This window comes from Parasteatoda tepidariorum, chromosome 8 (genome assembly GCF_043381705.1).
Source record: "Parasteatoda tepidariorum isolate YZ-2023 chromosome 8, CAS_Ptep_4.0, whole genome shotgun sequence".
Lineage (NCBI taxonomy): Eukaryota > Metazoa > Arthropoda > Arachnida > Araneae > Theridiidae > Parasteatoda > Parasteatoda tepidariorum.
Genome location: NC_092211.1, coordinates 5912326 through 5966991, shown reverse-complemented (window position 1 = coordinate 5966991; position 54666 = coordinate 5912326). Strand labels below are relative to the sequence as shown.

Here is a 54666-nt window from a genome sequence, read left to right as displayed (position 1 = left end):
AAGCAGTTTGTATACAGAGTCTCTGGGGTGACTGATATTGTAAAGCAAGCACCTTGCTTGTTTAACTGAAAAGAAAGTGAAAATAATTCTAAGCAACTTGCTATAGTAAAGATGGCTGTGTATGTATTGTCCACATGAGGTAACAGGTTTGAATTTCAAGGCTATAGAAAAGATGGCTGTGAATCTATTGTCAACATTAGGTACTAGGTTCAGATTTCAAGTTTGGTATTGTAGTTGAAGCAGTTGAGATTGTAATCTGTTGATGTTTTGAACTATTGCTATGAACTATTGATGTTAGAGTTGGAGATTTTTACTTATGTTGATAGTTTCGGTATGAGGCGTCAGAGGTGAAGTGTGCAGCTATTGGTCTAAGGTTTTTGTCTTTTTTAAAGTTTTCAAATTTAAATATTTCATTGAAGTTAGCTGTATTGCAGTTGATAGCTTTGTCATAAAAATCTGCATTAAATTTGTAAATATGCTGAGAGAGAGTCGGGATTTTGAGATCTCTGTGGATGTTTGAGTTTCTAATGAACCATCTGGCGCAGGTGATTTTACGGAGTATTTTGTTTTGGCACGGGTTCAGTTTCTTCATTAGATGGTCTGGAATTGTGGCCCAAGCAGGAGAAGCATATGTTAGAATGGCTCGGATCATGGAAGTGTTTTTGTTTTTAAGTGAAACATTCCGGTTGTAGATGAGAGGTTGAATTGCATTTATTGCTGTATTGGCTTTGTCTATTGCATTTTTCATGTGGTCGGTCCAGGTGAGTTTGCTGTTAATGGTGAGTCCGAGTTACTTTGTTTTATTTACTATTAGAATTTGAATATCAAAAAGCTTTGGTTTGCATTGAGGAAGTATTTTGATTCTTTTTTTTTTTTGTATGACTATGATCTCAGATTTTTCGGCCTTGACGGCTGTTTTCCAATTTCTGCACCATTCTTCTATATCATAAATGTGTTCTTGTAGTTTCATCAGAGCAAGGTTTGGGTTTCTGTATTTTATAATAATACTAGTATCGTCTGCGTAATAGGCTGTAATACTGTTGAAGTCTGTTTTATTTATTGGGAAGTCATATGTATAGAGAATATAAAGTATAGGTCCGAGTATGCTGCCCTGAGGTACACCAGTAGTTATGATTCGTTTGGAAGATTTACTGTTTTGAATGGTGACAGCATGAAATCTTCTGAAAAAGAATCCTTTAATGCAGCAGACACGAAATCTATTCACAGATATATGGTTACTGATTCTATTTTTATATAATAGGGTCCTAAACTTTGAGGGAACATACGTGACTATTTGAATACAAAAAAAAGTTAAGGGAAAGTTGTAGTTTATTTTAAAAATGTGATTTAAGCCTAGTGTGAAAATCTGAAATTAACACCTTCCCTAGCAGTGAGCTTCAGTCTCTATTTAGAATTTTTTGAGAGAAAAAATGAGGAAAAAAAACATATTCGTTTGCAAGTAATGATGTTTCCGATGATTATTTTTTTTGTTGCTAAATTGAATGAAATCACATATAAATCGATATATCTAGAAATTAAGAAGTTATTTAAATTTTATAATGAAACAAGGCAAACTCTGACTCATATATATTTATGCATCTAGCATTGCTACTCAGACAAGTGAGATATTGATTCCAAATGTATTTTTTATACAATTGATAGGATTACCTCAGCTTATTAACGGTTTCAAAGTTATAAAAGTTTTAAATAGGTAACTGCAGAAAAGCAAGGAACTATACATTTTAAAGAAATCTTTTATGAAAATCTTTTATAACAGTAGCACCGCATGATTTTTCACAAAATTCTAGTTTATCTATATTTGACTTCCCAAAACTTTTAAGAAAAAGAAACTTTTTTGAAAAGAAAAAAAAAACAACAGCAGGTGTTTAATAGTTTTACTTAAGGAAAATATCTTTAACATTTCAATAAAATCAAACATTAAACCCTGTCTGAAGCTTACAAATATTGGGTTCGATATATTCCTCTCTGTTCAAATAAGATGTTGGAAATACGTTCAATTACGCTTAATTGAATTAAAATTCAGAAAAAAACGAATAAAAGTTTATAAGATATTTTATTTTATCTAATAACCGTTCGTTGAACAGCCGACCCAATTTTTGGGTTTACGACCACTATTGCTCAACTCTGTAAGCTTGTAAGTTTGAACCCAATCCAGAAGACAATGGAACTTCTGGATAAAGTATTGGGAGAAATTTGCCTTCGTGGAAGACTTTCTGATGGAACTAGCCCGCATTTGCGTTACATAAAGAGGAAAACCACGTTTACACTGACTGCAAGAGGACTTTAACCCATGATCAGTCTAGCAAAAATTTTTAAATTTATCAGGCCTTAAATTTCAAAAAACACCAAACAGTTAATTTTTCACATTTTTATTTATAAGCATTTTAACTGCTTGTTAATTTACCAACATTTAAAAAATTTGACTCTTAGATAATAGAGATTTGAGTACTACTTCTAATTTACAAGCGTTGGTAATAGATCCTTTGAAATCATGTTACTTTCTTTAATTTTATGCAAATAATCAAAATTAACGAAATTTTTTAAAAAACCACAATGGATTTTTATTTTCATTTACGATGTTTGGAATACATATATTAAAAATCAATATATTAAAACTTTTTGACGATTTTAACTTCCAACTGAACGATAGATCTTTTTCTGTAAAATATTTTTAAAGCCTTTTCTAAGAAAACGTTCGTCTTTTTTCCCCCATTCTTTTATGCAAGCACCGAAAGAAAGAGATTATTTTTAAGTTAAGTTTCCTTCCTTCCAATCTTTGCTCTTTTATGGTTAATAATTCATTTCTTGAAAAAAAAATTCATGATGTTTCTCATTTCTTACAACTCCTTTTGTTTTACAGTAATGTGATATATTCTCCGCACTCGGCCGTTACTTTTATGTTATGTTTTCTTGCAGAAAACTCTAAATTATAATAACACTCCAAAATCATTTTTTATTCACAGTCAACCAACCACACACAGAAACGTTCCAAGAAGAATAAAAACCGAAATTCATTAAATTTAGAGATTTTTTTTTTCTTTATGGACGTCACAGTTTCTACTTTAAATAAAATTTCAAAAGGAATAATAATAATAAAAACGTATTTTTACTTGCAATGTAACTGCTGTATGCATCGTTATAGGTGAGTTCAAACTCAGGATATTTGAGATAAATTAATTTGTTCTGAAAACAATCTTCACAGCACAAGTATAGAATTTCAAATATTCTGAAAAATTAAAATATGGAAAAATATGTATGTTTGCTTTAAGTTCGATGCCTCATTTCGAAATAAAAAATAAATGAAAAAAGTAAACGAAATAAATTTTTGATCATAAAATGTCATCAGCTGTATGAGAACTAGAACTTAAAGGTAACAGTGATTTACTACGAAATTATGCACGTCACATTCTTATTTTTTTATTTGTTTATTTATTTGTTTTGTAATATGGAATAAAATTCAGAGGACTGTTTATAATAGAACAAACTCTTCTTTGAGGAATATATTTCATTTCAATTTCCCAAATTAAAAGACAGGAACAAAGAAAGAAAAAAAACATATGCTTTACATACATCAATTAGTATAAATTCGAGAAAATTCTTGTAGATATGGTAAGCAAAATCGTATCAAACATATAATATGTATTCATGGTTGAATTCTATATGTTTCTCGTAAATGCACTCGCAAAAAGTAAAATAAAAGATTCTTCTTCTGTTGCTCTACAGCTTGTTGCAGGCCAAGGCCACCCCCAAAAAATTTCTTCTATTTCGATTCAAAATTCAATAACGATTAAATGGATTTTAAAATGGAAAAAGAAAAATTTAAAATTTATAGATTCAAAATATGCTGACAAAATACACAGATATATATGAGAATCTATGTTATCCATGAAAGAAAAATTATTATATCATTATAGCAACTCAAAAAGGAAATGGTTTTTTATCTCTCTTGAATTATGTTTTCTATATATTTTAATATTTTAACATACATGTTGAGACAACCCCATGTAAGTGATTTTATGAAATAAAATATCGAGGGTAAAATACATATTTTTTAATACAATAAACAAATAATCTTTAATTAAAACAATATATGATAAACAAAATTCTTGCAAAAATGCATCGAACATTTCTTAAACTTTTGAACAAATTGGAATTTAGAAAAAATTCATCCTTTCCGTAGCTGCAATTTTTAGGCTATTTTGCTGAGTGCTAATTTTTTTTATTTTTATTATTATTCCATCATAGGGCATTTTTCTATTTACCTTGGAAATTTCATATTTTTAAGTTTTAGGTTTATAGTTTCTGCGTAGCAAAGTAAAACATGAAGTTGAACATCCAAAACAGGCAGCGACGTTTCAATATAGAGATATTAGAGTATGCTATATTTTAATATCTCTTAATCTTTATTTTTAAAAAATGCAAGAACAAAAAGTCAATTCATTATAATTAAGGTCGCAATTTATATATATATTTTTTTCCAACAATTTTCTTACAGTCCAGGCAACAGAGTTTAAAAATGGACGTTACCTGAAAAAATTATCGGTAATTTTCATTTTTCGCACATTTGTGTTTCCTGGAATGCTGAATATGAATCCTCATTTTGCGACCAAAATCGAGGAAAATCTAGTTTTTTGAATGTAACTTTTTTGGTTTGAGAATAAAAATTTCTGATGGTTATATTGAAAAATTGAGAAGAAATATTTTACAAAATTTATACCTACAATGGATAATAAATTAAGAAGTTTGGGAATAATGTACTTTAACAAGGAAAAATAGAGGAGAATGAATAATAGAGAGGTTTGAAATTCATGTAAAATTTCCTCTGTATATTATGTTATATAATTAAGTATGTAGATTGTTAAACAAAATAAACTGAAATATAGAACGAGTAAGCAAACCAAAATACAACATCAAATTTAAGCGTAAATAATTTTCCCTTGGACATGGCTTTTTATTTACCTTGAAATGGTAGCAAAGCCTGGATGATGCTGGCAAAATTTATATTCCTTTTATTGTCAAAAATAATCTATTGTCAATCAAAATCTTGAACATTTTTTTAAATGGCTAGAGGACATAAAATTTTATATGCATTTCCGTGTCCGATCAGAATACGAAATTCATTTTTGAGAGCTGTTGTTATTGTTGTCTTGAGCCAGTAGGGCAAGGGGTGCGATTGATCTTGTTGTCCAGTGACGCCATCTATGGCCAAGAATTAGACTTCTACCACACCCATACGTCACACCCGTTTATAGGGGGAACCCATTCATTCATCCACAGATCGTAATTTTAATCTGAACTAGAGAACGATCAATCTCCAATTCAGTACCCTCAGAGGTTGAATTTGTTGTAGGAATATGGAGGGCTTTGTGACCTGACAAATTTAACGTGCACTAGTCACCATTTACAACACGGGGAGTTTTCGCCCCGCTGGATTCGAGCTCCTGTTCTCTCGAACAAGAGTCCAGCGCCCGCCAAACCGGCTATCTCAGTCCATTTTCGATCGCTACAAGTAGTGTTTATGGGAGCCGCGATGGCTCAGGGGATAGAGCGTTCGCCTTGCAATGCGGCGAACCAGGTTCGAATCTCAGTCGGTACGAATTCCGCATCCGGCTAGCCCGACCGCAGTGCTGACGTGATATATCATCTGTGGTAGACTGATTATGGGCTGTCAACACCTACTAGAAGGTTATGTTAGTATTATGTATGTAACCATTTACTCTAGGTGGGTATGTTAGAGTCCCCTTGCCGTCAGGCCAACCGTAGGAGGTTCACGTGTTCTTCCTCTCCATGCAACGCAAATGCGGGTTAGCTACATCAAAAAGTCTTTCACGAAGGCTAAGCTCTCCCAATACTCGAATCAGGAGTTCCCTTGTCTTCTGGATTGGGCTCAAATTGACAAGGTTACGGAGTTGAACATTAGTAGTCGTATACCCATGAAATTGGGTCGGCTGTTCAACGACGGTTATAAAAAAAAGTAGCATACATTTACATTTCGTCTTCAAAATAATTTATACTTAATCACACTTTTAGAAAGATTTCGACTAGCTAGAATGCTTCAATTTTAACTGTAGCTTTAATCTAGAGAATAATCGAAGTTTCATTTGTTTCCAAACAGCTGTAAGCAAAAGTTATGTTTGTAGAAATGATGGTCACGTTTGATTCAACATTTATGTTGTGTTTTACTTCATTACTGAATCTTTGAACTGAAAAAAAAAAGGAAGAAGGAAAATAAGCGTAAACTTTATTTAAGATTATATAAAAGAAAAAACATTTAGCTTTGAAATTCTGATATGACTCATATAATTTATATTTAATTTGCAATTTAGTAAAACATTCAGCAGTTTTCTTACATAAGGCGTTTAATTTATGGATCTGCCTATATAGTTTTCACCCTAACAATCATTTATCAGAATCTTGTTTGGCACCAGGGCATTACTACCAAAAGTCATAAGAAAAATATCCATCTATCGGGTTTCTGTGCGACCTCCATTTTCGCTGTTAATCATTACTGTTTTCGAACGAAAATAATAATGTCAACAAGAGTCTGTTTCTAATAATGATCTTTCTCTCTCTCTCTCTGTGTACTAATGGAACTTCTCCCACCCCCATTCAACAGGATTGCATTACAGGACATAATCCATGGCCTTTATTAGCTCTGGGCTGTCCTAGAGGTTTTCTAGATATTCACCATACATATATATTCTGACAGAAATGTTAGGCTTAACAATCAAAATTTCGGTCCTTTGTGACCAAGAAATTGATGATCATTTAAAAAATAAAATATTTTCTATCTTTAATTTTTATTCCTATGAATCAATGATACGAAAATGCTTTTAACAGAAAAAAACGGGATGTTCTGTAAGGACCACCTTTACGTTACCTTTTTTATAATTAAAGTAAAATATACAATCAAAACTTTTACACATTAGGGACCAGTGGCGTAGTTTTAATGCATGTTTGAAGGGGATATATATATATATATATATATATATATATATTCTTCAAATGCTTAAATTGCGGAAAATTAATTAATAATGATTTTTTTTAAAAACTACATCCTACTTACCGTACAATAGCTTATTAATCTAAAAATACATAATTTCGGAGGGGGGGGTTGTCCCCCAAACCCTCCCCAAAACTACGCTACTGTTAGTGATTGCAAATCAATATTTGAGTTTAAAGAAATAAATTAGTTTTTGAAACCTTGACGCATATGTCAATAACAGGATAGGAGGGATTAAAAGTTATTTAAAATCGATTTGTAGTTGGGTGAACCTTAAAGTCTAATAAAAGAGGAAGCATTCTTGTCTCCTGAGAGAAATAATCTGTATTTTGATGATTTTAATCACTCCTTTGCACCTGATGACCCGTATCAGGTCTTTCACGGAAATTCCATCTTTGCAGGTGGGGTAGAGGTCCATAACAATTGATACGATTCATCAATGTACGTGTCACGTGTATTGTTATGAATAAATACTTGAATTTTCACTTACAGTCCCTGTCCAAACGATAAGACGCACTATAAAATTCTATGCAAAATTATAATTATCAAGTGATACTATACAGCAGGGGTGGCGAACCTTTATTCACCAACGTGCCATTTTCTCTAAAAAATTGCTTAATGAGGTCATAGACGAGCCGTCAAATAATTTTGTTTTCGTGATTATTGGGAAAATAATAATACTAAATACTATCAACTCAAAACTCTTTATTGACATTGAAAAAAGAAACATTTTGCAATGTCTCAGTTATACAAGTAATTCAACTTAAAGTAACATCAATGTGACTTCTGTTGTTGCAGATTAGATGACCAATAACTTATATTAGGTTGTAAGATGTTAGTTTAAGCAGGCCAGTGTTTTTTTTTTTGCTAGTTACTTATTGTTATCTTGTTTTTTACGGTTATTAATTGTTTTTAGTATTAATTTTAAATTTTTTTATTAATAATTGTTTAATATTTTGTGAATTTTAATTTAAATGTTACATATGCTTCATAGCGTAATAACATTTCTGTAATAACAATTCATAGTGTAACAACAATTGTGATCGGTGGAGTGCCCAAAATATTGTGCCCCCCTACGATTTTAATGAAATTTGGTGGAATAAACACTCATTATAAAGTAAGCAATTCTGCCAGTTTTTAGATTTTTAATTTAAAAATTGTCCACATTATGGACATTTGAAAAAATAAAATTTTCATTTAAAACGACAAACTTGCATACATATAAATGGCCGTAACTTTTTTTTCTAATTGTATCAGGAAAAAAAATTCATAAACCATTGCAAAGCTAAAAAAATAGAGCTTTTACTTGATGTTTTGTATGACCTTCTCAGGCTAGGTCAAACTTTCAAAGTGACCAAATTTGACCTTTAACCTGAAATATCTCAAAACGCGTGATTTCAAAATATTGCGAAAAAAAAATTTTTTTTTTACTGCAACATTCTTCTACACATTTACAAATTTGTACCCTGGAGTCTCAACAGGAATGGTATAAAGAATTAACTCAAGTGAAATACGGTATAATTAAAAATGTTATGCTGTACAATGCACACAACAAATATTCCTTTCTTTTCTTGACAGAAGTAATTTGAGTTTGATATTTAATAATATAATACACATATTTTGTAACAAATCAACAGATTTGACACACAATTTGCTCCTACTAAAGACTAATTTAACATGATCTCCACAATTTCTAATCAATATACTAATAATAAATCTTTTAAATAAACAATTATTAAAACGTCATCCTTTTTTTCAACCTTCTCATTTTAATGTTTTTATGAATATCTCAAAGCATTTTCAGAATTTTTATAATTAAAATAAAAATGAATAAAAATAAAGTTCAGAGTCCTTCCTTTTCTTTTAAAATATGAGATATTGTAGTCCTAAGTTACTGTGAGTCATTAACATTCATTAGCCTAATAACAAATTTATGAATGTCTTAAAAATAACAATAAAGTTTCTTTATTAAATAAAAGTGAATGAAAAAAACATACCAATGCACTTAATGAAATAAAATTATATTTTGTAGAGAGAAAAAAAAGGAAAATATGAATCTCAAAAATATGAATTTTAATTATGTTTTGATTACACAAAATTATCATCTGCTGAGAGTAGTAAAGCAGATGTTTGAATTTAAAATGCACGCATCCTGACACTTTAGTTCTGTGTGTTTCTTTTTCTTTGATTTTAAATGTTTATTTTTTATTCATTTATCTTCTTAAGGGCAGTTCTGAAGGATTTAACAACATTGACTGGATCTTGCTTTTCGATGAATTTGAATACATTTTCGTTTTAATTGATGTGCGGCTTACTGGTATTACACAATGAATTTTTTGTGTGCCAGAGATTGTGCAGGCATTTTTATGTTGCTTTTCAAGAAAATGTCTCTGTTTCTCATATTCTTTATCTGTGCAATATGTAAAATGGCAAGAAGGGATATTTCTTACAGCCCATTCATATAACTTCCACGGTGTCATGATTTGATCATTAGAGGAACATTGAAGGCTGGAACGAGCAACTTGTCTTTTGATGGTACCTGCAACACCATCACATGGACTTTTTCCATGGGTCGTACGAAAGAAATGCCACTCAGAAGTGAGATCTATATCATGATAGCACAAATTTATGAAGTTCTTTCGATTTTTGAACTGTGAACCTGCTCCATCTGAGAAGTAATAAATATGTTTTATTGTGTTGTTAAAATGTGAGGTTATAAACTGCAACAATTGGTTGTGAAAAAGGTGAACATTGACAGTATCATGCGCGAGACATTCCGAAATGGCAACAAAGAAAACGTGATCCAATTTAAGTGTTTCTGAATTCATATAGTAAATGACAAAAGGGTGAATGGGAATTATTCCAATGGTATCTTTGGACTGCATCCTGCAATACAAAAGAATAATTTTCAACAAAATCACAGATCACTATGCAGTCATTATAATCCAGGCCTTCTTTCAGATTTGATAAAAAGCATGACTGTTGACTAGTAATGAATGAACGTGGTAGAAGCATTCACAGTTTTACTTCAAATGCTTCAAGAAAGTCATCTACATTGTTGTTAACTGTCATAAGCGTTGTACGGTCATTTGTAGCCCACAGTTTATAGATAATCTCGTCTATTCCGTTCAAGAGAAACACGTTGTTTATTTGCTCCAGTATGGGTGTAATTCCAGGGCAATAATCACAATTGAAGAAAAAAAAAGCATTCTGGAAGAGGAGGATTGCAAACCATTCTTGATAAACAATCCTTGTATGTTTTAAATGGTAATTCTTCGTAGCGAGTTAAATGCTGTAATTTGCAACCAGCTAGCATAAGTTTTACATTTTCATGAACCAAACAGACACAGACACAATGGGTTCCACTCGCATCAGCCAGGGCATAATTTTTCAGACGCAAATCACAGAACTTGGAAAATCCGACTCGAACATTGGAATTTTTATCTTTAAACCCTTGAAAAATTTCTTTAAGATTTCCTAAAACCAGACGCTTTTGTTTCTGTGTCTTTAATCCTGATTCAATCATGGTGACAAAATCTTTTCTTCCAGGCAGATAACGACTCATCTCATCACTGTTGTAATATGCAATGATATTATCAATTGTTCTGTCAGTAAGAGTTTTTCCAGGTCTGGGATTTGAACTTGTTAAAATACCCTGATCTTCAACTAGCAGTTTAGATTTTCTTGCCATATAAAATGTTGCATTGAATTCTTCCTGAATTTTACGAATACTCCAGGTTTCAGGCAATATTTTTAGCAATTGGAGCTTGAGTCTGCTTCTTGAAATTTTTCTTTCAGCTGTGAAATCGTAATAGATTCGTCAGACATTGTTGCGGAATTCATGCGTTTACTATAATTGTCTTTTAAAACTTATCCAATGTTCTTACATTTTTTTTTCTCACTATATTGCCCAATACCGGATCTTTCTTGTTTTTACAGGAGATTTTCCTAAAACGCGTAATGTATTGTTCAAACTTCCCAATTCTGCGTCTTTATATCATTCCATATTTCCCTCTGAACATCTTCTTCTGAATCACTTTCGTTGAACAACCAAGGATTTTCCTCTGTTTTAATTTACAACTGAGAAATCTGGCAATTTCGAGAGAGATATTAGCCTAGAAGAACATATTTTTTGTAGCAAAGATAAATTTGGGCATTTTTTAATCATCTAAGGCAGTACTTTTCTCAAATTCTTTTTGACATACGTGTGGTCATTTTTAACCTGAGGATTAACACAAAAAATTTCACTTTCAAAATACATTTTGTGAAATGAAACTTTTCATTACAGAAACTGGTTAAATTATCTTAAACAGCAAAATTAACCTTGTTAGCTTTTACAGCGATTGTATTCTTTTATTTCCACTGACATACACAGACGATTTACGAAATATTAGTAACAAGAAAAATCGTTTGGGTGGCCTAGCAACTAGCCAGAGTTGCAGTTATTATATTTACAAGAGTTTTGGCAGACGATTTGAAACAATTATCTTAAACTAATTCTCCACTGATGTCGGATCATCCATACCATTTTTAATTGTACAGTATTTCCCTTGTGTTAATTCTTTATACCCTTCCTGTTGAGACTCCAGGCTACAAATTTGTAAATGTATTAAAGAATGTTGCAGTAAAAAAATATGTTTTTCTTTTTTCCGTAATTTTTTGAGACCACATGTTTTGAGATATTTCAGGTCAAAAGTCACATTAGATCACTTTGAAAGTTTGATCTAGCCTGAGAAGGTCATATAAGACATTAAATAAAAGCTCTATTTTTTAGCTTTGCAATGGTTTTTGAATTTTTTTCCTGATACAATTAGAAAAAAAATTACGGCCATTTATATGTATGCAAGTTTGTCGTTTTTCATGAAAATTTTATTTTTTCAAATGTCCATAATTTGGACAATTTTTAAATTAAAAATCTAAAAATTGGCAGAATTGCTTACTTTATAATGAGTGTTTATTCCACGAAATTTTATTAAAATTGTGATTGATCTGACGTAGAATGACTCTCTCTTTAGCAACCACGTGTAGTCACTATTTTAATGAAATAGAGGAGATAACTTTCCATAATTCGAAGTTTGGTGAAGAATTCTAGAACATAATAAACATCTTCACTGTTTCCATTCAAACTTATCAATACGACAGTTTATTTACATCCGTAAAGAAAGCGGTTGTAGAGCAAAAATTTACACCATAAAATGAACCACCATCAAAGTAATGTCGTTACAAGTTTATCAATTACTCTTTGTTAAATATAAAAATTATTCTTAAATTTAAATACATTTTAGTATATTTTTTCCAAGTACCTTTGACGACTGTTTAAATTTAAAAAAAAAAAAAAAATTGTACGTAGCATAATATGCATTCTATATTGCAAAGTTTTGTAGTTATCCATATCCCAGATTTTCTGCTAAATTAGACTGTCGTGATTTTTCCTGACTTTCTCGAATTTTTATAGATATTCCCGAATTTTGCGCACGTTCAGGACCACTATTTTCTGCCAAGCAAAAGTAAAAAAAAAAAAAAAGATTTTAAAATAATCGATTCAAATCCAAGAATAGGAAATATAGATTTTCAATCCAACATAATTTTTATTGTAATTAATAATAAAAATTTGATAGCCCAATTAACAATTACACGATCTAATTTTTATGGTGACGAATTCAAGTTCATATACTTATTTATTATTTTCAGTCAATCCAGCAACAAATCATGCAGGTTGAATTTTGAAATTTCACAACTATTGTTTCCATCAATCTGGTTATAAAAATGATCTGCTACTATTATATCATGGAAGTTTTAAATGGCGAATTGGGGGATCATTTAGCAAATTACAATTTTTTTTCCTTTTTCTTTTTTTTTTCTTTAAGAATATTGAAACCCTACATTAATATTATTTGAGAAAGAAAGTCTTGAACATGATTAAAAATCTTAATCAAATATGATTTCCTTTATGAACGAATATTGACCAACAGACATTGCTGTGTATAGACATATACTGTTTATTCTTTTCATACAACATAACTGTAAAAATTTCTATGTATTGGTATTAAACTATTAGGAATTGTTCAGTGTTCCATTAATTAAATTGTGCTAATTTTTTTTTAAACTTTATGTTCGAAATAAAATAATTTTAAAATGAAAAACAAAGTTTTTTTTTTTTTTTTTTTTTTTTTTTTTTTTNTTTTTTTTTTTTTTTTTCTTTCAGAAACAATTTTGTTCTTAGATTGCACCTATGCACAGCAGATGAGCATTGAAAAAAATTTGCCCTCGTGTTGCACTTTTTGATGGAACTAACTCGCATTTGTCTTACACGGTGAGGAAAATCACGAAAGCCTCCAATGGTTAGCTTGATGGCAAGGGGACTTAAACTCATGATCCGCCTACCACTGAGGACATTTTGCGACAGTACTGTGGTCAGTGCAAGCGGGATAAAGGATTTGTATCGGCCATCCACCGTTGGGATTCGAACCCGATTCACCTCATTGGAAGGCGAACGCTCTATCCCCTGAACCATCACGGCTCAATCACACTGATTGGTGAAACTTTGCTCAGTGGCTGTTAAATCGAAAGTAAGTGTCTTGCGGCCCTTCAAAAAAAAGAAGGGAATATTTGGAAAAAGGAATATTTGCTACTCCTTGATATGCAGCTTAATTTTCTAAACGCTATCAAAATTAAGTTTATCTTACTACGCATCTTTTAAGCTGGATTCAAAATTATACATAAGATGTGACATTAACCGTTTACTTGCATTATATAATAACGAGAAAAGTTACCTCATGCAAAAAGTGGTAGCACATTTGGAATTATTATTATAATATGGTTTTTTTCTAATGGCAGGTACTGAACTTTTACGTTCTGGGAAGATGCCGGTAGTATCACTTATTTAACGTTACCCAGTGGGCACCTGTGAACCTAAGTGACGGAGGCGAGCAACATTACCCACGCCACACTGCCACAGATACCCGTTTATAGGGTGAGCCACATTCCCACACAACATGGAGACAACACATAGAGAGGGAAACATCCATGCCCAGAGCGGGATTCGAACGCGCAGCCATCGGCTTCGCAGTCAGGGACGCTAACCACTTGATCACCTGGCCGGCCATTTGAAATTAAATTAAGTGAAAATTTAATTCATTTAGTTATCAGTTTAGATTTTTTTTAAAAAAATACAGCATTTTGTAAGATTTAAAAACCAGATATTATATTTAAATATTCTGGTGGATAGAATTGTTTCCCGTGCAGAAGATTATTATTAACAATGTAATAAAAAAAGTTACCAGTTATTATCTTTTAAAAAAAAACAAAATAAAAAACAGCTAATTTATACGGTAAAAAAAAGTATATGTAAGAGAAAGTTGAAAACTCAAAATAAAAGTTGAAATTAGAAGCATAGCATAAATTTTTTTATAAACGAAATTTTCCTTACTTGATAAATATATTTTATTAACACAAACCTATCTTTTCTTCTTAAATATATCTTATTAACAAAGCTTTCTTTTCTTGATGCATAAATATTCCATTCACAAAGTTTTCTTTGCTTAATAATTCTTAATTAATGCTTAGTTCGTGAAAAATAACGCCATATAAGGGAAAAACAATGATGCCTACAATTAAATTATAACAAAAAAAAAGAAAAAGAAAATTGTAACGAGGCAGAGAAACTTTTTTATTAACAAAAATAAATTTCTACTCCGAAATTTTCAAATATGTTAAGACTCTTTTTCAGCATTTATTCGAGACAGTAAAAAATTATGAATTTAATTTGTTTCTTAGAGAGGAAAAAAAAAAAAGATGATGCCAAAATATTGTTTCAGTGATTACATTGTTCTATAGATATTAAAGAATTGTTTTTTAAAAAAATGTTGTTTGTAACGTCTTTTTAATTTTTGTTTTTGAGCCCTCTCATTTCGCAAATCCGACCCATCTACGTCGTGTGCGAAAGAAAATAAAAATGAAAAAGAAGGAAAGGAAGAAAAAAAAAAGAAAAAAAGAAAGAGTGCACAAATGATATATACTATAATGCCGGATACAGAGAAAGAAAGAGGGGTGTGGGTTGCTACAGGGTTTAAGCTTTATAAAGGGGGCCCCGACCTAGTATTTTTGTCACGGGACCGTGAAAGCCACGTCCGCCCTTGCAATGTCGTCACTACTGTGTTTGGAGGGAAGGAAAAAAAAATTCATAATAAAGGAAACGTGGCAAAGGATGATTCCATTCTTAATTTTTTTCTATCAGCTGCTCTGAGTTGAAAAGTATGGTTGTTGTGGAAAAAGCGCTCTCCCCCCTTAGATTTTCCATGAATTCCCACTTTTCTTTCAACTACTTTTAGTTTTTTTTTTTTTTTTTTAATTAATTGTAGAATTTCTGCATGTATGTAATTGTGTAATTTATTGTGCAACAACCTTTTTTTTTATTAGCAATAAACTACACTCACTTGCCAAATTATTCGACGCATTATAAGATTCTATGTACAATCTTAATTATCAGGTGATTTTATACAGCTTTATTGCTTTTATGCGACTAAAACCTGTTTGCACTTGTTTACGTTAGTGTATCCATTGGTTAAATGAGACGATGTATAATATAAATTCCGCGATTGGATATATTAGAAGATGTATTATATAAATATAGAATACTTATTTTATCAAGAATTATATTAATATATAATAATAATTAGATCAAAATTATTAGACGCACTGTATAGGCCTTGGCCAAAGAATACCTGAGGCCAAGGTTCGCCAAGGTATAGGCAATACTTTTATATTAAAACACACATGTAATGGGTTTTTATTTGGGCGATTTTTATAAACTAGTACTTGTATTTATTTTTAACGTATTGCATTACAATGTTTACCCATTGATACAGGAGTGTAAACAAATGCAAACCGGTTTCAGAGGCGTAAAAACAATACAGCTGTATAGTATTAACTGATAATTATAATTTTACATAGAATATTAGAGTGCGTCTATTAATATATCCAGGGACTGTATGCTATGAATTTAAATTTAATAGGAAAAACCTCACTTTAAAGTGGCTGTAATTTAAAAAGAAATTTAATCGAATGCAGTGGGAGACAAAAAAACTTCGACAATTTAAAACTCAAAATTTTGGCATGCATTCTTCGTTACCTGAAAGCAATTTTCTTACATAAGTTTAATGATATCATTTTACTAGCTGCTTTTAAACTAATCAGGTATACAATCTCTTTCAATTAGTTAGCATTAAAAAAAAAAATGCAAAAAATTATTATGATTAAAATCTGAGAGGTATATAATTCTGTAAATAAGTAATCTCAGAAATATATTTTATTTAACTTTCCACTTTGCAAATGTTGGCTTTATACTTTCGCCCATGTTGGCCATTATCTGTCAAATGGAATCATGGACGCGGGAGGGCTTGAAATATCTTAGATCCACCTTGGACTCGGACTTGAAATTTTCGGTGCTGGTCGCCAAAAAGTGAGACAGAACGCACCTCTATTCTGTAAGTTATTTTCAATGAAAAAAATTAGATCAATAATTAAATAATATAGATTTATAAATAAATCTTACTGTACGGAAAGAAAAAACACTCTGTAGAAATTTTGATCCAGTAATCGGATCTTCTTGCCTTTAATTTTATTGTTTTAAAGGGGTGACCTCAAATATATTAATTAAAGGGCCGGGTTGGTAGGGCACTGGGCCCATGTCCAAGAGTTCGCGGGTTTGATCCCAGGCCAGGCCGAAGACTCCCGGTGTAGTAAATGGTGACTGATGCACGTTAAATCTGTCGAGTATCAAAGTCCTCCATGTTCCCGTAACAAATCGATATATCTGGGGGTACTGATCCAGGAGTTTCCTTGTCTTTTGGATTGGTTCAAAGTCAGAGGGCTACGGTGTTGAACATTAGTTGTCGTAAACAAGAAATTTTAAAATATATTAATTAGAGCCGTGGTGGCATAGGGGATAGAGCGCTCGCTTTCCAATGAGGTGATCTGGGTTCGAATCCCAGCGATGATTGGTCGAGACGAATTTCGCACCCAGGTAGCGCCAACCGCAGTGCTGACGTAAAATATCCTCAGTGGTAGAGGAATCATGGGTTAGAGTCAGTCCCACTGCCGTCAGGCTAGCCGTTGGAGGTTTACCTCTCCATGTAAAGCTAATGAGGGTTAATTTCATCAAAAAGTCCTACACGAAGGCGCATTTCTCCCAATGCTTGAACCAGGAGTTCCCTTGTCTTCTGAAGTGGGTTCAAAGTTATAAAGCTACGGAGTTGAACATTAACCCCAAAAATGGGTCGGCTGTTAAACGACGGTTATGAAATAAAATACACTCATTGATTATTTCAAATAATCTCTTAAATTAATAAATCAGACACAAAACGAACTTTTCCTGACTAAATATACCCTTTTTTTCGACGGATATGGATTCTTGATCCTCAGAATAGAGGGGTAGTGGGAAGCCGCAATCTTTTGCGGATTTCAAAAGAGAAATTTTTATTATCGGTCAGATTTTGAAGCTTAAGAAGTTTAAATAAATTCTTTATATCTTGACTTCAGACAAGTTAATGAAGTATAGATATTTTTTTCGATGGTTATAATACCGGTATTTTTATTTCTTTAAATCATAATACAGTCAAACCCCGTAATAGTGAACATGGTTTATAGTTGACTCCCGGATATAGTGAACGAAATACTCGCTCCCTTGCCTTACTATACACATGTAATATTATTTTTTGCGGATATAGTGAACCAGAAGAAGAGAAGGAATTGGATGTAATAAACTTTTTTCTTCATTTTTTGGTTATTTTGAAATTTCTACATAAAATACACATACCGATTTTTAAAACCATCTATTTGAGTGGAATGGAGCCATAAGCATTTTTTTTCTTGTTTGTTTCTTCTATCTCAGTTTCCCATCCCTAAATTCTTTCTACATAAGACGCAGAGTCATAAAAAATAAAATTTAACAGATTTTTTGATACTACATATTGTTTTTTAATCATTTTTGCATTTCTTTTAATGGGTCATTTATTTAAATAATGAGTCATAAAAGGGAGAAGTTCGGAAAAAATGAGTTAAAATTGTTTGCGGTATGGATATAGTTATAGTGAGCCGAAATGTCGGTCCCTTGAAGGTTCTCTATAGCGGGGTTTGACTGTAGTAATGAAATAAATATATACTGATTCAGTATGAGCAAAAACGAACCATTTATATTTTTGATTTGAACTTTAAAAAAAAAAATGCCACTTAACTTATACAGTTGATCGACGCTCGGTATAACGATCTTTATCATAATGCGGGCAGGGAAGAGGTCATTTCTATCGTAAGAGCATAATTATTTACTCATAAAAAAAAAATAATGCTACATTTTGTAATGAAGCGACGCATTGAAAATTAGGCAACTAAGAAAATAATTGACAATGACGCAGTTTCTTTTTTTTTAATGTTAACTTGTTGGTAAAAAAATGCTCCTAATGACATTTAATGCGTGAAAAATGTATTCAAAGAAATATGCTAGTTCAGGGGCAGCTATGTTTGATAAATAACAGTCTGTTATTTATGATCTGTTAATTAACTGATAACTAGATCAGATATTTTAATTTAATTTTCTTTTTTTTTTAAACAATTTATTTCAAAACTGAATATTTTAAATATTTTTTTCAAAATATTTTATTTTATTAATGAAATGTTTTTTTTTGTTTTTTTTTTTTGAAAAAATAAAAATTAATTTTTTTGAGTATTTTATTTTAATATTTTTTTTTCCTTCTCTTTTCATTAATCTTTAATATTTTTCATGTTTTCTCTCTCTCTTTATATATATGCCAAAAGAAGCTCCAGGGTCCGGACTTAAGGTTCAAGACATGAAAAAATGTGGGAACCGTTTTTCTAGCTAATTGGAAAAGCCACACTCAAAATAACCCCCCCCCCCCNATAAAAAGTTCTCTCTCATACATGTATTTAAAATCGGGCGAATGTTTCATTATTTATGTATTATTGTTATCATTTTTTTTTTTTTGAAAAAATAAAAATGTATTTCTTTAAGCATTTTATTTTAATATTTTTTTTCCCTTCTCTTTTCATTAATCTTTAATATTTTCCATGTTTTCTCTCTCTCTCTTTATATATATGTATGCCAAAAGAAGCTCCAGGGTTCGGGCTTAAAACGTGAAAAAATGTGAGAACCGTTTTTCTAGCTAATTGGAAAAGCCACACTCAAAATAAACCCCTCCCACATAACATTTCACAGAAAGGGTGAAGGAAATTCTCATACAAGAAAAGATTGATTGGTGAAATGCATTGAAAAGAACTTAACAGGAATGTGAATGCATGTTTAGGAATGCATTCTTTAAGAGTTCCTGCTGATTTCCTTTCCTTCAAGCAATACACACTTCAGATTATCTATGTGTTATCAATGTGGTGAATGTGTGTTATCTGTATATTGTCACTATCTATAGTAGTTATCTCTAACTTTTTCCCCATCATGACACCACAGGGAATCTTGTCATTCAGATAGAATGAACACGTTTCATATTTATTGATGAGAGTTGTGGGGTTGCATCAAAAGAAAAAATGGTGTAAATAGTTTCTTTGAAAGATTTACTAAATCTAATGAGCAATTTTGTCGCTGTAACGGAACTAATTGCTCAGCGTGGACGTTATAATGGGTGTTAAAATAACGTTGCGTCTATTTTATGGAATGTCAAACGGGACTTCATACATCGGTTCGTCAAACTCTTCGATTAACTGAAATGAAGAGCTGAAAAAATTAACTGAAAAAAGGATGTACAGTCCGTGGTCAAATTATTCGACGCACTATAAGATTTTATGTAAAATCTTAATTATCAGGTTATACTATACAGCTTTATTGTTTTTACACTACTATTTGCACTTGTTTACATTCGTGTATCAATGGATTAACATTGTAATGCAATACGTTAAAAATAAATACAATTAAGAAGTATATAAAAAACTCTCCTGAATAAAAACCCATTACATGTATGTTTAAATATAAAAGTATTGCGTATAAATTCGTGTAAAGCATGTCATTATTAGAGTGTGTCTAATAATTTGATCTAATTATTACAATATAATATATATGTACCTGATATAATAAATATTCCATATTTATGTAATATATCGTCACGTTTATCCAATCGTCGATTTTATATTATATATCGCCTAATTTAACCCAATATTACACGAACGTAAACAAGTGCAAACAGTCACGTAAAAAAGAATAAAGCTGTATAGAGTATCACCTGATAATTAAGATTTTACGTCGAATCTTAGAGTGCATCCAATTATTTGTCCAAGGACTGTAATTTATAAAAGAAATTAAATCCATATTTTATGTAAACACTAGCGGAAATGAATATAGCTAAAAAATGGATTTTTTTATTTTCGTAAATGTAAAGATTATTTAATTTTAATTGTGGTATTAAAATTATTGTGTTTTAATTGTCGTCGAGGAAATTTAAACTACCTAAAAATACTTCTTCGTATTGTATTTCTACTCTTACTTTCTTATTCTATCGTAATTGTTAAAAAATTTTTTTTAATTAAAGATTTTACTTACTATCCTTTACTTTTGTGTAGACTATTATGATAATTTGACTTTGAAGCAATAAAAATGCACCGAAAAAAAAAGATAAATAAAAATTTATAAATTAAAATAAAACCGAAAAAATCATGTTTAAGGCCATTCGATTATTTAGAAAATGCCTGCATTACTCACTACTAATTGCGAGTAGCATTTGCAGTAAAAATAATAATAATAAGAAGAAATATATATTATAGAGCCGCGGTGGCTCAGGGGATAGAGCGTTTGCCTCTCAAGGAGGTGGACCGGGTTCGAATCCAAGCGATGGCTGGTCGATACGAATTCCGCATCCGGCTTGCAGCGACCACAGTGCTGACGTAAAATATCCTCAGTGGTAGATGGATCATGGGTTAGAGTCCCTTTAACGTCCGGCTAATCGTGGGAAATTTTCGTGGTTTTCCTCTCCATGTAACGTAAATGCGGTTTAGTTCCGTTAAGAAGTTCTCCACGAAGGTAAATTTCTCCCACTACTTGATACAGTAGTTTCCTTGTCTTCTGGATTGGGTTCAAAAGGACAAGGCTACGAAGCTGAACATTGGTAGTTGTAAACCTAAAAATTGAATCGGCTGTTCAAAGACTGTTATAAAGCAAAATAAAATGAATTTTATAGGACTTCTCACTCTGTGTAACAAAGAACTCATTTTTTACTCTTCAGGTAAGAAATGAACGAAATTTTTTCATTATTCTAAAAATTAAAAATTTTAAAAGTATTATTAACTTAAAATAAGTGCACGATTACATTTATTCTTAATGTAATGCTTAAGGAATGAATAAAGTGTTGCGCACCTTCAATTGCGACAAAATGGTTTTTTTCTTAACTCATTTGCAGGTTAACCCCACATTTCCTTTGTAACAACCAATAAAAAAAAAAGAAGAAAGAAAAGATTTTTTTTGTAAGAAAGCGACAAAATAAGAAAAATTGGCTGAGCTCCACTACTGTCAACGTTCGCACAAATTGCGCCCTCTTCTATTTGCCGGTAAAAAAGGAAGCGAAGCGATTCTTTTTCACGCTCCGTCTGACTTCCGTTCTATCTTTCTATTGCTGCTGCTGCACCACAGCTGCTTTCATTCACATCCTTTCCCCTTAATGCAGCTCCGTCCCTTCATTTCTACTCCAGATTTCGGTGAGTAATCTCAGTTTTCATTCATATATTTAATACAATCGAATTTTTAGTCTTCATAATACTATTGTCTTCTGCCATTTCATTGATTCTATTGTTTTCGTTTGGCGACTTTTTATTGGCCAGAGAAAAAATTATGCAATAGTATTCTGAATTAACTTCAAATATATTATTGTTCGATATGAAAACGTTGTAAATAATTAGACACTTTTATGCATGTTAAAGTAAATTATAAAACTGAATGTAATGTGAAGTTGAATTCAATACGAAATAATTTAGCTAAAAAAATTTTTTAGAATATTCAATTATTGAAAATGCTTTTTAGTTAACAACAATCTTTTTAATTTGATCTCCTATTTCCAGAGAATAAATTTTTGAATTATGAACTGACAATGAATAATTGAAAGAATAGAACATATGAAGAAAAAAAAATCAGTCATTAAATGCGTTAGCAACAATTTAAACGTGCATTAAAATTAATTATTTTATTATTTTGACTTAGTGTAAGTAAAATGTATTGTTATTACACTATAAGCATTAAAATAATAAATTTTTTTTTTCCTATTGTGAGTAAAATATAAATGGTTAATGTTTGTTATTATACTGAAAATTTGTTTCTGATATGGATTTTATATGAGGGTATGTTAACGTGAAATTTTATTTATTTCGTTTTTTTTCTCTTTTTTTTTCTAACACAAATGCATGAAAATTTTTTTTAACAATACACAACGTATTTCATTAACTTCATTGAGATTCTGTTACATAGTTTTATTTTAGCCTGAAAAACTTATTCAAGTCTATTCCTGAATGTTATGTTCTGAAATGTTTTATCATGTTCGAACACGAAAGATTTGTGATTCGACTTATCTTTTCATTCTCATCTCCTTTCATTAGGAAGGAATAAAATACTATATTTTATATTTAAAACATTATTCATCTCATAACTTCATAAAATTGAATTTTTCCCTAATTAATCTTTTTTATGTTAATTATTCATCTCAAAATTGCAGAATTTATGAGATTTCTTGTTCAAAATAATGAAGGAATAAAATCTTCTTTAATTATCGCATCATTCATCTAAAAAACTATCGCATTCATAATTTTTTTTGTTCAAAATTATGAAGGAATAAATTTCTATTTAATAGTAATGGTATTTATTCATCGCCAAATTGTCGTATTCATAAAATTTTTATTCTTGTTTAAAATTACGAAAGATTTAAATCTTCTTAATTAATTAACGCATTTTCCATCTAAAAACTCTTGTTTTCTTATCATGTTTCATGTTTTTTTTTTCCAACTTACCCATGTATCAAACTTACCCATTCAAAATTGTTTTTTTTTCTTTCTTTTCAAAGTCAAATGTAGTGAAATGAAATTAATTTTATATATTATTTTCTACGCATTTATTAATGATTTTTCATAAGATATCAAACAATTTAAGAAATCAAGGCGAAACTTGAAGGAAACTTCTTGTCTTTCTTGTTATATTTATCAAACTTACCAATTAAGAATTATTTTTTTTCTTCTTTAGTCAAATTTAGCGAAACTTAAGTAAATTTATATATTATGTTCCACGCATTCATTAATGTTTTCTCTAAGATATCAAACAATTTTAAGAAATCACGGCGAAACTCAATACCGAAACCATAGTTGTAAATCGAATGTCTGCTCTAACCTCTATTCATGTTTATTCTCGATTGAGTGAGCACGCACAGGTCGAACGGCCTCTTGGAAGGGGAGGGTAGGCAACCATCGTTCGCCCCTCTGTTTCCTCCTTATTATGATCGAGTTTCTTTTTTCCTTTGTATTTTTTTTCTTCCTTTCGTACAACACCTGGCTTACTGACAACCGGCCCTCTCTTTCCTTTTCCTGTCATTATGTTGGTTGATTATGAGTCGATGTTCACTCATCTGAGAACAGTGTAAAATCTCCAAAATTTATTAGAAAAGAAATAGACTAATTGTTTTTTTTTTAAAAGATTTCTTTTTTTAAAAATGACAAATATTGCCTATTTCAGGCCCGACATGACGGCGCAGTTACAGAGCACACCTCGACACATAGCGTTTATTTCTCTAGCCCTAGGATTTTTAGTAATATGGACAGCAGTGTTAGCCGGTGTCCTTGTCGCTAGGACGGTCAAAGTAAGTAAATTTTTTCTTCTATTATTCCATTCATTCAAAATTATAATTTCCCCTCGTTAGGTACGATTTGTATGATTGCAAAACTTTTAATTGTATATTTTCTAGTTGTGTTTACGTTTTGTTGTGTGTCATAAATAATGGTGACTGTTCCTCGACTTTTTTCCCTACTTATCGAAATTGCTTTTTACTATTTAAACGATAATTTTTAATTAAAATATATGATATCTCCAATTAATTTTAAAAGATTGTTTACTTGTAGATTATTACTGAGTCAAATTAAAATGTACTTCGTTACTATCTAGTAATTAAGCAGGGATAAAAAAACAAGTTCTCGCAATAATATTTAAATTTTCGAAATCGTTTGATTAATAAAACGATAATCATGGTTTCACTACGAACTTTTTAATTAAAATATACCTATGATTTCTCCAAATAATTTTAAAAGATTGTGTACTTAATGATTATTACTGAATAAAATTAAACTATACCTAGTTTTTATCTAGTAATTAAGCAGAGATAAAAAAAAAAGTTCTCGCAATATTATTTAAATTTTAGAAATCGTTTGACTAATATGCTTTTAATGTCATTAAGGAAAATATTCCTATTTTTTATTTTCAAAATGCTTATTATGAGGATAATTTGCTGAACATATCAGTGCAATGCAATGTTATTCTAATTTTAACTCAATTCATGTCTCATTATCAAATATTATGATGTATTTAGGATAATTTAATGCATAGTAATGTTTACTTTTTTACTGATTATTCTACATTTAAAAATATCTATTAAATTGACCTAACAATATCAGTTATCTACATAGCATATTTGCATATAAATTCTTCTACATCATATCTAAAACACAACTAAATTGACCATCATTTTGCTGCTGCAATTCATTTTGCACAATCCTCATTTTAGTTCAGTTCAGGTTTTATTATCAAGTATTTTGATATATTTAGGTTAATCTACTGACAAAAACAATACATAACAAGTCTCGTTTTTTTATTGATCATTGACGTTTAAAAATCTCTACGAAGTTGAGTAAAATCTATAACTGACCTGAAAATATTTGCTTAAAGCATATTAGTTTTTCTTCTGAATCATTACTAAATACAGTCTGCTCTTTAGTATGACCCCCCATAAGTGTGACCCCTCTATTATGACCACTGGTTCAATATTACATGGAATCCCAGTTGCTGTTCTGTAGACACAATGTTACTTAGACACAATGTTATTTTAATGTCTAAATGGAACAGTTCATTCTAATTTAGCCACCAAAATTTTGTTTCATTTCTTTTTAATTACCTGAAAATCACCCCAGAAATAGATCTTAGAAATTTTTATGATGTAAGCCATAGTGATAATTTTGTGATCGTGATGTAATTCTTAAAGTAAAACCCAATTAAGTGCAGTAGTTATGAAATATTTAAGTAAATCTTTTGTAAATTTTATTTAGTAACAATATATTGACCTCACACTATGATGTCCATTCTCGTTTGGACCACAGAAGTGGTTATATCGAACATTGACTGTGCATCATGGCCATTATACTACTATAGTTCATTATTTTAGTTAAATTCAAGTTTATATATCTTGTGGCGTAACTACCACTACAAATATTAAATACCAAATCAATAGTATATAAGACATGTTAACTTGAATCTATCACGAGGTACCTTTTGATAGATGAAGGTTGGCATAGTCTAAGATTAAATTCCCCACATTGGTGACCTGCGGGCGTGACATGAACTCGTTAACATGATGGATGGTCCACATTAAACAGTTGATTTGCGTAATATAAGCTGCTCAAAGAAAAAAAAAAAGAAATCCGGTGAGGTAAATAAAGTCTCCCGGTTAATAAATAATAATGAGCGAAATGCTAGAAAATAATAATAGCGAAAAGCTATTAAAAAAAAAAAATAATGAGCGAAATGCTTGGAAGAAGAAAAAAAATATAATATATATAATGAGCAAAAATTGAAGTTAATAAATAAACAGCATTAATCAACTAGTGGTAATTGTTCATCGAATTCCATCACAGGTAAAATTCTGGAAGGGGAGTAATGTGGCGTAACTACCACTACAAATATTAAATACCAAATCAATAGTATATAAGACATGTTAACTTGAATCTATCATGAGGTACCTTTTGATAGATGAAGGTTGGCATAGTCTAAGATTAAATTCCCCACAATCTAAATAATAAAAATGGATCTTATACACTGATCCGTATAAGAAATCAATTAAATAAGTTGCATTTTTTTTTTTAATTATAACTCTGCACAATAATTTGAATTGTAAATTTGTTTAAATTTATGTATCATTATTAAATATGTCAGAATTTGCAATGAATCCATTTAAATCTATTCATTTTAGATTTTTCAAATAACTTTATAAAGATGTTCTCACTTTTTCAGTATCAGATATTTTTGTAATTAGAAATTCAATTGTGAATTTTACTTCACAACTTTATGCTGCATTTTGTAATTTGAAGAATATAATAAAGTTGAGGATGCAAGGCGATCGTTTTACTGAGTTGATTGTGCTCCGGAAAGAGTCCAGATTTTTTGCTAATCGCGATCCGGTTAATAAATTTTAAGAAATCATCAATCACATTTATGTATAAACATTCTTGTATATTTTATTTAAAAATATCAGAACTAAAATTTATACTTGGCATCTCTTATATCACTTAGTACTTGTAAATATTTTTTCTGGTAGAATGATGTGATTAGAGTTAAAAGTAAACTTATACAAAATTAATAATTTAAATTATGCTGCTTATAATTTATTTAGAATTCCATGTTTTGAAAATATCAATGATTTGAATTTATAAAGACATAAATTTTTTGAAAGGAGTCATTAATGATTTTTCTCAAGAAATTTTCAGGAATTTCTAGTTGGGCCTGGTTTTGTCACCCCTGGTTTTTGTCATTTAATCTTGCAAAACTTTTGATTTTACAACTTTATTTTTTTTTATTTTAGCTCTTAATTTCTAATCTGTGGCTGTAAAAATATACATGATTAAAGGCAAGTGTTATAAGGTGTACAATTTGTTTACGGATATTATTTTGGCACTATTTCATTATTGGCTGATGTTGGAATAGTTAAGATAAGTTAAAGGCAAGCATTGTTATTTAATTGTATNCGAGTTTCTTTTTTCCTTTGTATTTTTTTTCTTCCTTTCGTACAACACCTGGCTTACTGACAACCGGCCCTCTCTTTCCTTTTCCTGTCATTATGTTGGTTGATTATGAGTCGATGTTCACTCATCTGAGAACAGTGTAAAATCTCCAAAATTTATTAGAAAAGAAATAGACTAATTGTTTTTTTTTTAAAAGATTTCTTTTTTTAAAAATGACAAATATTGCCTATTTCAGGCCCGACATGACGGCGCAGTTACAGAGCACACCTCGACACATAGCGTTTATTTCTCTAGCCCTAGGATTTTTAGTAATATGGACAGCAGTGTTAGCCGGTGTCCTTGTCGCTAGGACGGTTAAAGTAAGTAAATTTTTTCTTCTATTATTTCATTCATTCAAAATTATAATTTCCCCTCGTTAGGTACGATTTGTATGATTGCAAAACTTTTAATTGTATATTTTCTAGTTGTGTTTACGTTTTGTTGTGTGTCATAAATAATGGTGACTGTTCCATGACTTTTTTCCCTACTTATCGAAATTGCTTTTTACTATTAAAACGATAATTTTTAATTAAAATATATGATATCTCCAATTAATTTTAAAATATTGTTTACTTGTAGATTATTACTGAGTCAAATTAAAATGTACTTCGTTACTATCTAGTAATTAAGCAGGGATAAAAAAACAAGTTCTCGCAATAATATTTAAATTTTCGAAATCGTTTGATTAATAAAACGATAATCATGGTTTCACTACGAACTTTTTAATTAAAATATACCTATGATTTCTCCAAATAATTTTAAAAGATTGTGTACTTAATGATTATTACTGAATAAAATTAAACTATACCTAGTTTTTATCTAGTAATTAAGCAGAGATAAAAAAAAAAGTTCTCGCAATATTATTTAAATTTTAGAAATCGTTTGACTAATATGCTTTTAATGTCATTAAGGAAAATATTCCTATTTTTTATTTTCAAAATGCTTATTATGAGGATAATTTGCTGAACATATCAGTGCAGTGCAATGTTATTCTAATTTTAACTCAATTGATGTCTCATTATCAAATATAATGTTGTATTTAGGATAATTTGCCATTTAATTTAATGCATAGTAATATTTGCTTTCTTGCTGATTATTCTACATTTAAAAATATCTATTAAATTGACTTAACAATATCAGTTATCTACATAGCATATTTGCATATAAATTCTTCTACATCATAACTAAAACATTACTAAATTGACCATCATTTTGCTGCTGCAATTCATAATGCACAATCCTCATTTTAGTTCAATTCAGGTTTTATTATCTAGTATTTTGATATATTTAGGTTAATTTACTGACAAAAACAATACATAAGTCGCCTTTTTTTACTGATCATTTACGCTTAAAAATCTCTACAAAGTTGAGCAAAATCTATAACTGACCTGAAAATATTTGCTGAAAGCATATTAATTTTTCTTCTGAATTATTACTAAATTCAGTCTGCTCTTTAGTATGACCCCCCATAAAGTGTGACCCCTCTATTATGACAACTGGTCCACTATTACATGAAATTGCTGTTCTGTAGACACAATGTTATTTTAATGGCCAAACTGAATGGTTCATTCCAATTCAGCCACCAAAATTTTGTTTTATTTTTTTTTTTTTTTCTATTTACCTGAAAATCACACCAGAAATAGATGTTAGACATTTTATGATGTAAGTACATAGTGATAACTTTGTGATCGCGATATAATTCTAAAAGTAAAACAACAAAGTGCTCTAATTTCTTAACAATGGACTAATTTCAAATATCACTGAATGGCTAGATGTCATTTGAAAAAAAAATTTAATGTATTTTTAAAGTAAAATATTATATGTTAAGTAATACTTGTATTTTATTGACTTATGATTGTGGTCAATAGATAATTAGGCAATTTCATATGCTTCTTCCTAAAGTATTTTTACCAAATTAAGTGCAGTAGTTATAAAATATTTAAGTAAATCTTTCATTAATTTTATTTAGTAACAATGTACCTATCAACCTCTCATTAGGATGTACATTGACCATGCATTATGACCATTGTTCTACTATAGTTCATTATTTTAGTTAAATTCAAGTTTTTCAATCTAAATAATGAAAATGGATCTTATATACTGATCTGTATGAGCAATTAATTAATAAGTAACATTTTTTTTTTAATTTTAGCTCTGCACAATAATTTTAATTGTAAATTTGTTTAAATTTATGTATCATATATGTCAGAATCTACAATGAATCCATTTAAATTTATTCATTTTAGGTTTTTCAAATAATTTTATAAAGATGTTCTCACTTTTTCAATATCAGATATTTTTGAAATTAGAAATTCAATCTTGAATTTAATTGACAACTTTGTGCTGCATTTAGTAATTTGAACAATATAATAAAATTGAGGATGGAAGGCAATCGTTTTGCTGAGATGATTGTGCTCCGGAAAGAGTCCAGATTTTTTGCTCATCACGATCCGGAAATCCAAGGCCCAGAAATTTTAAGAAATCATCCATCACATTTATATATAAAAATTCTTGTATATTTTATTCAAAAATATCAGAACTGAAATATATACTTATCACGTCTTATATCAATTTATACTTGTAAATATTTTTTCTGGCAGAATAATAAATGTGAGTAGAGTTAAAGTAAACTTATACAAAATTAAACTTAACTTTTGATTTTATAACTTAAATTTCGTTATTTTAGCTCTTAATTTCTAATCTCTGGCTGTAAAAATATACATGATTATTAAGTTGATGGCAAGTGTTATAAGGTGTACAATTTGTTTACTGATATTATTTTGGCACTATTTCATAATTGGCTGATGTTGGAATAGTTATTTGTTAAGATAAGTTAAAGGCAAGCATTGTTAGTTAATTGTATCAGTGATTTCATTTGCGCTTTGTAGTGTGCTGAAAATTGTGGGGGAAACTTGAAGGGGAAAGTTACAAAAAATCCTTGATATGGGTAATTCTCCATCATGGAAAATTGAAAAGTAGTGCACAGCAGATTTATGTAGGCAAAATTTAAACAATATTTTTTTGTTGAATTATTATTGTTGAATCAATTAATAGTTGTATTTTTATCTTAATCATAAAATATTTATTTTCTCTATACATCTTCAACGTGTAGATTTGTATTTTAAGTTGTGAACCTGATTTTTGTACTAAGAACCAGGGTCCTAAAGATCTGTACTTTGTAAAATGTATGGAGGAATAGCTGCTTTATTATTTTTGACACTATTACATTAGTCAGATGTTAGGATAATTACTTTTTATAATTTCAAAAATAAACTGAGTTGGAAGAAATTGTTTTGATTTAATTCAATAGAATGATGTTGGAATGCTACTTGGTACTTGTGTAAAATCTCAGACGGGCAATAAAGTTGTCGCAAGTTTTCTAAACAGATAACAATCATTTCATTTTGTAACTAGTGCATATTTAATAGGAATCAAAAGAAAGTTAATTTTTAAGGAAAATTTTGTAATGAATGCTTTATAATATATCATCAAAAAATATGTGGCACAATTTCTTTATAAAAATAACTAAATATGGAAGTACAGTAGGGAGCCGATTATCCGGAATGATCGGGACCATCTCTATTCCGGATAACTGATTTTTCCGGTTTTCTGAATCGCTACAAAAAGCCGTTTTTTTTATTGTCAAAGTCAACTAAAAAAAAATATTTGGAAATAATCTTAAAAAGAAGAAAAAACGATGAAGTAATACACTAATGATTATTTCCAAAATGATGGTAAGGTAAACATCTTTCAAAAAAGAAAGAAAAATCCTGAAATCTTATAAGGAAAAAAAAAAATTTTTTTTTTAAATGGCTGGAAAATTTATCGAATTTCGTTCCGGTTTTTTGGTTTTCCGGTTTTCTGATTTCCGGATAACGGGCTCTGTACTGTACTTTAAATTCTTTATATTTTAACCAAAAATAAGCTATTTCAATTAAAATCTTAAGACTAACCACATATTTGTATACATAGTTTGTCTGAAGTAAGAACTCCCTATGCCATTCGCCTAGATCCGTGGCGGTGACTCTCGTAGTGTATATAATTATTTCAAGTAGGGGTGTGGGGTTACTGTTTAGGACAGGTTTTGCCTCAGGTTGGCGAGAGAAAGGTAGTCTTTTTCTCCAGTCTATTGTGTTAGCCCTAGAATGAAGAGAAGCTACCCTCTCTGAAGTGCTCTATTCTTGTTTTCGTAGCAGCAGACGGCCTCAGATTTTGTGGCGGGGTAGTTCTTACCTCAGACAAACTATAGTTTACTATTCCTGGTAAGAAATCATGTTATTTAGTGTTATTTTTTGTTTTAGTAAAAATTGCGGGTAGTATTTTGTACTGAATAGTCTTGACTGGTGTTGTATTTTGGTGTGAATTTAATTTTTGTCAAAAAAGGGCAAGAAACTGATGCACTAAATGACTTCTTTTAATTGAAGCAATTAATGTTTTAACTAAATAGTGATAAACTGTAGTTACTTGATTTTTTTCCTCTTATTCCCTATCAGTACAGCACAAATAATCATATTGCAATGTAAATTTTGCAGCTGCGTGTACTTATATTTGAATTGAAATGTTTCAAAATTAATTTTTGTCTTTTCATTTAACAGGATGAAGCAAGTGCAAAAGAAACATTAAAGGTTTTTCACACCCATGAAGATGTTGGAAAAATACTTTTTGCTCTCGGACATGAACTAGGTAATCATTTTTTTGTAATACTAACAAAGTGTATCATATGCATTTTTGTGTTCTCCATTTGCATTGCTCTGTAAACATATTAATAACTCTTGAACTCTGTCTTTCAACATTTTTGTACGTTGTTTGTATAAACATGGAACTGGTTTTAATTACAAGTTATTTTTGACAGCATATCAAATTATTTACCAGTTATGTTTTGGATTTTTTAATTATTAATTATGTTACACAAGTTATTTACATTTATTATTAATCCTTTGTTATGTTTTGAAATCATATACTGATTAGTGTATTGTGTAAAGTGTCCATGCAGATCATGTGTGAGTGAAACAAGACTTCTTTGATTGCTTAGATACTCTCTATTCTTCTTTTTTCTGATTGTGTTTCATGTATTTGTGGATTATATCCCAATTAAAATTAGTTTAAAACGTACATAGTTGCTAACTCTACTGCAATTTGCCAGTTTCTCCTGGTCCCTATGGAAGAATTTTTGCAGGCTTTTTGCAACATAGTACTAATAATAATTCCAGTACTTATATTTTCCTCCTAGATACTTTAATCATTAATAATAATAAATTCACATGTTACTAATTTAAAGTAACAGAAGCAAGCGTCAACTTTAAAGAAAAAAGCCTTTCAGATAAAATAAAATATATATTTTTAATCGAATATGTAATATTTTTTCCTTATAATATTATGGGCAATCTTCTCACAATTTGTTGGGGGTAAAACACACTAATTATTTCCTTTTTCCCATTTTGCATCACATTAAAAAAAAAAATCGACAGCAAATCAGACTCTTCGAAAAGGGGCTTCTAATTGCATGTTTTCATTTTGAGATTTAGTTGTTGTAATAAATAATATTGTATTAAAAATGTACCCAAATAGCAAAATAGTGTTTATTTTCATTCAGCAAAAACCTTTTAATGTACACCTAAAAAGGTTTTCTGTCTGGTTTACGTGTAAGACTTCTAACCTTAAAACGAGATTAGTGACAATCTGCTCTACTCTACGCACATTACCCTCATCCATAACCTTGGAAAACAACCTTCTATATAAAAACCTTAAATAGAGGTTGACTTAGGGTCAAAATAATCTTACTAATCTTAAATCTAGGTAATTATAAGGTTTATTTTCGCAATGTCTTGCATGCTCAGCTAAAATTCACCTTGTCATGAAATTTTAATGGACAGTCCAATTGGATCCTATCGCTAGCGTGACGTCAGCTTAAACGTCATTATGAACCTAAGTGACAATTTCTTCTTAAAAAACGCTTTGAAAAATCATTTTTAATCCTTTTAGGATGAAAGGTTTGAAACTGCAATATTCTTGCTTTATTGAAAAAAGCCGGGATTCACCGTGATTTCACTATATCTGTTTCGCAAACAATTTTAACTAATATTTCCTAACTCCCCCCCTTTTATTACACATTATTTAAATCAATGATAAATAAAAAGAAAAACAAAAATTACTAAAACATAATACATAGTAACTAAAAATGTAACTTTTATTTTTTATTATTCTTCGTCTTGCGTACAAAAATAAATGGTAACCTTTAGCTGATGAGCAATCCTCAACATCAGATATGGAAACACTTCTCCACTATCTGATAATTTTTTCTGCTTTTATGTCATTCCGCTTTTTAAACCTGTCTAATCAGCTATTCTAGCTCAAAGAAGTACTCTCACCATATAGCTTAACAATTTCATCGACTTTGACTTGACGCTTTTGTCCAAATAGTGGAAGATTGAGTCTAGCTTTGAATGCTCAACCAATTCGATGATGCTATTTAATAATGAAACAAACAAGAAAAAATGCTTTTTGCTACATTCCATGCTATTGATGGTTTTAAAAATCGGTATATGTATTTATTTTAAAGTAGAAATTTCAAACTTATTACAAAAAAATGAAGAAAATAAATCAGTCGAAGACTGAAAAAAGTTCATAATATCCAACTTCCTCTCTTTTGTTGGTTCACTATAAACTGTTCACTATAGCAGAGTTTGACTGTATTTCTTTTCAAATTCTTTTAGCCACCACTGTACCAATAAAACATTGACAGATAATTCAAACATTGTATTTACAGTAAATAATACTTAATTGCTAATTATGAAATACCCACTGTAATAATAATTTCATCTTATTTGAATTGTTCTTATAATGGACTACTTTTTTTTACTATACTTTATTTTCATACATCTTTTACTATATTTTTATTGCATTTTGTTAGTAGAATTGATTAATACTTGTATTAGCTTAAAGTTATTAAGAAGATTATGGTTCTTAATTAAGAATCTAGCTGTGTGAATATTCTTTTCACATCAGCTGTTAATCTTATTAATTTATTTTTTCAATATACAAAAACTCTTTTTCTTGCTTTTAATTGCTTTTATTCATTTATTATGTACCTGAGTATGTTTTAAAAATTATAGTTTGCACTTTATTATTCATGTACTTCAGTTCCTGACATTACACACACAGTAAAGAAAATTATTATTTAATTCAAAATTCTTAACTAAGATCATAATTGAATTGTAATTTATTATTTATTATGAAAAGTTAATTTAAAAAACTAACATCCAGGAAGAATATTTGATCATAATTGTTAAGGAGAAGAAATGTTAAAAGATTTTATTAACTCGGCTTATCATTTAAAGTTGAAATTTTGCATATGCACTACATAAAATAATTTACTAAATTTTGAAATGAGTATAATGTTATGTGTGTACATTGCATAATAAATCACTCAGCAACAGGAGTTGAGAAATGAAATACTGTAAATTTTTTTTAAGGTATTTACTTAAAATATTCAAGTAATCAAAACTCTTCAGCTACATTCTTATTCGTGAGTTATGGACCCTATGCTAACATTGAAGATTGAAAAATAAATAAACATAACATTTTAGATAGTTTTCTCTGAGTATTCTGCACAATGTGTTTAATTTGTCTTAAGTTCAATTCTTTCATATAGTTTAACTTAGGCTATGTGAAAAAGTTAAATTGAGATTTTTAGCATTGAATTTTTGATTTAAAAATTAATAAGGATTTTTGATTTTCTTTCTAGCTCTTCCTTTTTCAAAAAACTTTTGTTTTTTCTCAATTTTTTATTTATTTTGAAACTACAATTAAGAGGGTTTCTATTATAAACCTAATTCTCTTTTCTTCGTTTTTTTCTTGAGAATATAGCAATTTGAAAACTGAGATGTTCAATTTTAAATTTTTCGTTCAAAAAATAAGATAAATTGTTATTTTTTTCAGTTTCGTTTTTTTTTAATAGTAGCAGGGCATTTTTAAAAGCGTTTTTATATACTTTTTCTTTTTTAACATTTCATGGGCACTTTTTTGTTTTAAGAATTGAGATAATTTTTTACAACTTTCCCCCTTTAATCCATACCGATAATGTAGCTAAGTTTAGATTATTTTTCAATAATGACTAAATTTATTTTAAAATAAAAAATATTTATGAATGATTTTTCTTTTAAAAAACATTGCTATTTAGCCACCGAATATTTGGCTATTGATTCGGCCAAATCACTGTTCATTACAATCCCATTAGTTATACTAATGGGAAAATGTGTAATGAAAAAATGTGTGCTGTGTTTCCCATATGATTTTTTTATCATTCTAATTTTAGGTGATTTTTTTTTAACTTTGAAATTTTTTCCTGCTGAAATCAGAGAACTGTTCATGAAAAAATGCTTTAAAATTCATATGACTAAACTATTTTGTATATATATAGTTAAATATAATGCATGTTCTCAGGGGTTTGTCCTGGGCAAATTTATTACCGTTTAGCGGTACCTTCACAAATTAAATGTAAGAAAAAACGGTAGTTTCACAAAATACTTTTAAAAAAACAAGCTCTAAAGTCCTCCCCCTTTAAAATTTTGTTGTTGTTTCCCCTTAAAAACAATAAACCTGGAGTTAATTATGCATTTCAATTTGCAATGGAACCCACACATGGTTTGCTATTATTACGTAGTGGAAGAATTTGCTTTCCACACGGTTTGTAAGAAGAGCGCTTTTCCTCCCCATGCCTGGCTGAAAGCATGCCGGGATCCCGAAAATTAATTTTAAACATTATTTTGCATTTTTATTCTTTATTTTAAGCATTATTATTATTATATTTTTATGAAAAATATTTTCCTGTTAGACCCATTCGTAAATGTTCTCCTAATGAAGCTAACTTTCAGTGCTTCGACTGTTAAATGTAAGTTTCTATTAAATTCAAGCTTAACTTTAATTATGGACAGTGCTTTTTATTGATTTTCTAAATTTTGATACAATTTAAAGCCCAAAGTTTTACAATAGTAAAATTGTTTTTGAACATATGGGGAAAAAAATATAGAAATTTACCAGTCATAAATGATTTTTATTTGTAGGGACAATTTTTGAAAATATTTTCTTAATTTACCATATTTTTGTGTTGATTTGTTAACATAATTTTTAATTTTCACAAATTATGTTCAAATTTTTACAAATTATGTCTAAATTTTAACAAAATGGGTACTTCTTTAAAAAAAAAGAAGAACCTAGACAGACCCATGTGAAAAAATCTGAATATTAATGTTTTAAAATTCACATTAACAAACTATTTTGTATATAGTTAGTTATAATGCATGTTCTGTCATTAGACTTTCTACATCCTGCATAGCAATGCTGGACATAATGTTTAGCATTGTTATGCAGTTATTTTTAACATTTAGTTGTTTAGTTTTATTATTATGCAACATTTTGTTAGTTATTATGCAACATTTAGTTTGGTTTTTAAAACATTTTTTTTTCCTTTTTAGTATCCACTGTTGATTGGATGCTTTCCACTCCAGACAAAACGAAAGCGGATTCTATAAGTGTGACATGGGAAATCACAAACAATATGCTAGCCAAACTGAAGGAGAACACTTCAGAACGTTGGGTGTCCAGTACGATTTCGATGATAGGCACACTGCGGGAGAGACTCGCCATCTTCAGGGAAACTGTTTCCGACGTCAAGTCGAATCCGATGTCAACTGTCAAATTTTACCTCGACCTGAGCAACTGGGTCTTACAAAGATGCTTCCTTCTGGACTACACTGGGCAACACCTTCCAGTGCCCAGTTTGCCTTATACTCTGTTCGTCAAAGGCATGGCTCAACGTTTTGGCGAGCTCGCTTTCGGCACTATTTACGTGAAGTCGGACATTCCGATCGACAAGGCAGAGTTTTTCAAACTAAGAACGGGTAGTGAAGAACTCATGGAAGCTGCCTTCCATTTCACCCCCAGAGCCCGTACAAAATGGGTTGAGCTCCAGGAACAAGAACCTGGAGTGCAAAAAGTGATGTCCGCCGTCATCGACGACATCCTCTCGGGGAGTTCTCTCCGAGGGCAGAAAGAGCTCGGCAATGACTACTTAGATGCTGTGAAAGAACAAATTGCAATGTTGCTGCTGACAAAGGAGGTGTTGAATGCATCTCTGTCTTCTTGGGTCGATCGACTTGCATTGAAATCTCACAATACCCTCGCGTTCCATATGTCCATTGCAATAGTCGCTGTTATCGCAGTTCTCCTTTGTTTGATTGTCACAACGTGTTCCTGCAGCTATCTGAGCAAGAGACAGCCAGATGCTGAAAAGAATAACAGTCATATGCCTTATAGTTCACTAGACAAATCATCTGTGTTATCGTCCAATATGAAACTGCAATGTTATATGTAACTAGATTAATTAATTTAAATTGTAGTATAGTATTTATATAATGTGATCTCATTTGTACAAAGATTTTAGGAAGAAAATAAATTTTTTATATTTATTGATTATTTTATCGTGATTGTTTGCCTTCTTTTAATTCTCATCATTGTAAGTGCAGGGGGCTTCTTAACCTCTTTTGATTAGAATTTTAATTTTTAAGGGTAAAACTCGTGATTTTTTGTTTCGTAAAATTTTTTTATTTTTTACTTCATTTAAAACAGATTTTTTAAAATTTAATATGAATCAAAGCTTTGACAAGGTATTAATCAGAGATGATTGTGCTCCGGAAAAAAACCAGATTTCCTGATGTTTCGCTACCTGCAATCTGGAAGTTTCCAGAAATCCAAGGTCTAGAAGTTATAAGAAATTGTTGATCACATTTATAAATAAAAATTCTTGTATATTTTATTTAAAAATAACTAGAATAATAAATAGAACTAGAATTTATATTCAGCATCTCTTTCATTTTTAAATATTTTTTCTGGTAGAATAATAAATGCGATTAGAGAAAAAAGTAAACTTATACATAATTATTCATTTAAATTATGCTGCATATAATTTATGTAGAATTTTATGTTTTGAAAATATCGATGAATTAAGTTTATAAGGAGATAAATTTTTTAAATGCGTCATTAATGATTTTAGTGCAGAAATTTTCAGGATTTTAGAGCTGGGCTCACAATTACCCCATGAATCAAAGCTTTGATAAAGTATTAATATAATATCTCATTATTTTTAAGAACAATATTATAACTTAATGTTTTATTTCTCACTAGAATGGTTAAAATAATAATGACTTAAATAATAAAATCATAGTTTTTATTCAAGCTCAATATTTTGTTCTGAATTTGATAAGTCAAACACCCAATTTTTCAGTTAGATTTCAAATTAAAAACGCTTTAATTTAGATTAAAAAAAAACATTAAAAAAAAAGAAGGAAATCCCAATTATTCTAATTCACTATTTACAGAAAAAATCTTTCTTCATTATGAGGATAAGTCTTTCTATGTATGAAATAAAAAGTATTTGTATTTAAATAAACATAAAACTAAATTTGTAAATGTGTTATCAAATTATTTTACATACAGTTAATGTAAATGCTGAGTTATAATTTAAAAATTTCACTGAACTTGAATCAACTTTTAGGCTTCTTTATTTTATTTTTTGGTTTATTTTGAACATTAAATGCAGTTTACTTACATTACCTCTATCTTTCATATTTTGGATAAAAGCCTTTAACATACCTGCCAAGTCTCTTGTTTTTCTAACGAAAACTCCTGTATTTTACCACAATCTCCTGTTTTGCGATATATTCTCAAATTTTTCTGTATTTGGTGAAATTTAAAACAAGAAAAAATGGTGATAAAATATTCGCTAAAGGCAAAAATACTCAATTTATTCCTCAAAAGACTCTGCAGTATGTTGAGTGTTAATAGTTTCAGTCTAGCCTTGATGGCTCATGGGATAGAACGCTCGCCTCCTAATGAGGTGACCCGGGTTCGATCCCAGATATAGCTGGTTTATTCAAATTCCGCACCGACCACAGTGCTGACGTGAAATATCCTCAGTAGTAGACGGAGCATGGGTTCCCTTGCCGTCAGTCTAACCGTGGAAGGTTTTCGTGGTCTTCCTCTCCATGTAAACCAAATGCGGGTTGGTTCCATTAAAAAGTCCTCCTCGAAGGCATATTTCTTCCAATACTTGATCCAGGAGTTCCCTTGTCTTCTGGATTGGGTTCAAAATGACAAGGCTTCGGAGTTGAACATTAGCAGTCGTAAACCCAAAAAATTGGGTCTTCTGTTCAATGACGGTTATAATATAAAATAAAATATTATAATTAATGGTTATTATAAATAATGGTTTAAAAAATATTTTTTAAGATTAAGATGCATATATTTTACTTCGCCAAATGTAAGGGCTTATATTATTTCGAATTTCTCTTTTATGTATCAAAACTTTACTCGTAGTCTAAAAAATGTCATTACTAAGATCTCCGTTATTTTATTTCTCCTATGTTGGCAGGTATGCTTTAATATCAATGAAATCAGATTTAAAAAATACCCCTATCGTAAGTATGAACCATAGCATTTATAATTTTACAAAAAATATTGCAATGTATAAATATTTTAAAAAATAAATGGTTTTGTACTATTAAACGTGATTTATTAAAAAAGGACACCGGCATTGTGGTATCATCCTCATAAAAGAATGTTTGCAAATCAGACCTTTTTTCTTAGTTGCAAAATACAATTTACTACAAAATTCTGAATATTTAATTTGATTTTCCCGCGCATGCGCAGTATAAGATAATTACTTTAACTAGTCATATCTTGCATAGTTTTTAACGAATTTTTTTTTTACAATTTTTTAATTAATTTTTGATTGCTCCAAAAATTTTGATTAATTTTATTAAATATTTTTTAAAGTTATTCTAAAAAAAAAAGAAAAAAGTGTCCACATTTCCCTAAATTTTAATGCAGTTACTGCTAATAACAGTCAAAGTAATCGGTGCTAGCTTATTGCTAGATTTTATGACATAGGATGCTCAAAAATACTTGTTTTCTTCCTTAATTTATTCTCGGTCACTGAAAGCTTTAAAACTTATGGCTGAGTATGAAAAATCGCATGAACTAATCACCTATAAAGTTACAAAATAATCCTCTGAGAACTTATTGATACATTTTTAAAAAAAAAATTTAAAAACTGTCAGTGTCTCTTTCATTATTTTAGGGTAATTTATTTAAAGAGATTTATCTTTTACTTGATATTAACTTTATGAATTTAAATTTTAACTTCATCTACACAAATCGAAGATGACTAATTGCATTTTTCTCTGTTTGAGAAAATATTGAGGGGGACTTCTGGAAAATTTCAATTTTTGAGCATATACCCGCTTCCCCCGCCAGTGAAGATTATACCATCATTGCATTAGTTAAGCCAAATCAAAATATCACTCTAGTTTAAACGTAAAAAAACATATATTGAGGATTCTACTTGATGCATTGCACTGATCATTTATCTCATATATGTCCAATTTTTAAAATTATACTTTATTATACAGAATAAATGAGCAATTACGTACAGTGGCGTAGTTTTAATGTATGTTTGAGGGGGTTATCTTCTGTTGTTGTTGTAGTAGTCGTCGGCTATTGAGACAGATAAGGTACTATTACTCCCGTTTTCATGTGGCGCCATCTATGGCCAAGAATTTGATTTCTACCACACCCATACGTCACACTCGTTTATTGGGTAGACCCAGTCATACATCCATTCATTCCTCCACAGATCGTAATTTTGACCTGGATCAGAGAATGATCAATCTCCAATGCAGTACCCCCAGAATTATAATTTGTTATGGGAACATGGATGGCTTAGTGACCCGACAGATTTACCGTGCACCAGTCACCATTTACTGCACGGAGAGTTATCGGCCCTTCCAGAGTCTTTAGAATAAATATATATATATANCTTACAGTGTGTCTAATAATTTAACCAGGGACTGTACATGTTTGTTAGTTCTGAAGGCACGTTGAGGTCACAGAAAAATTTGAGTTTATGAAGATACTGTTGATTCACTATGCAAATTCAAGCACCGGGCATGCGATGAATGTAATTTGGAGCTTTGTTACATAAACAACTGATTCTAAATGTTTAAATTACAACAAATGAATAATGGAAACTTTTTTACTTCTATATCCTGTTTACAGGACAATAGCTCATTTATCAAGCAAAAATACGCGACTGGTCCCCAAAAATACGGCACTGATTACGTATATTCAGCACCTAATATTGACATTACAATTACGCCTCTTAGACACCCGCTAATAAGTATATAATTTTGAGATTGATAATTTGAAAATTATAAATAAATATTTAGGGAAAATGTACGGCTTCATGCAATTAATAAAATCATTTAATAAAATTGCGGCGTTACTTCCACTATGAATGTTAAATACCTATTCCCTAGTATATAACACATGTTAACTCGACTCTATCTTGAGGTACCTTTTGATAGATGAAGAATAATATAGTCGATAATCATTCTCCTTCATTGGTGACCCGGACGTGATATGAACTAGCCAACATTGATGGATGGTCCACATTAAACAGTTGGTTTGCTTAAAAAATATATTTCTCAAAGAAAAAAAAAATCCGGTGAAGTAAATATTCTCTCGGTCAATAAACAATAATGTAATAAATAAATAAATAATGAGCGAAATGTTATAAAACAAAAATGAAAAGAAAAAAAGATAATGAGCGAAATGCTATTAAGGAATAAAAAATAAATGAAGAAAGAAATAATGAGCAAAAATGATATAGCTAAGTAAACAACATAAATCAACTAGTCGTTCATCATATTCTACAACAAATAAAATTCTAGAAAGTATGTAATGTGACTTAACTACCACTATAAATATTAAATACCAATTCCCCAGTATATAAGACATGTTAACTCGAGTTTTGAGGTACTTTTTGACAGATGAAGGTTGACATAGTCGATAATTAAATCCCTTTAAAATCAAAATCAAAAATAGATCATCAAAAATAGAAAAATAGAAAATCAAAAATAGATCATCATAGAATTTAATTTTATAATAATGATAAAAAAATCCAATTAACTAATTATAATCTGTGGTAGGAACGACTGACCACTCGGAATATGGAATTCTATCTCGCGCTTTTTGGATCAGCAGGTTGGAGGTTTAGACTACAGTCATCAGGTTGATTAAAGAACATTTTTCAGAATATAACAAACTAAACTTTGTTCGTAATATAATCGCAATAAGTGATTTTAATGCATTTCTGCAATTCTTTTACTCTGCAAAATTTCCAAGAGATGACGGTACACAGAATAGTAAGTTGTGAGAAATTTATGTTATCCAGGAAAATTATTTATATTTATTTATCATATTTATTAATAACTATTATTTGCTAACACAAAAAGGCGGATTAAAAAAATACATAAAGTGAGTTTATTTTGTTCTGTAAACAAACAATTAGGCATTGTAATTTTTTTAAATATTTTTGTAAGTTGTTCCTGTATGCAACTATAGATGACAGCACTAGAAATAGATAGTAAAATCCGTTTTTCACAAAAATTAAGATTACAGTGTGATTTCAAAATGTCTGGTGTCGCCATCTGGGAAATTTTATAATAACATTTCTATATGTTCAAGCAGACAATCGTAATTTTTGTGATAACGTTTAAGTTTTTAATTTTTTTAACTCGTAATCAGAAAATATTTCATTATACTTCCATAATATCTTTAAAAACGTAGGTGAAAAAAACTCAAATTATGAAAATAAAATAAAGTAATTATATTTTTAAAATATCTCTTACTTAATTTTTAAACCTGTAATTTAATTCAGTAAGATTTATTAACTTAATATTCGTACAAGCCTTATGTGATCAGCTAATATGAATTCAAATAAATATTAAATAATTCATAAATTAAAATCATTATTATTGAAAACTTCACGTAAATTAGTAATTTTATTTGAAAATAAATAGCGAAAAATAATTTCCAAAAATAAATAAATGAGTAACATATTTATTTATTTTTGTTACTAATATACATCTATATTCATTTTGCTATTATTAATACTTATCTATTTATAATAAATAAGTATTTCAGATGACTTATTTATTATAAATGAATAAATAAGTAATCTGAAATATTTTTGGGGCAAATTTGAATTCGACAGATTACTACAACCCATTCAATTTCTTATTAAAAATTAATAAGAAATTAATTTATTCAATATTGATCTTTCATTTTTGTATTAATTAGATTCCAAGTGTATTTTAATCATCTTTAAACTTAATAAACGTTTCTCTTAAACATTTATAAACAGAAAAAAATGTTTTGACTTTAACAATACACATTTTACATCCTTCTAAATCAATTATTTCTCGAGAAAATGTCCAAACATAAATAAATGATAATTGAATAAATAAAAATACAAACTATTTGCTACAGAATGCTAGGAATTGTTTATTTAAATAAAGTAGCATTGTTTTTTTTTTCACTTATAGCTTATTATTCTTAGGGAAGAAAAAATAGTACACTAATTAATTTTTTTTAGAATAATAGGAGACTCCGCTTCCTGTTCTTTTCGCTCATCAACTCTCGTAATTGTTTCGAATTCATCATTGAAAATGAATAAAGATAAATTGCATAAAAAAACACTTAAACAAGCAATAGATTTTGAACAAATAGGAATTTTGAAAAAAAAAAGAAAAAAAATTATTGTTAAGTTTATAATCCAAAATGGTCAAAACTAACATTCGAAATTTAAATTTTTTTTGTTCGTTTAAGCTCATGGTACATTTTTTTACACATCTTGAAAATTTTAAGTTCCTAAATCTCATAGATTTTGTGCTAAAAAGTAAGAAAAAAAATTGAGAAAAAAATTGCAAAACACCCCTAAAAATTACAGTACTTTTCGAATCATTTGGAATTTCGAAAAAAATTCAGCGTTAAGTTCCTTAACAAATATGGTCCTTTCCGCATGCCAAATTTCAACTTTGTTAGCATTCCTGTGGCTTGTAGATCGGCCCGGATGGTATTTCTTTTTAACAAGTTCAACAGTTTTTTTTTTTTTACTAATTATCGAATGCTATTTTTTTTTGTTCCATCGTAGTCCTTGGACCCTTTTCTACACACCTTGGTCCAGAACTATTATCATGTTCTTTAATAGAGAATTATTAACTGTTAAATTTATTGGGGAAAATATATCATACTGTGTCGCTCTACAGGTCACAGAAATGCAACTACCGAATTGAAATTTGGCATACTGAAGGGGCCACATTTGTTTATGAACTTAATATAGAGTGTTTTTCGAAATTCCAATCTGCTACAAGTTATTTCAATTTTATTTCCGAATTTTTTCTCAATTTTTTTTCTTTTTCTTTTTTTGCTTTACGTTACAATTTTTCTTGCTGCTCCAAATCTATAAGATCTTAAGATAATTTCGATGGTGTATAGAACAATGTACAAGGAGTTCGATGGAATAAAAAAAAAAAAATACGATTTGATTGTTAGTCTGAGAATTATTAACTGTTAAACTTGAAGCAAAAAAACTTTTGCTTCCTTGAAATATGATTACAGAGTTAAAATTTGATTTACTGATATGACCGTTTTGTATTATAATTTTAACGAGAGTTTTTTTGTTCTTTCGAAATTTTTATTTGTTAGAAAGTTATTGTAAATTTAAGTGCTTTTTCGGGATTTTTTTTAAAGCTTTTCTGCTTTAAATATTGACTATATTTCCATTGTTATTAAAAATGCATTTCTCATCAAGAGATCTTTATTTCTTTATTTTATAAGCTCGTGCTCGAGTAAATGCCAATCAAAAGTAGCAAGCGAAAGAGAGGGTGAGAGACTGTACATATTGTCAGTATCTCAAAGTATATCGAAGTATCTCAAAGGCTAACTGAGAAAATTAAATTAATCGTGTGTATGTTAAGGGAACTTGTTTATACAAAGAGGAAAAATTTACGTTTAACAATTCTTTATTTTTTTAAATTCTTTTTCATAATAATAGAGGAAACTTTTCAGTTGCTATGAAAAGTTGATTAATAAAGAAAGTTTTGCATTTTCCGAAATTTAAAAAACTATCCTTGAAAATATAAAAATCATCGCATTTTCAATATTTTTTGTCCATAACTATTCAACCGCTTTTTGAATTTCGTTTTAAAAAATTGCACTGCTTAATTGCATTGTTAAGATTTGCATAGATAATAAGGTACTTACAAGAAGAAGAAGAAGAAGACATCTCATACCCACACATGTGACCTATGATGCCAACCGATCGTTACTAAGTCAAATGGCGTGTTAAAAACTTGAGCTTTCTCCACATAGTTATAGAATGTTAAATACAGAGAGAATATCGCTCATCAAATTTGTTGAAATATAATTCTTTCTCATCTATGTCTTCTTATTAACTTACATTTATTATTTGTTTATGCTTTTTATTGTAACCGCGATATATTTTCGTTTTGTGCATACCTGGCAACTGTGAGGAATTATTAGTTTCTTTATGTTCTACATGACTTCATGTCAGTCTTTCTGTTAAGTAAGAAATATATCGTGAGCGAATTGAAATCTTCGTGTAAGAATATAGAATGTGTCACATATGAGGAACTGATACTTGATGGGCTTAAGTTACTCAAAACGGAATGGAAAGCACAGTTGCTAACGTAAACAAAGCCACGTTTCAACAACCCATCAGGATCAAGGTACCCACACTACATCACTTGCAGGTATTCCATTATTTAAAAAAAATTGTTCGTTAAAGAATTCAGAGAACTCTTATTGTCTTTCATTCGGTACTTTAAAATATCGTCTACTCAAAGTGATATTTTATATGAGGTTTCCGAACCAATATAATGGGCGAAAAGAATATTCGGAACATAGTTTTTTATTTAGCGCAATGTACAGTGAGCAAAATCAGAAAAAAAACTTTTGATATGATCTTAAAAAACTATGTTTGTTAATTAGCTGGACTCTATCATAATTCAAACAGGAGAAGCAGTTCGAGTCCCTTAAAACTAATTTCACTTTTTCTACGAATTTCCACAAATTTTCTTACTATATAACCCTTTGACGCTGAATTTTCAGTTAACCATATTTTCTCTCTCATTATTTTGCATTAATTTAGTTCGTAATGAGTGGAAAAATATTAAATGTAGCATTGTATTAATTTATGGCTAAGAAATATAGCACGAAACACGGGTATCTTTTTCTGCATTAAAGCTCAAATATTCCAATGACGGCCCACTACCAAACAATAATTTTTTTCAAATTAGCGTTTATTTGCCGCTATTCAGAAAAAATAAAAACAATAATTTCAAGGGCGCCGGCAGAATAATATAAAAGGGGGTGCAACCCTCTAACAAACTACCTTCCCCTCCCCCCGAAAAAAAATTTANATTTTATATGAGGTTTCCGAACCAATATAATGGGCGAAAAGAATATTCGGAGGGCAGTTTTTTTATTTAGCGCAATGTACAGTGAGCAAAATCAGAAAAAAAACTTTTGATATGATCTTAAAAAACTATCTTTGATGATTAGATGGACTCTTATCATAATTCAAATAAGAGAAGCAGTTCGAGTCCCTTAAAACTAATTTCACTTTTTTTACGAATTTCCACAAATTTTCTTACTATATAACCCTTTGACGCAGAATTTTCAGTTAACCATATTTTTTCTCTCATTATTTTGTATTAATTTAGTTCGTAATGAGTGGAAAAATATTAAATGTAGCATTATATTAATTTATGGCTAAGAAATATAGCATGAAACACGGGTATCTTTTTCTGCATTAAAGCTAAAATATTCCAATGACGGCCCACTACCAAACAATAATTTTTTTTCAAATTAGTCTTAATTTGCCGCTATTCAGAAGAAATAAAAACAATAATTTATTATTGAAATTTCTATAACTTACAAAACCAATTATTAAAAAATTGTTCAACATGAACGTAAAAAAAAGTAAAANTTAAAAAAAATTTTTTATAACAAAATTGTTTTTCTGTGTCTCTTTAATTGTTTTTTAAAAAAAAGTCAGGGGGGTGCAAGTGCACCCCCTTGCACCCCGCTGCCGGCGCCCTTGAATAATTTATCATTGAAATTTCCATAATTCACAAAATCAATTATTTAAAAATTGTTCAATATGAACGTAAAAAAAATTAAAACTACTTTTTTCGGATTTTATATTTTAGTACAAATGGTGACGGGTGCACTTTAAATCTGTTGGGTCACAAAGTCCTCCATGTTCTCATAACAAATTATACCTCGAGGATTTGAGATGGATCGCTCTCTGAATCAGGCCAGAATTACGATCCGTGGATGAATGAATGGGTCCGCCCTATGAACGGGCGTGACGCATGGGTGTGGCAGAAGTCGAATTCCTGGTTATAGATGGCACCCCTGAAAAAGCAAGAACAATCGCACCCCCTCTTCCGTAATTACCGACTACAAAAGCAGTACATACAACCATAATTCAGGTAATCTATTAGATTATCTGAATCTCTATGAGATTCAGATTATCTATAATCCATTTAGATAATCTAATAATATTTGGTTTATTAGACGCACTGTAAGATTCTAATGTAAAATTGTAATTATCAAGAGATACTATACAGCTGTATTGTTTTTATTCGGAGGAAACCAGTTTGAACTTGTTCACGCTCCTGTAACATTAGGTTAACAATAAATAAATATATAGGAAATAAAATATGTAAATTAATAGGAAGTATATAAGTATATAAAAAATTTCCTGAATAAAAATCCATTTTATTTATGTTTAAATATAAAAGTAATGCCTGTAAACTCGTCTAAATCATGTCATTGTTAAAACACTACAGAAAGTCTAATAATTTAATCTCATTATTATAATAGACTAATATAATGCTTGATATAATAAATGTTCTATATTTATATAATATATCGTCTAATGCAGGGGGCCCCAACCTTTTTGTACCTAAGAGCAAATGCCAGAATATCGGTCGAATGGCGGGCGGGCACCATTTATTTCTTCAAGATAAATTCATAGTTGGTAGACATAGGTAATACTGCACACTACATATAATGCACACAAAATTTAATTTTAGAAGTTAATTCATTATATGAATATAATTAGTATTAATATTCTTGTGTAAAATAAATGATTACTAAATTGCTTGCAAAACATACAAAGTATAGTCAGTATAGAAGTCAGCTATATACATAGTATAGAAGTCAGCTATATTTTGCTTTGTGCTTTTATATCTGTGGGGATGCAGGTCGTTTTCCTGGCGATTTCTATTTTGGTTGTGTTTATCATCAATATTGAAAAAGCAAAAAAAATAAAATAAAATAAATAAATAAACAAAAAATTTTATAGCATTTAATGGGAAAATGAAAAACTGAAATATTTTATCATTGGGCACAAGCAGCGGGCGCACCTAGACCGATCAACGGGCGCCATGGTGCCCGCGGGCATAGGGTTGGGGACCCCTGTATGTATCCAATCGCCGAATTTATATTAGATATCGTCTCATTTAACCCATTGATACACTCACGTAAACAAGTGCAAACAGTCACATAAAAACAATACAGCTGTATAGAGTATCGCCTGATAATTAAGATTTTACATAGAATCTTACAGTGTGTCTAATAATTTAACCAGGGACTGTACATGTTTGTTAGTTCTGAAGGCACGTTGAGGTCACAGAAAAATTTGAGTTTATGAAGATACTGTTGATTCACTATGCAAATTCAAGCACCGGGCATGCGATGAATGTAATTTGGAGCTTTGTTACATAAACAACTGAAATTGTTGCTCTAGAGATAAGTTTTCGGTCAATGTTCCAATAACTCGGTTACAGAAACATGATACGTCACGAAGTGACCATTCTGACATTAAGCGAGGCACTTTTACTTCTCATCGTCATTTACACTGATTTCAGTAAAAGTAAAATATGCTTATATTTCCTCAATTCTCTAAAATGGATGTAACGCATCACTGATCAACAATTATTTTCTTTATTTCTTCTTTCAAGGTCCTCCGTAACAGATGCCTCAAGTTGAACTGATTCCTACTTTTTTTGTCTTTTTTCTTTTGACTGCAATTGACAGCATGTCGCTGACCAGCGGTGACTGAATTTGTAACTACGAACACAAAAAAAACAAACATAAAAACGTTATGTCTATGAATGCATTTTCCTCGGGTGTGTAATGAAGCTTGACGGATCGTTTGATTCCAGCCTCATTTTTAGTGACTGAGAAAGATGGATTAAAGAATATTTTTAACATTTTGTGTGTTCGAACAGAATGAGTCGAGACTCGCATCGAACGCTGTCCTCCGGCAGCAGTAGACACCGGTCGACGGTGGATCGTCATTCAGCAAAGGGAAGGAACACCAAATGCATCATCACTATCGGAATTCTATTGCCACTTTGTGCAGCAGTTATTGGTAAATATATTACTTTTCTCACTTTTTACATTTATTACCCATTGACAAAATGAGTCTTGTTTTGGATCTGATGGCGTCCACACTCTTTTCAACTGTGTTCAAGAGTAATAGTAAACAGTGCGCATGCGTTGCTATGGCGACCGCTGCTGTTTTTATATTTATTTTTACTAGCAGGCATTTTTAATGTATTTGCATATAATAATAATTTAAAGTACTTTTTTATATTCCTTTTATTAATAACGTATAATGACTGACTTGACGGTGATTTCAATGAATGCTGAATGAATGAATGAAGAAGGAAAAGTATTTTGTGAAACACGTTCATAGGATATGAAAATCAATCCAACGACAAACATCAATTGATGACAGTTTTTGCAACCTCATGATTCGAAATGTTTAACGGAGTCAATCCAGAAAGAAAAAAGCATTTGATCAATGGGTAACCAGTGGCATGGTGGTAACCAGTGACATCGTTACATGGAGTGAAAAACCAAGAAAACCTCCCACGGTTAGCCAGACGGCAAGGGGACTCTAACCCATGAATCGTCGGTCACTGAAGATATTTTACGTCAGCACTGTGGTCGGTGCAAGTCGGGTGCGGAATACGAACCAACCAGTTATTCACGAGATTCGAACCCAGTTCACCTTATTAGGAAGCGAGCGCTCTAAGGATTCATCATTAGTGATGATTCATAGACAATGCTTGTGCTCGCACACCCTAAACAGCCACAAACGCTCTTGTTAGTTCAAGTCATAAATTTCTTGCTGCTCTTTCATGTTGTTCGCGATAAAGTTTGAAGAAAACTCTTCCATTTGTACAAGTCTAAGGGAATTCAATGTATATTTAATCTTTGATTTGTTGGAAAATTGTTAACTGCTGAACTTGTAGTAGTTACAATTCGCTTGTTTTTCTTCAAGCTTCAAGATTAGCAGTTCATTTTCATTCCGCTCTGCAGCCCACGAAAATACAACAACAGAGTTGAAACGATTGTTATTGAAAAAGAGAAAAAATTAAACAAATAGCTCTGTTAACGGTGAATCTTTTTGAGAGCATTTTTTTCTCTTTTCACTGCCTTTACAAAAATAAGGTTGTCATACTATCTTTTTTCGGAAATCGAGGACCCAATGAGAGGAATACATTTTGCCAACGAGTCATAATTATTGTTAATGAAAAAAAGCACCAATTGTATTGAATAGAAAAAATGAAAAAATGTTCAAATGTGAGTTTTAATTATGCCGAATGAAAGAGACAGTGAGGTTTCTAATTATTGTCAACGAGAGTTTAAATGTATGCCAATTAAAGCAAGAATTGTATCCATTTAAAAAAAAGTCGATTCAAACGATTGTTTAAATTTATGTCAGTGAAAGCAAAGTTTTTAAAAGAGTGAAAGTAAAATCAAAAGTCGAACTTGAGAGCCGAGTGATTAATAGAGTGTATCCTTAATCTCGCATTTCTATTAGATTAAAACTACTTTAAAAAATGAAAGGAACTGTAATCCTCTTAAAAAGATTAAATGATTTTTTCACAGGAAGATAATGTGCAGTTAAGAAAATGGGCGTTCTGAAAAGATGGTTCCTTTTTCAAGTCCATGAACAAAATTGCTTCAATTTTTATTCGTATCATAAATTAGTCCCTTGTCTCTGAAGAAAAGTATTTAAAGTGCAAAACAAAGAGCGTTAAATAATTACTTTTGGTAGTAGGCTGATATTCGGTTTTATTCAACTGGGTCGAAAAAAAATTGGGAATACATGTAATACCGTGAATGACAGAAATCGAGAGAATGTCGACTTTCACCGGTGAATGTCAACAATCACTTTGGTGAATGTCCGAACCACTAAGAATGATTCATAGAACGTGAAGATCTGCTCATTAGATCAAAAGAAGTAAAGGGGATCCATTTTGTTATTTTATGCAATGAACATTTATCAATTGTCATTCATAGAATGACAAGTGTAGAAGTCATTTAATCCATCATTCGAAAATATTTGTAATTACTGGGAATTTCAGCAATTAAAACTAAGAAAGATATTTGAGTAAAAAAATAAATGTATTTATTCCATAAATAAACTTCGGAAAACTAAACATGTTATTTAAAATAACTACATTAAAAATGCTTTGTAATGAATTAGAAACTAATACCAATATTTTACGAGCCTTTGTATCATCACCTTAATACACACTTTTATCAAAAAATTACGATTCTTGATTTTTTTGGATTTTTTTTTTAAATAAATAAAAAAAATAAAAAAATCAATTTTTAAAAAAAATCTAAATTGGATTTTTTTGACTTATATTTAAATGCACTGTAAGAACTTTGATTTATGATTAAAAAAACTTTATAAATGTTTAATCAAAATTAAATTAATATTAAAACTATATTATAACCATATTTTAGAAACTATAAATACCTAAAACAATTTTTCATTATAATACATACCTTTGAATGCATAGCAATCATTTCGAAAAAAATGCAAGATTGAAATTTAAAGACTAGATGAAATAGACAGTTTAAAGAATAATTTAACTATTAAAACAAAGTTTCAATTACCAAACCGTAATTATAATTTAAATTTGTGATTTTTTTTCTCTTAATTTTTAAAATGGCAAAATAAATGTAACAGATTGTGTTTATAAATGTATCAAAAATAATTCTTTCAATCTTAAGAATCAAAAGATTTTTAAAAATCTAGTTTCGTCAACTAAAATTAATTAAAGCAGCAATTGATTTAAAATAAATTTTAAAACTAAAAAAAGAAAATAATGAAGTATTAATGATTTAAACCACTGTTTTTAACTGTTTAAATCAATATATATATAAAAAAAATCATTTGATTTAAATCAATGTTTTTTTTTAGAAAAAATCATTTGATTTAAATCGTGATTTAAATCAAATTGATTTAAATCAACAAACCCTGCAAATGATAAGAAATTTTTGATGAACTAGTGATTTAAGATACTACATATTGACTTTGAACATGATATGCGTTCTAAAATTATTCACTTAATACTAATTTTAGTCCGTAATGCAATTTGAAATTATAAGTTTATCTTAAAACAGACTAAACTAACTAAACTAAATTAACTATATTAGAATCCGAGTTTCCATGATATGAATTTATTTCGGAATATTAACCTTTGTAATACGGGAAGCGAAATATATATTCATATTAGCATTCTATGAATAATGGAACTGCATAAACAGTTCAATTCTTAAACATTCTTCACAATTTCAAAATAATTCACAATTGTTTGATTCCTAAATAGTATTTAATAACGAAGATTAAATACCAGTTATTTTAGAATCTAGGGTTTTAAATGGTTTACATCTATTTCGTAAAATATTTGTTTAGTGAAGTAATTTGTAACATTGTTTGAAAATTCTAGGTAAAGAGCGCAAAAAAAGAATGAAGGTCATGAATAACTTTTGCTCTAATGATCGAAATTTTCCTTACTAGAACTGAACAAAACATAATTTATATGTTTGCTATTTATGATGAATAGCAGTATAATAAGCCTATAATATTTTCTCTTGCTATTGTTTAGAAAATTCTCGGTAAAGTGGGGAAAAAAGAAAGAATAAAAAGATTGAATAACTTTTGCTCTAATGATAGAATTCAATCTTATGTTCAAGGACCTAACCTTAAATCTATCAATTAGCACAAAAAAAGCATAGTTTTCCATAGTTCAGAAATCCCAAAGAGATGATCAAGATGGCAAAAACTTATTGAGACGGTCTTGGCCTGTCATAGGCTGTAGTGCCGAAAAAGACGAAAAGAAGAAGAAGAAAGAAGCACAAAAAATTTAAAATAACCTCAGTGGTAGACGGATCATGGGTTAGAGTCCCCGCGTCATCTGACTAACCATGGGAGATTTTCGTGGTTTTCTTCTCCAAGTAACTCAAATAAGAGTTAGTTCGAACAGAAAGTACCATAATTGACCATAAATAGTTCTCCTCGAAGGTGAATTTCTTCCGATACTTGATCTCGGAGTTCCCTTGTCTTCTGGATTGGGTTCAAAATTACAAGGCTACGGAGTTGAATATTGGAAGTCGTTTAACTTAAAAATTGGGTTGGATGTTGAATGCCTGTTAAAAAATAAAATAAAAAAAATAACACAAGGAAAGCTGAAAATTGTTTCACACCTTAAGAGAAAGAAGGGTCCAAGTGTTGCCCTTTTTAAACTTTTTTAGTGTAGATCTGAAATATATATTTATAAAATCTATAAATTTGATAAAAAAAAACTATTGTATTTAAAGTTAAAGTTACATGGGTTGCTTTTCTTCATTTAGATTAAAAAAAATCTAATTAAATGATTTTTTTTCCAATTATAAGGAAATTGTTGTCATTGTTCGATTAATTTAGTTTCGATTCTTTAAAAGTGAGAATAATTATAAATTATCGAAAAATTAACTGAAATACTGCTTTTGAATGAATGAAACTGGGAAATTATAATATTGACCTGATTTATTTTCATCTTTTTTTTAGTTCCAAAATAATCAATGTTCCGCACAACTTTCTGAAAGACATTTGCCTCATTGTATGATTTCTTTCCTCTCTTTTTGAAAGTGTTGTCAGATGCGATTGTTTCATTATTTTAGTTCAGCCTTGTTCTTGAAAGCTTCACATAATTGCGAGGAATAATTTAGTTCCTCTTTCAAGGTCAGCTTCAATAAAAATGCTCATTTATATCTGGTACACCTAAAATTATAATTTAGCACTATAAAGACGTGTTGCAACGTTTTCGAAAAGCGATACATTTTTCCGTAAAATACATTGTCGGTTACTCAAAGTATAGATTTTAATAATTATGTTCATATGAGGTGAAAATTTAAATGATAAGACAAGCTAATTCATGGTATGAATAGCCTCTGCTTAAGTTATTAGAATTTCCAAAAAAAAAAGGGTCACTTCTCCGTTCCATCGTCTGTAAACATCGTATGCAAATATCGTCTGCACATTTAAAACATCGTCTGCACTTCCTATTAGAAAGTGCAGACGATGTTTCAAGTTAGGTTAACAAAACTCATCTTTATTTATAAAATTAATCTTTGTTGCGAATAAATTATATAATGCTGATAAAGATAAAAGATAAATATCTTATTTAACAGAAATACCATTCATTTTATAAATAAAGCATAATTTATAATTCATTCATTTTATATTATAATTTTTTAAACAAATTGAAGATGATGATTAATACGAACTGAAACTTAAATTATGTGAACGAGATTATATATATATATATATA

At 29.8% G+C, this 54666-nt stretch overlaps 2 protein-coding genes across 5 annotated transcripts in view; both read left to right on the top strand.

Annotated features, from left to right (window-relative positions):
• Nucleotides 1–23417: 23417 nt before the first annotated feature.
• On the top strand, nt 23418–37525 carry LOC107440849 (uncharacterized). Of its 3 annotated transcripts, none has more exons than XM_016053911.3 (4): nt 23418–23648; nt 23745–23868; nt 31648–31735; nt 36526–37525. In XM_016053911.3, the coding sequence occupies exons 1-4, from the start codon at nt 23605–23607 to the stop codon at nt 37422–37424; spliced, it is 1155 nt and encodes a 384-aa protein (XP_015909397.1). In that variant the 5' UTR covers nt 23418–23604; the 3' UTR covers nt 37425–37525. The 3 variants fall into 3 exon arrangements, with proteins under 3 accessions (XP_015909397.1, XP_042902598.1, XP_071040822.1); XM_043046664.2 differs by lacking the exons at nt 23418–23648; nt 23745–23868 and adding exons at nt 27015–27152; nt 27249–27372; XM_071184721.1 differs by lacking the exons at nt 23418–23648; nt 23745–23868 and adding an exon at nt 27494–27512.
• Nucleotides 37526–49151: 11626 nt separating this feature from the next.
• LOC107440862 (uncharacterized) overlaps nt 49152–54666 on the top strand; it is a 30535-nt gene continuing 25020 nt past the window's right edge. Inside the window, exon 1 of one of the 2 annotated variants that reach the window (XM_016053925.4) lies at nt 49152–49418. In XM_016053925.4, the coding sequence (XP_015909411.1) occupies nt 49277–49418 (142 nt within the window). In that variant the 5' untranslated portion in view covers nt 49152–49276. The remainder of the gene's footprint in view (nt 49419–54666) is intronic. The other variant, XM_016053926.4, reaches the window with a different exon arrangement.

Excerpts from the sequence above, each read along its gene's own strand:
- LOC107440849 (XM_016053911.3), top strand. The coding sequence starts at position 23,605 with ATGTTGGTTGATTATGAGTCGATGTTCACTCATCTGAGAACAGT. Across the intron at positions 23,649-23,744 it reads TTCACTCATCTGAGAACAGT|GCCCGACATGACGGCGCAGT; the intron begins GTAAAATCTCCA and ends TGCCTATTTCAG. Across the intron at positions 23,869-31,647 it reads TTGTCGCTAGGACGGTCAAA|GATGAAGCAAGTGCAAAAGA; the intron begins GTAAGTAAATTT and ends TTCATTTAACAG.